Source organism: Hyperoodon ampullatus (assembly GCF_949752795.1).
Source record: "Hyperoodon ampullatus genome assembly, chromosome: 4".
NCBI classification, from domain to species: domain Eukaryota; kingdom Metazoa; phylum Chordata; class Mammalia; order Artiodactyla; family Ziphiidae; genus Hyperoodon; species Hyperoodon ampullatus.
In genome coordinates this window covers 86,285,970-86,358,058 of record NC_136917.1, presented here as the reverse complement: position 1 = coordinate 86,358,058, position 72,089 = coordinate 86,285,970, and positions in this window count along the sequence as shown.

Genomic DNA, 72,089 nt, shown 5'->3' with positions numbered 1-72,089 from the left:
AAGAAAGGGGTTCAGGTACTGGTCAGTGACAAACGTGTACCGCAGAATTTGAGGAGATGCAGTAAGCATTGCATGAGAAAATGAGGGTATGGGCTTCCCTGGTGGTGCAGTGGTTGAGAATCGGCCTGCCAATGCAGGGGACACGGGTTCGAGCCCTGGTCTGGGAAGATCCCACATGCCACAGAGCAACTAGGCCAGTGAGCCACAACTACTGAGCCTGCACGTCTGGAGCTTGTGCTCCGCAACAAGAGAGGCCGCGACAGTGAGAGGCCTGCTCAGCGCGAAGAGTGGCCCCCGCTCACCGCAACTAGAGAAAGCCCTCGCACGGAAATGAACACCCAACACAGCCAAAAATAAATAAATAAATAATAAATAAATAAATAAATTTAAAAACAGAGGGTATATCCCACGAGCAGGTAAACTGGGGAAATGCTCTTTCCCCTTACTTTTTCCCCCCTACCCCACCCTCATTCTCTATCTTCACCTCACATAAACTGTCTCATTCCTTAGGCAACTTCTGTCTCTCTCACTCAAGAGTGTATATGAAATGTTAGCAAGGAGTAATGGCATTAGGCTACGGATAATCTTGAATCCCCTCTAATTTATTAAGGAGAAGAGGGGAATCAACTATAAAGTTTGGTATTTATTATTCTTAGCAAATATAGTAGACTATAGATGACTTTGATACATAACACCATGACTAAAGCATGGTTTAGGCCAAAGAGTATCAGAAAAACATTCTGCTCAAAAAGTGCAGTTTTGGAGCTTGCTCTGTGAACATTAATACTCAGCCAAGACCCCAGTGGGTTTTGCTGTGTCCTCTTTCCTTTCTATTGAGTACAGCTGGTTGCACTATTACTAATACTACTTTGTTGTGGTGTCCACTTAAGCTTCCACTACTTTCCACATAATCTGCAATCAATTCTAAATAATTACAAATTTAAATAAAACTTTGTAACCAGCCAACATTAATTGCTGCTTTCCTCAATTACAAGGCTTCCCAAATGATTAAGTCCATAGGCTAGTTAATGTACAGTGCTTTCACTTCTAGCCGATTATGTCAATTACAAATCATTTTGTGGCATCTGGTAGTGCCGATTTGTGAGTTGTGCTATCACGTTATTGAGCTTTTATCCTGTTAATGACCCTGATGCCACAATCCTCACATCATTCAATATAAATTAGCTGTGGTTCCATGCCTTACCAATGGAGTGTGTGTGTGTGTGTGTGTGTGTTTGTGTCTGTGCGTGTGTTTCTCTTCAAAAAAAAAAAATCTACTCTTTTGTTAATAGCCCAAATGTCTCTCATTCAATGATCAAGTCAAGGGTATTGCCAGAGACTGACTGATGCCTTTAATGCCTTGGGGGGAAATTCTACTGTACTATATTTGCCATTGGCTCTCACCTCTAGAAAGATAAAGACATTTATCTAAATTTAGCACAGAAGTCCCATGAGTGATCCTATCATCTCCATCTGGCCCAGTTTCTTCTGTTTTTGACTTATATCCCCTGATATAGTTTAAATTTCTCCTTCTTGCTATCTCATTCTGAGCCCCTATCCCCAGTCCCCTCCTTCCTCAGGACTTTGCCTTGGGTTTTGGATGAAATGGATACCAAGTAGAGCCTCCCCACTAGTATCCTAGGATGTCCCTGGACCTTACCTGTCCCCAGTTTTCATTACCCCTGGTGGGAGAATACATGTCAAGGCATCTCTCATTCCATTGACAGTGCTGGTCTGGAGAAATCTGAAATGCATCAACACTATATTTTCTCATTTTCCTTCTGACAGTGTTTCCAAAGTGTAAGAAATGAAAAAAAGGAAATCAACAGGAGACAAGAAAATGGAAGTTGCTTGTATAATCCATAGGCTACATATTTCAAGTTCCAAATAAATAAAGGATGGCCTAGATGCATATTTATAAACCTTAAGTTGTTCCTATTTGCTTTTAAGAACTGTAAAATTTATGACTTTTCAATATGGCAGGCACAGTGCTAGGTTATATTTGAATATACAACATAATACAATATAATGTAATATACTGCCATGTACTATAAATTATATATGATATTATTAATAATGTGTAAACATACACACATAATTTACTTCTTACAACAACCCTATGGTACAAGGATTATGGGAAATAGTAATTATCTGGTTCGAGGCAATCAATTTTCCTGTCTGAAAAATTGGTCCCTAATTTGTATTTGACGTTTGTGTCTGAATTACTCCTATAGGTTTTACTCTTCCTTTGATTTAAAGGAATTAAATAGTGTTAGGTGACCTACTAGGACGGCAGTTCTGCTTCTAGTAGCAGAAAATTAGGCTAGAATCCTCCAGAGATTTGCCAGCAAAATTAGCAGCAGAGGGTATAAAAGCAGGAACTAATTCTGCTAGAAAATGAACAGAAGGGAAGGCACTAATCTTATTAGCAGCTATGTCATTAGTCAAAACAGCAAGAACGTAGGAATGAAGTTTTGAAGTCTATTTTCTTTTTAAGAGTCCCTGTTTCTCTTCTTATTTCAGACCAATGACAGGATAAAGGATAATGGTAGCAAAAGAAATTTAACAGAGGTGAAAAAGCAGAGTTGTATGATTGTTCTGTTGCATAATTCTGCAAAAACTGGACATGGCTCAAGAGTGACTTCAGGTATGCATGGCATTGATTGCCCAGATGCCACAAGCAGTTGTCACTGTGTTCAAAGTATACTGAAAGCTTTGTAAGAGTAGTCCCTCTGCGTAGGGTTAGCCTGAGTGGGTAGGCTAACTGGAGTCAAATATGAAGGACGTGCATCAAGCCCAGGTATTCCTCAGAGAAGACAATCTGCCTTGTGCTGGCTCAGTCCACAGTCCAGAGGCCATGAAGATGGACCACAGACCATAGGGATGTGTTCAGTTCACTGACCTCTAACCACAGAGACTATATTATTGTGTATGTGGCCCAGCAGGTGAGGTGGGGTGGGTACTTTGTTTCTCCTTTTATTCAGTGTAAGGTTATAAGTCAACAAAAGCCTAGGGTTTGATGAGAAACCTACTTTTCTCAAAGGAAAAGGACTCAAAAACTATATAAGAAAAATATGATCTCATACTTTACCAGTATGATAGACCTAATCTTAGACTATGGCTAACTGCTCAAACTTGTCGGTTTACATTGAATTATTTCCCCTGATAAGAGTTGACCTGAATTTTATTTCTAGCTTTTAGGGACTCTGGTCTCTCATCTGTAAATTCTCCAAGTCTCCTTCCAACATTAACACTCGAATTTTGTAACTAATCAAGTCAGACTGACAAGAACTGGAACAACTGAAACATGTAGACACAAGTGTTTATATGAAGTCTTATGAGGACATTAAAAAAATGGTATTTCTGAGTTGCCAAATATCATGGCATTAACTTAATTTCCAACTAGATACAATCTCTGGTGACTTGACACAGGCCCAGTATGAAATTTAAAATATAATTACTTTTCCATTTTCACATTCATTGCTGAATTGATAAAATATTCATTTTTAAAAACGCATACAGTTGTTTATTTTTCCTGAACACAATGAAGGAACTCAGAGTATCAATACAGTAATTCAGCCTGAATGACAATATAGTCTCATGTGATAATTTTCAAAGGAAACTGTGATAAAGCCAGAAGTAGTTCTGGGGAGATGAGCAAACCCCTACCTAGCCCTGTCCTTGGCACTAGAGAGCTCAAAAATGTCATTTCTCGTCCCTCTTCTGTACTGTCTAGTTTACTCTGAAAAAATCATCGTCTAAATCCAGAATTCTCCATAAAACTACCCTGCTAGGAAAGTTGACCTGTTTTTCAAGTTGAAGGGTGGAGACTGGGCTCCCATATTGGCCTGCTGTTCGTTTGTTTTTGCCCCACCTACACTCTTATTTCTTATTTTTACTTTTTTTAAAAATTAATTACTTATTTATTTTTGGCTGTGTTGGGTCTTCGTTTCTGTGCTAGGGCTTTCTCTAGTTGCGGCAAGCGGGGGCCACTCTTCATCGCGGTGCGCGGGCCTCTCACTATCGTGGCCTCTCTTGTTGCGGAGCACAGGCTCCAGACACGCAGGCTCAGTAGTTGTGGCTCACAGGCCTAGTTGCTCTGCGGCATGTGGGATCTTCCCAGACCAGGGCTCAAACCCGTGTCCCCTGCATTGGCAGGCAGATTCTCAACCACTGCGCCACCAGGGAAGCCCTATTTTTATTTTTTTAATAGTACTTTGGTTTTCCTTTTGGGAGCCATTCTTTCAATACTCTCAGCCTATCAGATTTAGGTGGTTGGTGCCAAGATGGACCCATGCCTGGCTAACCAGCAAATTCATACACAATGATTCTTACCTAAGTTTATTTGAAACTCATCTGCCGCTGGACTTATTGGTGATATTATAAATTCCATTTCTTAAAAGCCAAAAGAATTCTAGCCCTCTTATTTTAGAGCAAAGTCCTTTGCTTTCCACACAGACAAATTCCATTTTGTGTGGCCACAGTGCCACTAGGGTCATAGCATTTTTCATAGACAGTGACACTCCCATACTTGCCCACTGTTTTGATTTTCTGAGCTCTGCTCAGTCTAAGACACTACTGACTTTTTTTTTTGAATTTTATTTTATTTATTTCTTTCTACAGCAGGTTCTTATTAGTTATCTATTTTATACATATTAGTGTATACATGTCAATCCCAATCTCCCAATTCATCCCACCACCACCACCCCCACCATGTTCTCCCCTTGGTATCCATACATTTGTTCTCTATATCTGCGTCTCTATTTCTGCCCTGCAAACCGGTTCATCTGTACCATTTTTCTAGGTTCCACATATATGCGTTAATATATGATATTTGTTTTTCTCTTTCTGACTTACTTCACTCTGTATGACAGTCTCTAGATCCATCCATGTCTCTACAAATGACCCAATTTCATTCCTTTTTATGACTGAGTAATATTCCATTGTATATATGTACCACTACTTCTTTATCCATTTGTCTGTCAATGGGCATTTAGTTTGCTTCCGTGACCTGGCTATTGTAAATAGTGCTGTAATGAACACTGGGGTGTCTCTTTGAATTATGTTTTTTTCTGGGTATATGCCCAGTAGTTGCTGGGTCATATGGTAATTATATTTTTAGTTTATTAAGGAACCTCCATACTGTTCCCCATAGTGGCTGTATCAATTTACATTCCCATCAACAAAGCAAGAGGGTTCCCTTTTCTCCACATCCTCTCCAGCACTTGTTGTTTGTAGATTTTCCAATGATGCCCATTCTAACTGGTGTGAGGTAATACATCATTGTAGTTTTGATTTGCATTTCTCTAGTAATTAGTGATGTTGAGCAGCTTTTCATGTGCTTCTTGGCCATCTGCTATGTCTTCTTTGGAGAAATGTCTATTTAGGTCTTCTGCCAATTTTTTGATTGGGTTGTTTGGTTTTTTTAAATAGAGCTGCATGAGCTGTTTAAATATTTTGGATATATATACATATCCTTTGATTCGTTTGTCCTTTGTCCTTTGATTCATTTGCAAACATCTTCTCCCATTCTGAGGGTTGTCTTTTCATCTTGCTTGTACTTTCCCTTGCTTTGCAAAAGCTTTTAAGTTTCATTAAGTCCCATTTGTTTATTTTTGTTTCTATTTCCATTACTCTAGGACATGGATCAAAAAAGATCTTGCTATGATTTATGTCAAAGAGTGTTCTTCCTACGTTTTCCTCTAAGAGTTTTATAGTGTCCGGTCTTACATTTAGGTCTCTAATCCATTTTGAGTTTACTTTTGTGTATGGTGTTAGGGAGTGTTCTAATTTCATTCTTTTACATGTAGCTGTCCAGTTTTCCCAGCACCACTTATTTTTTTTTCAAAGTTAGCATATAGTTTTTAATACAAAAATATGGCCATGATAAGAGATGAAACATACGACCACAAAAAAGCTCTCAAGAACTTCATGTCCCGGGCTTCCCTGGTGGTGCAGTGGTTGGGAGTCCGCCTGCCAATGCGGGGGACGCGGGTTCGTGCCCTGGTCCGGGGGGATCCCACGTGCCGCGGAGCGGCTGGGCCTGTGGGCCATGGCCGCTGGGCCTGTGCGTCCGGAGCCTGTGCTCTGCAACGGGAGAGGCCACAACAGTGAGAGGCCCGCATACCGCAAAAAAAAAAAAAAAAAAAAAAAAGAACTTCGTGTCCCATGATTAATTTTTCCTTTTTTCATTTTTTCATAATGCTGTTGAGTATGCCAGTGTGTCAAATTTCATTTTCTAAGAAAAGTATCTCTTTGCAGCACCACTTATTGAAGAGACTGTCTTTTCTCCATTGTATATCCTTGCCTCCTTTGTCATAGACTAGTTGACCATAGGTGCATTGGTTTATCTCTGGGCTTTCTATCCTGTTCCATTGATCTATATTTCTGTTTTTGTGCCAGTACCATATTGTCTTGATTACTGTAGCTTTGTAGTATCGTCTGAAGTCAGGGAGTCTTATTCCTCCAGCTCCATTTTTTTCCCTCAAGACTGCTTTGGCTATTCGGGGGCTTTTGTGTTTCCATACAATTTTAAGATTTTTTGTTTTACTTCTGTAAAAAATGCCACTGGTAATTCGAAAGGGATTACATTGAATCTGCAGATTGCTTTGGGTAGTACAGTCATTTTCACAATACTGATTCTTCCAATCCAAGAACATGGTATATCTCTCCATCTGTTTGTGTCATCTTTGATTTCTTTCATCAGTGTCTTATAGTTTTATGAATACAGGTCTTTTACCTCCTTAGGTAGGTTTATTCCTAGGTATTTGATTCTTTTTGCTGCAATGGTAAATGGGACTGTTTCTTTAATTTCTCTTTCTGATCTTTCATTGTTAGTGTATAGGAATGCAAGAGATTTCTGTGCATTAATTCTGTACCCTGCAACTTCACCAAATTCATTGATTGGCTCTAGTAGTTTTCTGGTGGCATCTTTAGGATTTTCTATGTATAGTATCATGTCATCTGCAAACAGTGACAGTTTTACTTCTTCTTTTCCAATTTGGATTCCTTTTATTTCTTTTTCTTTGATTGCCGTGGCTAGGACTTCCAAAACTATATTGAATAATAGTGGTGAGAGTGGACATCCTTGTCTTCTTCCTGATCTTAGAGGAAATGCTTTCAGTTTTTCACCATTGAGAATGATGTTTGCTGTGGGTTTGCCATATATGGCCTTTATTATGTTGAGGTAGGTTGCCTCTATGCCCAGTTTCTTGAGAGTGTTTTAATCACAGTTTCAATTTCATTACTTGTGATTGGTCTGTTCATATTTTCTATTTCTTGCTGGTTCACTCTTGGAAGGTTATACCTTTCTAAGAATTTGTCCATTTCTTTCAGGTTGTCCATTTATGTCCAGTTTCTTGAGAGTGTTTTAATCACAGTTTCAATTTCATTACTTGTGATTGGTCTGTTCATATTTTCTATTTCTTGCTGGTTCGCCCTTGGAAGGTTATACCTTTCTAAGAATTTGTCCATTTCTTTCAGGTTGTCCATTTTATTGGCATAGAGTTGCTTGTAGTACTCTCTTAGGATGCTTTGTATTTCTGTGGTGTCTGTGGTAACTTCTCCTTTTTCATTTCTAATTTTATTGATTTGAGTCCTCTCCCTCTTTTTCTTGATGAGTCTGGCTGAAAGTTTATCAATTTTGTTTGTCTTCTCAAAGAACCAGCTTTTTGTTTTATTGATCTTTGCTATTGTTTTGTTTGTGTCTATTTATTTCTGCTCTAATCTTTATGATTTCTTTCCTTCTACTAACTTTGGGTTTTGTTTGTTCTTCTTTCTCTAGTTCCTTTAGGTGTAGGGTTAGATTGTTTATTTGAGATCTTTCCTGTTTCTTGAGGTAGGCTTTTATTGCTATAAACTTCCCTCTTAGAACTGGTTTTACTGCATCCCATAGGTTTTGGATCATTGTGTTTTCATTGTAATTTGTCTCTAGGTATTTTTTGATTTCCTCTTTGAGTTCTTCAGTGATCTCTTGGTTATTCAGTAATGTATTATTTAGCATCCATGTGTTTTTGCTTTTTACTTTTTTTTCCCCTGTAACTGATTTCTAATCTCATAGTGTTGTGGTCAGAAAAGATGCTTGATATGATTTCAATTTTCTTAAATTTTCTGAGGCTTGATTTGTGACCCAAGATGTGATCTATCCTGGAGAATGTTCTGTGCATGCTTGAGAAGAAAGTGTAATCTGCTGTTTTTGGATGGAATATCCTATAAATATCAATTAAATCTATCTGGTCTATTGTGTCATTTAAAGCTTGTGTTTCCTTATTAATTTTCTGTTTGGATGATCTGTCCATTGGTGTAAGTGAGGTGTTAAAGTCTCCCACTATTATTTTGTTACTATCGATTTCCTCTTTTATAGCTGTTAGCAGTTGCCTTTTGTATTGAAGTGCTCCTATGTTGGCTGCATATGTTTATAATTGTTATATCTTCTTCTCGGATTGATCTCTTGATCAGTATGTAGTGTCCTTCCTTGTCTCTTGTAACATTCTTTATTTTAGTCTATTTTATCTGATATGAGTGTTGCTACTCCAGCTGTCTTTTGAATTCCATTTGCATGGAATATCTTTTTCCATCCCCTCACTTTCAGTCTGTATGTGTCCCTAGGTCTGAAGTGGATCTCTTGTAGACAACATATATATGGGTCTTGTTTTTGTATCCATTCAGTGAGCCTGTGTCTTTTGGTTGGAGCAGTAAGAAACTATTGATTTTGAAGGTCAAAAAGGCTAATTCTTAGAAAAGAATACCAAGAAATATGCAGTTAGGGCAGAGGTAATAGTTAGTGAATGGAATGTAGCAACAACCTATAGTGAGCTTTTCCTAGGAGAAGGAAGAAAAGAAAGCTTATTCACGTATACAAATCCACAATAGTGCAGTGAAATAGAAATCAATGATTGTTGTCATTGTGTACACCATAATCACTGAAGGAGAAAAAGAACACTGAGCAGCAGACAAATATCTTTCTAGAGCTTTTGACTTTCTTAAGAGAGGTAGTATAGCATGATGGTTAAGGTCATAGACTTTGGGATCAAATTGCCTGGTTCCAAATCCCACCTTGGTCACTAACTACTTGTGTCCTCTTGAGAAAGTTAATTAACTCCTCTGTGCTTTACTTTCTTCATCTATAAAGTGGAGATGAAAGCTATCACACAGGTTTTCATTTTTCTGTTTTTTGTTTTAAGGAATTAGTGTATACAAAATGCTTACAGCAGTGCCAGGCCTATAGTAAATGTTATTTTTATTCTTGTCAGGTAGCACTGCGTCATCTTCTTATTATTTGCTCTTTATATTCACAAATTTCAGGATCACTCCACAGTTCTTAGATCTACATCTCTACCTGACCTAATCTCAGGTCCTTTTCTCATCTACCATATTTCTGACAGTGGTGCCTCTATTCTCAAGTCTAAACCCCGAACTTTCAGATCATCTCAAGCATTCCTCCCCATGTGATGGATCAAAGAGAAGTAACCCTCTCAGATTCTAGCCAAGGCCAAAACAGACACATGTCCCATCCCAACCAGCAGTGTGAGTTTGGGAATATCCCTGTGATTCTCTTGTCTGTAAAATGGGTAAAATTGCTCCTGTTGAGTCTATGCAGGGCTGATGCTGGAGTCAGCTCCAAGCCTTACAGGCAGTCCTCATGTTCTAGGGCCTCAGAAGTCAGTCTGAGTTAGTGGGTCCCTAAACTGTGAGCTCCCTGAGGTGAGGGCACACCTTCCTGTTTGCTGTATCCCCAGGCCCCACCATGGGGTTGATACTGGAATACATACTTGTTAAGTAAATGAATAAGTGGCTTAAAGATAAGAGCAGCTTCAACTCTAGGGATAACAATCGCCTAATTGCCTCAAGGCTAGTCACTCACAGGGATTACCCCCAATAACCACTTTTTCAGTGGGCAAAAAATTAGGTCATATATATTTTTTTAAATGTAATTTTTATTTTATATTAGAGTATAGTTGATTTACAATGTTGTGTTAGTTTCAGGTGTACAACAAAGTGATTCAGTTATATATGTATACATATATCCATTCTTTTTCAGATTCTCTTCCCGTATAGGTTACTACAGAATATTGAGTAGAGTCCCCTGTGCCATATAGAAGGTCCTTGTTGTTTATCTAATTTATATACAGTAGTGTGTATACATTAATCCCAAACTCCTAATTTATTATATTGGTTTATGGGTCTCTAAAATTGTTTATCGTAGTTACTAAATTGTCCCAAGTGAAAGCTACATTTTATATGTTTATGATAATGCTTTCTTTTTAGTTTTAGTCTGGCAGGTTTTTTATGTCATGGATTAGTGCTGCACAAAGGCATATGCTTTATTATTTATTTCTTTTCATAAAAGTTCATTAAGAAAGTTAAAAAATAAAATTGCTTGAACATGGTTCGGTAACAAACCATGAAATCTTTTGGGGGGCATCCTATGAGTACTTTTATAATAGCTCTTTTCTTATGCAGTCACATTGATAAAAACATATTGTCTGTATGTGCCACATTTTCTTTGTTTTTAATTCGTTGGTAAATTTAGAACAACCTTTGGCAATGCTAGCCATAGGTTATATTTATAAAGCTAGATAGAGGCTTCATTAATCACTGTGTCATGAATTTACACTAGGTTTAGGAAATCTTACAAATATTTATAACATTTAGTTTTTCAGTAACTTGCTAGACAGAAGATCTTGAATAATTTCTTAGTTAAGACATCAATGAAAACAGATTCAGTTAATTTATTAAGGAAATAGTTGCTACAATCTCTCAGAGCAAAACCTTCTTTCCTGTTATATTTATTGAGTTCTATCCCTAGTATGTGAATCTGAGAACTAGGCTACTTAAGACTGGAATTAGAAAAGATTATGGCAACAAACTGAACATTTAGATGGGCATTCATTTTTTTTAGCATTAAGTTTTAATGGCAGATATTTGTTAACTGTACTCAATTTCTTAAAAGTAAATCCAGTTTTATTCAGGGCAGGAGTTGATGCAACTGGAGGGTATATTTTCTTGGTAAGTCACAGAGGGGCTATAAGAGGTGCTGGAGTGTGCTTGCTATTATTCCCTGAGGAATTTTGTCTTTAAAGGAGATAATAGCACAACAGAAGTCATCTTATATGTGGTACCTTGCCATAAACTAAGCTGGCCTTGGGACAAAAAAATTTTTTGGAGGACTTTTCTTTAAAAAGCCCTCTGGCTTATCAAATAGTTAACAAAAGTAACTCCTTTCATAAGTCTCAGAGCATCTCAAATTCAGTTTGGTTTCATGAAATCCAGCGAAGGGCTCTGTTTGCTGTAAATTTGTGCCTAAGCACAATGCCATAAACCAGGCAAGAAACTGCAAAGTGCTCTCACGGTGTTCACTGTGACAGTGAACACCATAAATACAACTAAGCTGGGTGCTCCATTCATTCACTGAACAAATATTAAATGCAAACTCAGAGTTTCCTGTCTCTGCAAAATATGGACAAAAAGGCAGGAACCAGAATAGCTGATGTTACATAGCCCCAGTTTGATTTGCTACTGGTTGTATAATTAAAGTACAATGTATGCAAAACATAGTAGGATATAAAGCTACAGTAATCAAGAGAGTACGGTACTGGCACGAAAACAGAAATACAAATCAATGGAATAGGATAGAAAGCCCAGAGATAAACCCACGCACATATGGTCAACTAATCTATGACAAAGGAGGCAAGGATATACAATGGAGACAAGACAGTCTCTTCAATAAGTAGTGCTGAGAAAACTGGACAGCTACATGTAAAAGAATGAAATTAGAACACTCCGTAACACCATACACAAAAATAAACTCAAAATGGATTAGAGACCTAAATGTAAGACTGGACACTATAAAACCCTTAGAGGAAAACATAGGAAGAACACTCTTTGACACAAATCACAGCAAGATCTTTTTTGATCCATGTCCTAGATTAATGGAAATAAAAACAAAAATAAACAAATGGAACCTAATGAAACTTAAAAGCTTTGCACAGCAAAGGAAACCATAAACAAGACCAAAAGACAGCCCTCAGAATGGGAGAAAATATTTGCAAACGAAGCAACGGACAAGGGATTAATCTCCAAAATATACAAACAGTTCATGCAGCTCAATATCAAAAATACAAACAAGCCAATCAAAAAATAGGTGGAAGACCTAAACAGACATTTCTCCAAAGAAGACATACAGATGGCCAAGAAACACGTGAGAAGATGCTCAACATCACTAATTATTAGAGAAATGCAAATCAAAACCACAATGAGGTATCACCTCACACCAGTCAGAAATGGCATCATTAAAAAATCCAGAAACAATAAATACTGGAGAGAGTGTGGAGAAAAGGGAACCCTCTTGCACTGTTGGTGGGAATGTAAATTGATACAACCATTATGGAGAACAGTATGGAAGTTCCTTTAAAAATCTAAAAATAGAATTACCATATGATCAAGCAATCCCACTACTGGGCATATACCCTGAGAAAACTATAATTCAAAAAGACACAGGCACCCCAATGTTCATTGCAGCACTATTTACAATAGCCAGGTCATGGAAGCAACCTAAATGTCCATTGACAGATGAATGGATAAAGAAGATGTGGTACATATATACAGCGGAATATTACTCAGTCATAAAAAGGAATGAAATTGGGTTATTTGTAGAGATGTGGATGGACCTAGAGACTGTCAGACAGAATGAAGTAAGTCAGAAAGAGAAAAACAAATATAGTATATTAACGCATGTATGTGGAATCTAGAAAAATGGTATCGATGAACCTGTTTGCAAGGCAGAAATAGAGACACAGATGTAGAGAACAAACATATGGACACCAAGAGGGGGGGAAGGGGGTGGGATGAATTGGGGGATTGGGATTGACATATATACACTAATATGTACAAAATAGATAACTCATAAGAACCTGCTGTAAAGCACAGGGAACTCTACTCAATGCTCTGTGGTGACCTAAATGGGAAGGAAAACCAAGAAAGAGGGGATAGGACTTCCCTGGTGGTGCAGTGGTTAAGAATCCGCCTGCCAATGCAGGGGACATGGGTCCAAGCACTGGTCTGGGAAGATCCCACATGCCACAAAGCAACTAAGCCCATGTGTCACAGTACTGAGCCTGCACTCTAGAGCCCGCGAGCCACAATTACTGAGCCTGTGAGCCACAACTACGGAGCCCTCATACCACAACTACTGAAGGCCATGTGCCTAGAGCCCGTGCTCTGCAACAAGAGAAGCCACTGCAATGAGAAGCCCACGCACCACAAGGAAGAGTAGCTCCTACTCACCGCAACTAGAGAAAGCCCGCACACAGCAACGAAGACCCAAAGCAGCCAGAAATAAATAAATAAATAAATAAATTTTTTAAAAAACAAAAAAAAAGCAAAAAGAGGGGATATATGTATACATATGTCTGAGTCACTTCACTGTACAGCAGAAACGAACACAACATTATAAAGCGACTATACCCCAATTAAAAAAAAAACAGAATAGGAGTTATTCATTCATCTGACACTTATTTCGCTCTTAACCATAAGAAAAAGCATTGAAGTAAGGGCATGAGAGCAAGAATAAGACCCAGTGCCTACCCTCAAGGGTATATAGCAATTTCTTGGTGTAGAGAAATCATGTAAAAATGAACGAACAATGTTAGTCCAAAAACCTGAAGCACCAAATCAGTACATCCCCACTTCAACCCTTCTGTTACATACGGTCCAAGTGGTAAAAGCTACTGCAGGTGTGGGTAGTGCTTCCAATTACATATTGGGGCCCTTCAAGTTCAGTATAGTTTATCAGGTTTCCCTCCACAGTATGGCTGCCCTGCTGACGTCTACCTGGTCTTCCCAAGAAGAGCTCAACTGCATTTATAAAAAATAGCCTTCGGTCTCCAAGAAGCCAGTTCAGTTGGTCTCTGTGGCAGAAATCCTAGCTGTGGCCTCTTGCTCTGGCCACACTCCTAAACACTGGCTTCTTGACTCCTATGCACTCAGCCACAGCTTATGAGCCATATCATCTTGCTTCTTGCTTTCTTTCTGGTCCTGGCTAATCCTGGTGAAGAGCCAACACTATGTTCTTTATCATTGTACCAGAGTCCACAGCATGTCTGCCTTTAGCTCAGCTCCCTCAGCTGTCCTGATGCAGCATTTGGTAAGGTGGGATAGGAAGGGCTTTGTTTGGGGCTCAGATAAGAGTTCTGACCCACCTTTGCTGTTTACAGAAGCTGTGAGATCTTGGACAAAACAGTTAACCCTCCCAGACTTTAAGACTTCTACTTCAAAGCAGATAGTAGTTTTTAACTTCCTCTGATTGTTACGAGGATTAAATGAGCTAACGTAGGTAAAATGCTCAGCACATAATTGTGCTAAACACACAAGAGTTAGCATTTTCTTCTCTTTTAGACTCTCACTTTAATTAGCCAATCTCCACACTTGTGCACCTGACAATTTACCAGTTTAGCTCTTGAATATTCATTTACTACATTTGTCAGCCAAGCTTCCCCAGACCCTCCATGGAGAGCCCCAGGTCCCTTTCTCACTGCCTGTCAGGGAAGAGGGCAATTTCCATTACCAATGGACAATGCAGTGCCCGTGAAATTAGTGGTTCCCACAGACAACTCACACATCACTTTTTGGGTATAATTAAGATTGGTTCAAATAAAGGGATGTTGAGTACAGGAATGAAAGGCTTAGCTTAGGCCAAGCCCTGTAATTCCTCAAGAGCCTGCTGGAAAAGGTCAAGCAGAGAGAAGAGGTTGGCTTTATTTCCTTTGGGTCCATATCCTATTCCTCACACCCAGGAGCAAGCATGACATTGTGTTTGAAGGCTGCCAGGGATTCTAGGGCCAGACTGCCTGGGTTCAAATCTTGATTCTGCCATTTACCAGTTGATGACCTGGAGTGAGTTATTTAACTTCACACCTGAGTTTCCTCATCTATAAAGCAAGGATGGTGTCTACCTAATAGGGCTGTTTCAAGAGTCACTAAGATCAGTTTGTGAGCTGCTTAGAACAATGCCTGGGGCACGGTAAACACTATGTGTTTTTAAAATAGAACACATTTAAAATGCTAGGTACTGAAACTGTCCTCAAATCTTGAAGAATGCATTCATGCACTAGTTCTTTCCTTTTGCCTCAACTGCACCCAGGAAAGCTCTTTTGATGCCACCCACAAAAATTCTGCAGGTTGCCGCTCTTGCCATGTCTGCTCAAAACTGCACTGATCTAGAAATACAAGCTCAGTATGTGCCTCCCATGCCTCCGTCAGTACATGAAGGATATGGGCTTCATGACGTTAGACTGAGTGATCTTCCTTGAATGGATTGCTCAAGACATCTACTTGACTAAAGAAACAGTGCTATAGGTCTTTGTATATATATTAAAAAAATCTTTAAAATAAGAATGCTACTTACCCTTGGGGCAAATTGGATGACTTTTAATGATAAAGGTTATACATGCTTAGACCTGTGATTGTTTTCTCCATCCCCCCCTTAAGAATGTATTCTGTTACACTTGCATCCCTCAAAGCCCTCTGCTCAGATCCCTTCTGCCATGCTGCCTTCCTTGATCTCTGAAACAGGTGAGCCTTCTCCTCTTTAGTTTACCTTCTTTCTTAAGTTCCTTTCACTCAATACACTAATGGAGTGCTCGCCAGGTGCGGGGCACTCAGTCAGGTACTGAGCGACAGCAATGAACAAGACACACAAGGGCTAGCTTGTCCTGGAGCTTTGAATTTTGAGAATAAGAATTGTGTTTTCTTTGTTTTGTACCTCTGTCTAAACACCTGGTAAAACGGTTTTCACTTAAATGGACATTTGGTAAACTTGTTAAGCTCAAGGAGCAGTTAACACAGTCAGGAGAACAGGACACTGTTAATATATAATAAGGCTGTGTTTTCTCGGATAAGCGGCTTACATGTTTGGAGTTTCTGATTCTTAACTGTGATGTTAGGTTTGGCCTGTGTTGTCTTCAAAGACCCCTGCCTCCTCCAAACATCACTAAATTGTGTTTGTGAAATTTTAAGATAATTGCAGGCAGATACATTAATGTTAGTTGCCTTTTCAGTGAGCAGGTGGGAATTTAAAAATAAGATAAATTACTAAAACATCTCTGAAAGAAACATGAAAGTTTCTAGGATCAGTTTTATAGGTTGCTTTTTAGTTATTATAACTTCAGTATTTAGATTTCTTGTTTCAAACTAGAAATATAATAACAAAAAAAGAGTTAAGGCAACACCAGGTAAAGGATAGGTTAACATTGTGTCTTTTAAAACTGCTGATAGGAAATTTTAGTTTCAACATAAATATTTGGTGATAAAGTCTCTTTTCTTCTTGAATGAGGTAAATCTATACTCATCCAAAAGCAACTACACAGGGGGTGAAAGTATCCACAAAACTTAGCTCAGTATGAGTCTGAAGTAATGACTTCCATGGCCAATTAGGCTTATGAATCCAGGTTCCCTGAAAATTGTATGTACTTGTATTTACAGTTTGATTTGTATATATTAAATGACTGATGATCAAGAGAAAAGAATATGTTGTACAATCCATATTTCTATGATTTTTAAAAAAGCAGCCTAAATACCACCATAGTAAATTTTATTGAATGCAAAATGTCAAGGAAAATATAAGTCCAATACTTCCTTATATCAAAAATTACAGCTGGGTTATACTCATATAGACCTTTAACATCCTAAAAAGACAATTCATTAAAAATCTGCAATTTTGCAGAAGCCTAGAGAAAATAAGTGACCTTCCCAAGGTCACTCCAGAGCCAGAATTCTAAACTTCTCCTTTGGTCAATTAATCCCAAAGGTTTTGTACTCTGTGTGTGGAGCAAATGGACACAGATCATATCTGTTACCCATCCTTTAAAGATACTCAGTTTAGAAAGCTCAGAATATCTATACTTTACGAATCTTTGTTTTAGCCATTTATCTTAGTGAAGCTGCTTCTTATTAAGTTAAACCTTTCATTTCTTCTTATAACCTAAACATTTCCTTTAATTTTAAGAGTCCCCCCTTTCTCCTTCTTCTTCTTTTTCTATATTTTGTATAAAGCTTACCTTCACTCACTTTTCTCATAGTCTCACTAGACTTGGTCCAACTGTTGGTGCAGCCCTTGACAAGCTCTATAGCATCTCCATTTGGGATTCTTAGAAGCATTTTACTTTTGATTTTGAAAGCTGGCACATATGCACTTATATCTGGTATTTCTTATTTCACTTATTTTTGAGCTGCTATCAAAGATTTAATGTTGACTGTGTAAACTTTATCTTTCTCATCTGACACTTTGAAGACAAATTCCTTCATCCTGGATCATCCTAGGGAACCACACTATCAAGTCCTGGATGAAATGCTAGATATTACTTGACAGATGTGTTTGCCCGTGGTAACCCTTTCGAGGGCATAAGGTTGTGGGGAGATAAACACATAAAATGACCGCAGGAGAGGGCTTCCCTGGTGGCGCAGCGGTTGAGAGTCTGCCTGCCGATGCAGGGGACACGGGTTCATGGCCTGGCCCGGGAAGATCCCACATGCCGCAGAGCAGCTGGGCCCGTGAGCCATGGCCGCTGAGCCTGTGCGTCCGGAGCCTGTGCTCCGCAACGGGAGAGGCCACAACAGTGAGAGGCCCGCGTACAGCAAAAAAAAAAAAAAAATGACTGCAGGAGAAAGTAATTAAATTTTTGATGCTACTTAGGCAAAGAAAGTTGTTACATTAAGCTTGTGCAGGTAGTTAACTATCAGCTTCTCTCATTCTAAGTTGGTGAAACACATTCTCCCAGAAACACTGGAGAATCACTCTTCTTCACCTCTGCTTCCACAGGGAAATGAAGTCATTTCCCACATCCATGTGAACCTATATGTTTATAATGTCTTAGCTCCCAAAATACGTTAATTGCTAGAAAGGAAAGTTAATCTCTGAGACTGAGTAAATACTATGCTTCTAGAACAGTCAATGTGAAAAATTGATAGGGAGGAATTCTGCTTAGACTATGTCAAACTAGCTTATATTAGACCAAACCTCTCACTGACTAAAATTGTGAAAGCTTCATAAAAAAATGCTTGAAGCCATCCAAGAGCTTCCAAGAAGTTTCTCTCTGTGCTTGAGGTGCTATAATGCTGAAGAGAAGGGTAGAACAGAGAGAACCTGACATTTGGCTGAACATTTCTCCTGAGCCATTTGCTAATCTATAAACAATGGATGAAGTGAAGAAAAACTAAGCAGAGTTTTTGGCAGGCTCACAAGGCTGATGAGACAAAAATTTGGGTTTAGGGCCCACCAGAGAGGAAGGCTGATAAAAACTGTATGCTTTCAATGAGCTCCCATGAAGCCTTAAACTTCAGGGCAAACAGGGAACATACCTGCCTTCACAAAAACTGAAACCAAGATTTGAGTCATCTCAATCCCCAATTAGATTAAAATGATCAGCCTCTAACCTAATTGCCTAACAGAAGCTAAAGTATGTTCTCTCTAGGAGGAAGATGACATCATTTAGAGCCTCAAATTATCTCTACAATCTTTCAGAAACAAGGTCTGGGATTTAATTTAAGTTACCAGGAAAAAAATAGAAGACAGTCTTTGTGAGCTTAGGTTAGGCACAAATTTCTTAGCTACGATATCAAAAGCTCAATCCATCAAAGAACAAATTGATACACTGAACATTCTAAAAATTGAGACCTCCTACTCTTTGAAAGATACTTTCAGGAGAATAAAAAGTGAAGTTATAGAATGAGGGAAAATATTAGTAAATCACATTTCTGATAAAGGACTTGAAACCAGAGTATGTAAAGATGTCTCAAAATTCAATAATAGGGCTTCCCTGGTGGCGCAGTGGTTGAGAATCTGCCTGCTAATGCAGGGGACACGGGTTCGAGCCCTGGTCTGGGAGGATCCCACATGCCGCGGAGCAACTAGGCCCGTGAGCCACGACTACTGAGCCTGCGCGTCTGGAGCCTGTGCTCTGCAACAAGAGGCCGCGATAGTGAGAGGCCCGCGCACCGCGATGAAGAGTGGCCCCCGCTTGCCACAACTAGAGAAAGCCCTCACACAGAAAGGAAGACGCAACACAGCAAAAATAAATTAATTAATAAAAACTCCTACCCCCAACATCTTTAAAAAAAAAAAAAAAATTCAATAATAAAAAACCAAATTATTCAATTAAAAAATGGGCAGGGCTTCCCTGGTGGCCCAGTGGTTGAGAGTCCGCCTGCCGATGCAGGGGACATGGGTTCGTGCCCCAGTCCAGGAGGATCCCACATGCCGCGGAGTGGCTGGGCCCGTGAGCCATGGCCGCTGAGCCTGTGCGTCCGGAGCCTGTGCTCCACAACGGGAGAGGCCACAACAGTGAGAGGCTCGTGTACTGCAAAAAAAAAAAAAAAAAAAAAAAAAGGGCAAAAGATTTGAAAGGAGACTTCACCTAAAACAAATACAGATGACAATTGAGCATATGAAAAATGCTCAACATCCTTAGTCATTAGGGAAATGTAAGTTAAAATCACAATGAGATACTACACGCTCTAGTTATAATGGCAAAAAAAAAAAAAAAAGAGACAAAACCAAATACTTGCAAGGAAGTACTTAAAGCCACTGGTATTCATACATTGCCAGTGGGAATGGAAAATGGTACAGCTAATTGGGGAAATAAAAGGTTTTCTATTTCTTATAAGATTAAACATACACTTAATATAAGACCTAGCAATCTTACTCCCATTTATTTTCCCAAGTTAAATACAAATTTATGTTCACACAAAACCTGTATATGAATGTTTACAGTCATTTTATTTGTAATCACCCCAAAGTAGAAACAACAATAGAGGGAGATTTTAATCACGTCTCTCAGTAATAGATTGAAGAAAGATACAAAAGTTAGCTAGAATATAGATAATTTAACAACATGAGTTAAAAAATGGAACTTACTGGTATATCTAGGAAACTCTACCCAAAACTTCAGAATATAAATTATATTCTAGTGCTTTTGAATTATTTACAAACTGAGCTATGCTAGACCATAAAACATGTCTCTACAAATTTCAAAGAACATAATAGTGAGCATATTCTCTGACCACAGTGAAATGAAGGTAAAAATCTATCTAAAAAATAGGAAATCACCAAATGCCCAGAAATTTAAAGTATATTTATATAAAATCCATTGGTTAAAGAGATCACAATAAAAATTAGAAAATATTTTGGAGTGAAGTATATAAAATAGAACATATCTAATCTTGTAGAATGCAGCTAAAACTTATGTTAAAAGGTAAATTTATAGCTTTTAGTGCATGTATTTCAAAGAAGGAAAGGCTGAAAATCAATGATCTAGGTATTTGCCTCAAAAGGTAAAGAAAAAGAAAACACCAGTAGAGCCCCCAAAAGCAGAAGGAAGGAATAATATATAAAAGTGCAAAAAAAAATAATGAAATAGCAATAAATCCAATAATGAGAATAAACAAATGTAAAAGTTAGTCCTTTGAAAAGGTTAATAAGAAAGATAAACCCCTGGCAAGAATGATGAGAGAGAGAGAGAGAGAGAGAGAGAATTCCTAATACCACTTGTAGAAATGGTGACGTCACTATAGATTCTTCATTTGTTACAAACACATAGCTGAATAGTATTAACTTTTTGCCAACAAATTGAAAAGTCAAATAAAATGGGCAAGGTGATTGAAAAACACAACTTTTCAAAAAATGATGTAAGAAGAAATATATGAATATTCCTATATCTAATTTAAGTAATCAAATTTCTATTTAAAAGCCATCCTATAAAAAAACTCCAGGCCCAGATGGCGCCACTAATGAATTCTTCTGAACATTAAAGGACAAAATAATATTAATCTTATAACACTTCCAGAGAACAGAAAACAACAGTTAGCTTATTTTTTGAGGCCAGCATAATTTTGAGTGCAAAATCCTATAACAATATTACAAAAAAGAAAAATTACAGTCTCTTTCATGAACATAGACGTAAAATAATCCTAAACAAAATGCTAGCAAACCAAATCCAGTGATATACAAAAGGAAACATACAGCATGGCTAACAATGTAAGTTTGGTTTAGTTATACAAGAAGCAATCAGGGGCTTCCCTGGTGGCGCAGTGGTTGGGAGTCCGCCTGCCGATGCAGGGGACACGGGTTTGTGCCCCGGTCCAGGAAGATCCCACATGCCGCGGAGCGGCTGGGCCCGTGAGCCATGGCCGCGGAGCCTGTGCTCCGCAATGGGAGAAGCCACAGCAGTGAGAGGACCGCGTACCGCAAAAAAAAAAAAAAAAAAGCAATCAGTATAATTCACTGCATTAAAAGACCAAAGAGGAAAAATTATATGATATCTCAATAGATGAATTAGAAACATCTGATGAAATTTAATACCCATTCATAATAAAAACTCTTAGCAAAATAGGAATAGAAGGAAACTACCTTAATTTGATAAAGTCTATCTATTAAAAAAGCCTATAGATAGCATCATACTAAATAGTGAAAGAGAAAAAGCATTCCCCTGAGGTTGGGAATGAGACCAGGATATCTGCTAGCTATACTTTTATTCAGCATTGTTTTAGAGGTTCTAGCCTGGGCAACAGGTCAAGAAAAATAAGTAAAAATGTCAGGATTGGAAAAGAAACTGTCATTATTCACAGTCAATATGATTATATTCAGTGAAAACCCCAAATAATCTATAGATACACTATTAGAATTAATAAGTGAATACAGAAGTTTCTTGATACTAGAGCATTATACAAAAACCATTTTTATTTCTATATATAAGCAGCAAACAATTAGAAAACAAAAGTTCAAGAATATTTAAAGTAGCATAAAATTCAAATACCTAAAAATAAACCTAAAGACAGATGTACAAGACTTCTTTTTTTTTTTTTTTGCAGTACGCGGGCCTCTCACTTTGTGGCCTCTCCCGTTGCGGAGCACAGGCTCCAGACGTGCAGCCTCAGCGGCCATGGCTCACAGGCCTAGCCGCTCCGCGGCATGTGCAATCTTCCCGGACCGGGGCACGAATCCGTGTCCCCTGCGTCGGCAGGCGGACTCTCAACCACTGCGCCACCAGGGAAGCCCTACAAGACTTCTTGTACACACTCACTCACACACCCACACATGCACACTATAAAATATTATTTAGAGAAAATAAATATGGTGTAAATAAAAGGGTATATCACATTCAAGCACTGGAAGCCACGATATTATAAAGATGTAATTTATCTCATCTACAGATCAATTGAATCCCAACCAAAATCTATTTTTTTGTGTGTGATTTTTTGAGGGGTGAAAATTGAAAAACATATTTTAAAACATAAGCGGAAATATAAAAGACCTAAGATAGCCAAGACAATTTTGAAGGTCAGAACTGGAGGACTTATGTGAGCAAATGACAGAATAGTAATTAGGGCAGGGTGATGTTGGTGCAGGGATAGACAAATAGGTAAATGAAACAAAATATGGTTCAGAACCGACCCCACATATATGGATATCTGATTTATTACAAAGCTGTCAATGCAGAGAAATGGAGGGAAATATTCTTGCCAAAAAATAGTGGTGAGTCAATGGATAACAGCGAAAAATTGAGTCATTACCTCTACCTCACACTTCCAAATAATAAACTCAAGATAGGTTGTTGGCCTAAATAATAAAGGTAAAATAATAAGGTTTTAGATTGATAATATAGAAAAAATATCTTTATGCCTTTGAGAGATTAAAAAACTTCTAAACAGTACAGAAAAAAATGCCATCTATAAAAGATAAGATTGAGAAATTTGACCTCCTTAACATAAAGTTCTATTCATCAAAGGAAACAATTAAAAAAGAGAAATGAACTCACAGAGTGGAGAATATATTTGCAGTACATAAAAACAAAGAAAGGTTTGTAAATAGATATATAAAGGAGTCCTATATTTCAAAATACAAAAGACAGACCAATTTTTAAAAATGGGCAAAATCTGAAATAGGTAATTCACCAAAGAGGATATCTAAATAAACTTATGACAAATGTCATTACCCAACATCATTAATCACTAGGGAAATATTTACAAAATAAAACAACAATGTTATGCCACATATACCCCCCAGATTGGTTAATTTTTTTTTTTTTTTTTTGCGGTACGCGGGCCTGTCACTGCTGTGGCCTCTCCCGTTGTGCAGCACAGGCTCCGGACGTGCAGGCTCAGAGGCCATGGCTCATGGGCCCAGCCGCTCCGCAGCATGTGGGAGCCTCCCAGACTGGGGCACGAACCCGTGTCCCCTGCATCGGCAGGCAGACTCCCAACCACTGCGCCACCAGGGAAGCCCCAGATTGGTTAATTTTAAAAAGACTCACAATATGGCAAGTTGGCAAAGATGTGGAACAACTGGAACTTTCATATTCTCCTGGTACAACCACTTTGGAAAACTGTTTTGCAGCCTACCCTAAAGCTGAACAGTTGCATATTTTGACTTAGAAATTCAACTCCTACATACATGCCTAACAGAAACACACACATATGCATGCTAAAAACATATACAAAAAGTTAAGAGGAGCATCACTCATAATAGTCCAAACCTGGAGATAACTCGTAAGTCCATCAACAGTGGAATGGATAAATATATTGCAGTATATTTATGTAAAGAAATACTGTGCTGCAATAAAAAAGAACAAATGATTGATATGTGTAAAAACATGGATTAATCTCACAAATGTAATGTTGAGGAAAAAAGACACAAAAGAGTAAATAGTATATAATTCCATTCATATAAAATTCAAAAACATTTAAGACTAATCTGTGGTATTTATGTGAATAGTCGTTACCTTTGGGGTGTGAAAGGGTTGGTGTCTGGTAGGGAGCACAGGGGTTGTTTCTCTTGTGCTGTGAAGACTTTTGTTTCTTGATTTTTGTGGTAAATACAAAGGTGTGTTCATATTACAGAAATCAATCAGCTAGAAAAATTATGATTTTTACATGTTTGTGTATGTGTGTATTACTTCCATAAAATTTTGTTTGAATAAAACTAATGGGGAGACTTAGATAGGAGCACTTCCCATTAAAGGGATAGCAGAACGGCAAGGTTATTTTCCATTTCCAATTTTTTAATCCAAAATAATAAATAGCATAATTTAGACAGAATTAATTAATGGAAACAGACAATCTTATAGAAGTTTTTATTTCTCTCATCAGAAAGGCAGGTTGTAAGCTAGCACATTATAGGAAAATACTTTTTAATATTTATAATGATTACATTTCCTTTGTTCTTTATTGCATCTCTTAAATGTATATTCAAGGAAGTGATGGCTATTTCCTTGGGAATACTATGTTCTTAAAAAAAAGCAAGCAAAGCATTTCTTGTTTGATCACATTTGTGATTCTACTGAAGAGTATCCAGTTGATAAAAATTTACAGTGTCCCGTGGAGATAAAAGTGTTTGCTTTGTTACAAAACAAACAAATAAAAAATGTATCATTCTAGAATTAGGCTTTAAATGTCCCTGAAACTAGCAGGAGTTTTCTACAACTAGTTAAAAATAGGTAATGAGAATTGAAGGATAGGAATGAGGCTAGTGAAAGATCTTGAGCAAGCACAAAAGACAAATTGAACTAAGAAGAGATACTTTCCTTCTCTAAGAATGAAAAAGAATACAATTTTGTGACAGAAAATTTAGAAGGTATATGGAGGGATAAAAAAGAAAAGAAAATCATCTATGATCCCACTACCCAGAGGTTAAAACCTACCTATTATTAGAATTTATTTTCTTGGTGCATATTTGAGTAAGATTTACTGTATTATAACAAGTTTTCTACCCTTACCATTGTCTGGAACATGTTCCCATGTTGTTATATACTGTCCTGTATTTAATGGTTTTAAATTCTTCATAGAATCAATCACCTGTGTGGATTTTTAAAAATACAGAAACCTGGGTCTTATTCCCAGTCTACTGATTTGATTCTATCCTTAGAGAGACCCAGGCTTGGGTTTTTTTTTTGTTTTGTTTTGTTTTTTTTTTCGGTACACGGGCCTCTCACTGTTGTGGCCTCTCCCATTGTGGAGCACAGGCTCCGGACACGCAGGCTCAGTGGCCATGGCTCACGGGCCTAGCTGCTCCGCGGCATGTGAGATCTTCCCAGACTGGGGCACGAACCCGTGTCCCCTGCATCAGCAGGAGGACTCTCAACCACTGCGCCACCAGGGAAGCCCCTGGCTTGGGTATTTTTAAAAAGTTTCCCAGCTGATCTCAATGCAGAACCAGGGTTGAGACTATTCTTTGACTACTCTTTTTCTTTTAATAGATGCACAGAATTCTATCATATGAATGTACCATAATTTAACTTGTTCCCAATATTATTAGACAGTTATGTTCCCTTTTTTTAGGGGGTGGGGTATTAGAAATAACCCTGTACTGAATATCTATGGATACATCTCTGATTATTTCCTAAGGTTAAATTCCTAGAAGTAAACTTGCTGGCTTGGTTTAATTTAAGGCTTTTAATTGCCAAATCATCCCATAGAAATGTTTTGTCAAAGTTTTCTAGCATCGGCATTTTATTAGAGTCTCTGTTTCCTTGCACCATCACTAAATAATGGTAAATATTACAATTTTAAAACATTTTGGCTAATTTTATTGTTTGGTGTATGTATTTCTTTGGTTATCAGTTAGGTTGAACAATTTTTCATCAGTAAATTGTTTCTTTATATCAGATGCAATTCTCACATGGAATAAGACTTGAGGAAAAGCCTAAAATTTTAGAGCAGAAATGAAAATGACTTGGTATTCAATGTTCCAAATCAGAAAACAAAGCAAAATTTGAAGAGTTTTTACTGAGAAATCTAAAGTTATCTTATGACAAATATATTTGCCTTAAACTAAAGTTAATGGAAGAAAACTAAAGCACTCAAGGAAAAAATGGGCTGGTGTTTATATCTCCCTAGTACATTTAACTCTGGATAAATGTCTATAAAATAAGTGTGGATTATCCAAAAAAAAATAAAATCCAAATGCGTATCTGGACCATATCATTGCATCTAACTTCTTATCTAAACATTTATTGAACACTGTATCACCTGGAGTTCCAACAGGAAACAGTTACACATAGTAGCATAATTTGAGGAAGGTTTATTTACAAAGGACTAGTTAACAAAGATGTGGGCATGGTAATGGAGAGCAGAGGAACCAGGGCTGGCATGAGCAAGACTGCTCCATCCTCAGTCCTGAAAGAAGACAGAGTTAATTGTATAGGAGACCACCCTGAGAGATCAGTGATCTTTGGTGGAAGAACCCAGCCAGTCTACAGTCATTTCATAAGGAAGATGCTAGTGAATAAACTCCCTGACAACAGGGTCGTGTAGGACATCATCTATACTTTCCAACCTTATCTCCTATCATTTTCTCCCCATGTCTTTGTATGCTGAATTTCTTCACTTCAGTTGAATATCTACCCAAATGTTACCTCATCAAAGAGGCCTTCCCTGACAAGCAAAGTAGCCAGAAGAACCCTGTCCTCCTTCCCCCAACTCCTTACCCTGCTTCACCTTACCTTATAAACATTATTGCCACTTGATATGGTACCTTTTTTTGTTGCTTACTTCACTGATTGCCTCCATTATCAGAAGGCAAGCTTTATGAGGACATGGATTTTGTCTGTGCCATGTCATCTGTATCTTCAATGCCTAGAATAGTGTCTAGCTCATAGCAGGTGCTCAATATTTTTCATCTTTGAGAAAATGCTTAGTAAACTCCCATGTACCATAGAAACATGAAATATCATCATTTAAATTACATATAACACTGTGTAAACACACACTTTTTCAGGGATTATCCCATTTTCACTCATGTGCCTTTATTAGCACAAATAACTCATTTTATATCTAATTATATTTCCTACAGATTCTACTTCCAGTAGATATCTCTAACCTGTTCACCTCTCTCCATCTTTACTGACATCATTCAAGACTAAACTATCGGGCTTCCCTGGTGGTGCAGTGGTTGAGAGTCCACCTGCCGATGCAGGGGATACGGGTTCGTGCCCCGGTCTGGGAAAATCCCACATGCCGCAGAGCAGCTAGGCCCTTGAGCCATGGCTGCTGAGCCTGCGTGCCCGGAGCCTGTGCTCCGCAATGGGAGAGGCCACAACAGTGAGAGGCCCACGTACCGCAAAAAAAAAAAAAAAAAAAAGACTAAACTATCATCTCCCACTTGAACAAATACAATAGCCAACTGGTCTCCCTGCTCTATTCTTTCCTCTTTCAATCTTCCCGCACACAGTGGCCAAAGCAGGTTTTTAAAAATCTGGTATCTATTCCCTGCTTAAAAAGTTTCAAAGAGGGCTTCCCTGGTGGCGCAGTGGTTGAGAGTCCGCCTGCCGATGCAGGGGACATGGGTTCATGCCCTGGCCCGAGAGGATCCCACGTGCCGTGGAGCAGCTGGGCCCGTGAGCCATGGCCGTTGAGCCTGCGCGTCCGGAGCCTGTGCTCCACAACGGTTCAAAGGCTTCATTTTGCTCTCATGAAAGAATTTAACATCTTTAGCGTAATCTAGAAGGAACTACATAATCTAATTCACCTGCCCCCTCTAATCAATCCCTTTTCTTTCACTTATAATAAGCCAGTGGCCACTCTGGCTTATTCTGTTTCTTGAACACCCGAGGTCTTCCCTGTCTGAGGGCATCTACACATCTCTCCACTGCCTGGAACTCTCATTCCTCATGCCTTTCCTATCTAACTTTTACTCAATCTTCACATCACAGCTTAAAGATAACTTCCTCAGGAAGCGCTATCCTGACTCCCTGATCTTCATGGGGATCCTCAATCTTAAGTGCTTAGAGCACTCCATAATTTCATTTCCTAAAGTTTTTACAATTGTAGTTATATTTTATTTGTGTGACAATTTGTCTAGTCTGTCTTCCCCACTAGACTATAAGCTCCAAGGTAGTGCAGCTGTGCCGGTTTTGATCCTGATGTCTCCAACAGTTATAATATAACTGGAATGTACTGACAATTTTAGTGCTTCACTTTTGAATGAGTAATATAATTTATAAAATTCTCATCTTTAACATTTCAAAATGTATTGTCCTTGTATGAGAATATGGCATTTAAAACTCAATTCTGTGTATCAACTGCCTCTATTGCCTAGCAAGGCAATTCTTATTAATAGACCTAGAATAAACACTTCTGAAGAATTCATGCATGTCCCCAAATGAGACTTATTCTTCATGTCTAGTTAGATTCTTAGCTCCTCAGGTTAAGGGGTGATGGCACATGGCCCAGGTCTCCACACAAAATGAAAGTATGCTGGATGGAGAAACATCTCTTTTATTACGGCATTCTTTCGTCATCCTAAAGTTAAATGGTGGTATCACACAGTTTTCCAGGCTGAAATGGGGTTCTGAATTTTATAGGTTGTGAGAAAATGTCCTAGGGTTGCTACTAACTCAGGTAACTCATTGGTGGCTTTGAAAAAGGGCCCCCTTCCTCAGGATATTTTGCTTCCATCTGTTTGCAACTGTTATATTGCTGATTTCATTGGAATTTTATGGCCAAAATTGTTCTAATTATTACACAAATCTGCATCATCCACAATGTGAAGGGTGCCCCCTGGGTGGTGTCACTCTACCTGCCCCAATGTCCATGGTAGTCTTGGGAGGTACAACAGATATGGAATATAATACTGAAAATGTGTTACCCATTGCATACTTGTGCAGTGGTTTTTCTTCACCAGTGATATTAAGTACAGGAAATGTGAAAAATCTTTCTTTGTGCTCATGGTGATTTTTCTGAATAAATACTGTAACCTCATAGATAGGCCTTAACTATTTGATTTTCCTGTTCTCATTTCTTCTTCTTAAACCCTATCAGTTTTGCTTGATTCCATTTTGCCCATGTCACTCTGATGGATCTCTTACTTCACTTTTAGGATAGACCTTTAAATTCATCCCAGAGGGCATCATCTTTCCTGCTTTGAGGAAAAAACAACAAACAACTCAGGTAGTCTTCTGGAAAACTTAGAGTAAAATGCAATTAAATTTTAAAGTAGCTGTTTTGTTGGCATGAATTTTCTCATTTGCAATGAATTTTATCCTCTCATCCAGCATTTCCTAAACTAGTATTCTGTAGGATGCTAAGAAGAGTAGGGTGGAAAAAGTATACTATGCTGTAAAAATTAGGGAACTGCTGGTTTGTCACATTTAATATGCTTTAATATGCTTCTTCTAATGGTTTGGGTTTTGTTGGTTTTACCTAGACCTTTAATTAAGTTAATGTGTATTTAAATTTAAATACACATTAAAATGCTTTGCAATTTAGCCATAAACTTTTTGTAGCACCTGTTAACAAAACCCTGAAAAGGGCTCTGCAGAACACAGGTTTGGGAAAGGTTGCTTTATTGATGGGTCCGTTTGTGTGTGCCCTTGGAAAAAAGCCTCCTGAAATGGAAAGGCATCGACTAACAACTAGTAGACCCAGTTTCCAGGCCTTGTTTCTATTAAGCAGTTAAATACCTTGGGCAATGAACTAAATCTTTCTATGTCTAGTTTTCTTCTCATTGAATATTTTTTCAAAAATGTGTCAGTTCAAAGTGTGGCCAAGATGGCTGAGTAGGAAGACCCTGAACTCACCTCCTCCAATGGGCACACCATAATTACAACTATTTAAAACGATTTTCAGAGCAACTATCTACGAAAATGGGCTGAAGACTACCAGAAAGGATTTTCCACAAGTAAAGATATAAAGAAGGCACCACAATGAGATGGGTAGGAGAGGCAGAGACACAGTATAGTCAAGACCCACACCCCCAGGTAGGTGATCCATAAATGAGAAGATCATCATAATTGCAGACATGTTCACCAAGGAGCAAGGGGTCCAAGCCCCACCCCAGTCTCCCCAGCCTGGGCTTCCTGCCCAGGATGATGAAAGGAAAAAAACCTACAACCAAGAATACTCTACCTGGCAAGGCTATCCTTCAAATTTGAAGGAAAGATAAAGTTTTACAGAGAAGAAAAAGCTAAAAGAGTTCATCACCACTAACCCAGCTTTACAATCAATTTTAAGGGAATTTCTATTAGTGGAAAAGAAAAGACCACAACCAAAAAAAACAAAAATTACAAAAGGAAAATTCTCATTGGTAAAGACAAATATACAGTAAAGGTGGTAGATCAACCACTTATAAAGCAGGAAGGTTAAAAGACATAAGTAGTAAAATCATCTATATCTCCAATAAGTAGTTAATGGATACATAAAACAAAAAGTTATAAAATAGGATGTCAATACAGATGGCCAAAAGGCACATGAAAAGATGTTCAACATTGCTAATTATTAGAGAAATACAAATCAAAACTACAATGAGATATCACCTCACACTGGCCATCATCAAAAAGTGTATGAAAATAAATGCTAGAGAGGGTGTGGAGAAAAGGGAACCTTCCTTCACTGTTGGTGGGAATGTAAATTGGTGCAGCCACTATGGAAAACAGTATGGAGGTTTCTTAAAAAACTAAAAATAGAGTTGCCATATGATCTAGCTATCCGACTCCTGGGCGTATATCCATAGAAGACTCTAATTTGAAGAGATACATGCACCCCAATGTTCATAGCAGCACCATTTACAATAGCCAAGACATGGAAGCAACCTAAATGTCCATCGACAGATGAATGGATAAAGGAATTGTGGCATATATATACAATGGAATACTACTCAGCCATAAAAAGAATGAAATAATGCCATTCACAGAAACAAGAATGGACCTACAGATTATCATACTAAGTGAAATAAGTCAGAGAAAGAAAAATACCATATGATATCACTTACATGTGGCATCTAAAATATGATACAAATGAACTTCTTTATAAAACAGAAACAGACTCACAGACATAGGAAACAAACTTATGGTTACCAAAGGGGAAAAGGGGTGGGTGGGGGTCGGAAAAATTAGAAGTTTGGGATCAGCAGATACAAACTACTATATATAAAATAGATAAACAACAAGGTCCTACTGTATAGCACAGGGAACTATATTCAATATCCTGTAATAAACCATAATGGAAAATATAATAATATGAAAAAGAATATATATATAAAAAACAGAATCACTTTGTTGTACACCAGAAACTAACACAACCTTGTAAACCAACTATACTTCAATTTAAAAAAAAAGCAAAAAATGGGGAAAAAATATGATGTCAAAAACATTAAACTTTGTGAGGGGGAATAAAAATGCAGGATTGTTAGAATGCATTCAAACTTAAGAGACCATCAACTTAAAATAATCATATATATATATATAGTTATATCTAGTCATATATGAACCTCATGGTAACCATAAATGAAAAATCTATAAAAGATACACACACAAAAAAAGAAAGGAATTAAAACATAACACTAAAGATAGGCATCAAATCATAAGGAAAGAAAGCAAAAGAAGAAACAAAAAAGACCTACAAAACAACCCCAAAACAGTTACCAAATGGCAATAAGAACATACCTATCAATAATCACTTTAAATGTAAACGCTCCAATCAAAAGATATAGAATGGCTGAATGGATACAAAAACAAGGCCCATATATATGCTGTGTATAAGAGACATACTTTGGATCTAAAGACACACAGAGACTGAAAGTGAAGGGATGGAGAAAGGTATTCAATGCAAATGGAAACAAAAGGAAAGCTGGAGTAGCAATGCTTATATCAGACAAAATAGACTTTAAAACAAGTAGTGTAACAAGAGTCAAAGAAGGACATTACATAATGATCAAGGGATAAATCCAACAAGAAGAAATAACAATTATAAATATATATGTACCCAATGCATGAGCCCCTAAACACATAAAGCAAATATTAACAGGGGCAAAGGAAGAAATTGACAGTAACACAATAATAGTAGGGAACTTTAACACCCCACTTACATCAATGGATAGATTACCCAGACAGAAAATCAATATGGAAACCTTGGCCTTATATGACACATTAGAGCAGATGAATATATATATTTGTGGGTATATATAACACACACAAGCACATTTATTTATTTGTAAAAGATTCCAGCTGAAAGCAGCAGAATATACATTCTTTTCAAGTGCACATGGAACATTCTCCAGAATAGATCATATACATGCTAGGCCACAAAATAAGTCTCAGTAAATTTAAGAAGATTGAAATTTTATCAAACATCTTTTTCGACCACAACAGTATTAGACTAGAAATCAACTACAAGAAAAAAAAAAACTGCAAAAAACACAAACATATGGAGGCTAAACAATATGCTACTTAATAAACAATAATTCACTGAAGAAGTCAAAGAAGATATAAAAAAATACCTGGAAACAAATGAAAACAGAAATACAACAATCCAAAATCTTTGGGACACAGTAAAAGCGGTTCTAAGAGGGAAGTTTACAGTGATATAAGCCTACCTCAGGAAACAAAATCTCAAATAAACAATCTAAACTTACATCTAAAGGAACTAGAGAAAGAAAACCAAATAACAGCCCAAAGTTAGTATATAGAAAGAAATAATAAAATCAGAGCAGAAGTAAATGAAATAGAGACTGAAATCTCTACTAAAATCTATTGTAATTTTTATACAACAACAAGAAACTATCAAAAAAAATGAAGAAAACAATCCCATTTACAATTGCATCAAAAAGTATAAAATACCTAGGAATAAATCCAACCGAGGAAGTAAAAGACCCAGAAAACTATAAGACATTCTTGAAAGACACTGAAGACAACACAAAGAAATGGAAAGCTATGCCACACTCCTGGATAGGTAGAATTAATGTTGTTAAAAGGACCATACTACTGTAGGCATCTACAGATTCAGTGCAATTCCTATAAAAATATCAATAGCATTTTTCATGGAACTTGAACAAATAATTCTAAAATTTGTATGGAAACACGAAAGACCCCAAATAGCCAAAACAATACTGAGAAAGAAGATTGAAGCTGGAGGTATGCTCCCTGATTTCAAGCTATACTAGAAACCTACAGTCATCAAAACAGTATGGCACTGGCACAAAAACAGACACATAGATCAATAGAAGGTAATAGAGAATGCAGAAATAAACCCACATTTATATGGTCAGTTAATCTACAACAAAGGAGGCAAGAACATACAATGGGGAAAAACAGCTTCTTCAATAAGTTGGGGAAAATGGACAACTACATCTGAAAGAATCAAACTGGACTACTGTCTCACACCATATACAAAAATAAACCCAAAATGAAATAAAGACTTAAATGTAAGACCTAAAACCATTAAAATCCTAGAAGAACACATATGCAGCTCATTCTTTGACATTGGTCTTAGCAATATTTTTTGGATGTCTCCTCAAGGCAAGGGAAACAGAAGCAAAAATAAACAAATGGGACTACAACTAAAAATCTTCACATAGTGAAGAAAATTATCAACAAAATGAAAAGGCAGCCTTCTCCATGGCAGAAGATATTTGCAAATGATATATTTGATAAATGGTTAATATCCAAAATATAAAAGGAACTCATACAACTCAACATCCAAAAAACAAACAACCTACTTTAAAAAATGGGCAGAGGACCTGAATAGACATGTTCCTAAAGAAGACATAGAGATGGCCAAAAGACACATGAAAAGATGCTCAACATCACTAATCATTAGGGAAATGCAAATCAAAATCACAAGATACAACTTCACACCTATCAAAATAGCTATTATCAAAAAGACAAGAAATACAAGTGTTGGTGAGGATGTGGAGAAAAGGGAACACTTGTGCACTGTTAGTGAGAATGTAAATTGTTACAGCCACTATGGAGTATGTGGGTTCCTCAAAAAATTGAAAGCATAACTGCCATACAATCCAGTAACTCTTCTTCTGAGTATTTTTCTGGAGAAAATAAAAACATTAATTTGAAAAGATATATTCACTCCCCTGTTCACTGCAGCATTATTTACAACAGCCAAGATATGGGAACAGCCTAAGTGCCCATAAATGGATAAGTGGATAAAGAAGAAGTGGTGTATATACACAGTGGAATATTACTCAGCCATAAAAAGAATGAAATCTTGCCATTTGTGAGAACATGGATAGACCTAGAGGGTATTATGCTAAATGAAGTAAGTCAGAGAAAAACAAATACTGTGTAATTTCACTTATATGTGGAATCTAAAAAACAAAACAAACAAATAAACATAAAACAAAAACAGAGTCATAGATATAAAGAACAAACTGGTGGTTGCCAGTGCAGGGCGGGGGGGGAGTGGGGGGTTGCTGAAGGACAGAGGTGAGGGAGATTAAGAGGTTATACAACAAATAAGTCATGGGGATGTAATTTATAACATAGGGAATATAGTCAATAATACTGTAATAAATTTATACGGTGACAGATGATAACTAGACTTGTAATGTATAAAGATATTGAATCACTATGCTGTACACTTGAAACTAATATAGTATTGTAAGTCAGTTATACTTCAATTCAGAATAATGTGGCAAGTCAATATTCTTATTATTTAGCCACGTACTGGGCTGCCGTAACAAAATATCATAAACTGCGTAACTTAAAACAACAGAAATTTACTGTCTCACAGTTCTGGGGGCTAGAAGTCTGCAATTAAGGTGTTGGCAGGGCCAGACTCTATGATAGCTGCAGGGAAGAATCCTGCCTTGCTTTGTCTAGCTTCTGGTGTTTGCTGGCAGTCCTTGGTGTTCATTGGCTTATTGATGTATCACTCCAGTCACATGGCCACCTTCTCCCTGTGTGTCTTCACATCGTGCATGTCTATCTTTGTGTCCAAATTTTCCCTTTTTATAGGGACACCAGTCATATTGGATTAGGTCTCATTCTAATGACCTCATTTGAACTTGGTTACCTTTGTAAAGACCCTATTTCCAAATAAGATAACATTCTGAGGTACTGGGGCTTAGGACTTCAACAGTATCTTTTTTGGGGGCAATTCAGCATATAACAAGCAGCCACCAACAAAGCTTGCTTTTTCACCTGAAATACATTAAATTTGCAAATACTGCCTTTGTTAGGAACTACACTTGCTCCCCGACCCTATACTCCTCACTCTAGCTAGCTTTCCAGTTATCTGCTTTGCTTATCTCTGGGTTAGTCTAAGACTCTGCTGTATAATATATGATCCCTGTACCAGCAGCATCAGTATCATCTAGAAGTTTGCTAGAAATGGAAACCCTAGGTCTCATCTCAGACCTCTTGAATCAGAATCTGCACTTTAAATGATCCCCAGGGGATTCATATGCACTGTATTGAAGAATTAGCTCCCATGAGAACAGTAGACTCTTAAAACTGAAGTAGGAAGTTGCCTCTTCTCTTAAACCTTATTTGACCCTGGGGAAGGCTCTCCAGGTGTTCCCTGTGCTGCCTTCCTGCTTTCTTGTCATCTGCTCCCCTGATTGTCCTGACCGTGTGGACCTCTGTTAGCAACATATGGTTTGACTCATATCTTGGTATCTATCTTCCTCATTGGTCCTTCTCCTTTCCTGGATACTCACCTTGTACTTATATTCTGCCACTGCTGCCTAAGCACCAGCATGCTATAAATAATTATAAGCGTCACTGCACCTGGAGTACAAAGAGTTATAACAAAGAAAGTCAAAGACTATCAAATAGATGTATTATTGTAACCTGAAATGACTCAGAATGTTGGTTTCATTAGTTTCACAATGTGTATGATAACTCTTTCCCCTGTTACTAATATAATCCACAAAGCTAAAAACAGAAGCTGCCCACCAGCTGGGAAAGTGTGTGATGTAAACCAAAATCAAAATATTATGATATTGAAGTTATAAAAGTACATATATAATTATGCTGGCTCTATCTTACATTGGATTCTCTCTGAGGTAGAAAATGAAATCGCCTTCCTTTGATAAAAAAAAGTAAAATTCCATTTATACCGGATACCGTTTTTAACAGAATTTCAGTTAGAGGAAAATAAAAGTGACTGGCAGAAAAGCAATCAATAAGCCATAGGAGACATGACATTTTTATTCCATGTGTAAATTCTAGTTCACTAATAAGAGGAAAAAAAGACATACTAAATTTATTATACTTCATCATTATTTAAGTATTATTTTTAATAAAATTTAAGGATGAATTCCCAACTTTTCTTTTTTAGAAAATTAATTTGGGTCATCTTGATTGCTACTTACTCTATTAAGATAAGATTTTATTACCTGCTTATGAAAAAGATGCATTTTTTTTCCTATTGTTATTTACATATGAATTTTTATGTCTCATAGAGCTGGAATTTTTTTTTACTAGGCATACTTATTCCCCATTATTTCATCCTATTTTTTTATACAAAGCCAAATAGTTCTTACATTTAATGGTATATTGCCACTATCTATATGCAATCACATGAAATTATTTACCTTTACTTTTAAAATCTGTATCTGGTTCCTTTTCTTAAGTCAATTTTTTAAAAATGTGAGCAATATTTTAAATGGAGTTGTTTGCCTGAAACTTGATCATTAATAATTCTTGCCAGCCAGTTAGATTGAGATTTTGAGATACAAATGGAAAACAGTCAACAACAAATACTGTCTTTCTTATATAGTATATGTCATGCCCTTCCATTAAATGTGCTTTTGGCTAGGCATCCTAGAAAGCAAACATTTATGACCAGGAAAGTGCATGCACTGAAAAACAGAGCAGGCTAGACAGAGACTGACATTTTACACTGAGAAAGGCAAAGATCAACTCAGACTAGACAGAATTGGAGCTCAGTGTTTCTTGTTCTGCTAGTAAATCACTTATATGGCTCTAGGCACTTAATTAACCTCCCTGGACCTCATTTTCTATCTATACAGGTAGGCCTCTACTTATTGCAGAAAGGTGCTTTTGATAGGAAATATGGAAATGAACTAAATAGAGAAATTTGAGTAAAAATACTTTCCTATTCAGTAGTCATTCAAACAGTGTGAACACCTATTTCCAGGCAATACTGCTGACTTGAGGAGCTAATTCACAATCTAAGGAATATATCACGCACTTGGAACTGAGGGCAGTGTGAGGCAGGAGAAAAATCTTATGATGTACAGTTTGGAAGGACCAGGCTTAACTCTTATTATCTAGGTGAACCTGGATATATCACTAAACTCTTCCATCTTAGTTTTCTTATCTGAAAAATGAAACAATATTTTTATCTGCCTGGAAAAGAGAACTATAAATTGAAAGTGCTATACAAACATTAGTTGTTATTATTTTTATTAATCTATAGAAACTTAAAATGTGCAAAACTATGTTGCCAACTGCCAACTAAAAGAATGACTGTAGTGCTTTAAACTTTATTATATAGTTAAAAAGGTACAGGATGGAAAGTAGGAATTATTGTAAATATACTGCACATAAAATATGATATGGAAATCCATAACTGTAATTTATTTTCTCAACTCCAACACAGAATTTGCTAAAAATCTGGGCAATCACTCATCTCTTAACTATAAAGCCCTTGCAGATGAAAGGTTCTTTATGAATTCAAAGTAACATTGTTGACAAGGTTTTATCATCAATTATCAATCCACAGACTGGGTGATCGGACCCTGAATAAGATCTGTTCTCTTTGGTAGCTGCAATAATTTTGCATGAATATTGCTTCAACAGGAGTCAGGATCTATCTGCTTCTTGCACAGGCAGAGATAAGCTCCTATATCCTGAGAGGTCTGCTGTATTTTATAAATGTCCCCTTACTGACTCTGGCTGGACCTGGAAGGGTATCCTTCCAAAGGATGCAGAGTTACAAGTGAGGTGGAAAGAAGGGATGGAGAAGCATTAAAGGGGTGTCCCAAGTGAGAGAGGTTAGAGGAATTACCAAACCACAGGTTATAATCTAATAGAGACTTTGTGCAAATCTCATCACCACTCTGCTCCTTGGTTTTATCCTATAGTAAAACATTAGGAACAATGGTCTCTATGGATCATTCAGAGAAGTATATGAAATAATAGGTTAAGCACAGAGACAGTGCCTGCTACATAAGAGGTGCCCTATAAGGTAGCTATTCTTCTTTATCATCATCATCACCATCATTTTATTCTCTCTTCCTTCCTCTAGGATCAGATCCTCTGGGACTAACTCACTCTGGAGTTAAAACTGTGCCTGTAGCCAGTTTTTCTTGCTTCCAGGATGGTGACTTTAATTAATGTTCTAAATCTCTCAAAGATAATCTCATGATATTTGTTATCTACTGAGACTCTCAGGTTGTTTCAGCTGTTTCCGCTCTGTCATAGGGGAAAATGTGGCCATTTTTCTCTGTTCCTTCTATTAAAAAATATTTGTAATTTATAACTCAGCTTCCCCTTTTATGTGTCTGTTGCATGATTTTAAAGTTATTTCACCTTCTCTGTCACTTTACCATGAATAGAATTTGTACCTTTGGCAACCAGTTTGTATCTTCTTAATCTGAACTTCTTTTGGAATCATTCTTCAATCAGCCCCTGATTTTTCTTCAGGACATTTAAATACAATAGAGTACAGCTTTTGTTTTTTAATCTTAACATTTAGAAAAAGCTATTTCTTGTAAAAGCTAGTAATTTAATAAAACATTTTCATTTTATTTAAGTAGTATTTGTATATGCCATCCTTCTGTACCCTAATAGTTAAGAGGTGATCATGAATATTTTTATTATTGTTTTATTAATATAGAAAATAGCCTATGTTCTCTTCATCTTTGTGTCCCTGCTAGAGCAAGCAGCAAATTTTTGAATGAATAAATAAGTAAAGGATTTTTATGTAGGAAAAGGATCTCCGTAGTTATGTTTATTTATGGTAGAGAAATTATGAAAAAAATAAAGTGAAGCTATATCAAAGAAAAATCTAAGCAAGAAAGTCAGGGATTAATCTTCACATCATAATTATGACTTAAACATCAATACATCTAGTGGTCTTGTCTGAAAGCATGAGTACTGTTTTCTGCAGATAAGGTGCCTGTAACAAACAAGAGTATGTATTCTGCTGTAGAATTCTGCAGTTCAAATGCTAAAAAAGAAAACCCAGGTACCATAATTTTCCTTCCAGAATCTTTTGCTAACAGGATATTTAGAGATAATTCTCTAAAAAGAGTAAAATTAAATTATATGCAAAGAAGAATAAAATACTAGACTGTTGAGGAAAGACACCCCACTGAGAAAGCATTTGTGAGGGTCTTAGCTGCACTTTGAGGGGAAATTTTAAAATTACAGTGTACAGGTGAATGAGAGCTACCAGAAGTATACTGAGTCACTGAGAAATATGAGCTAAAGACAGGGAGATTATTGGAGTTATTTACTGAAATCATATCACTTAGCCTTAAAAATTAAGATAATCCAGGATTTGTTTACCAGGTTACAAATCATAAGGATTCTGTGATCAAAAGCATTTTTTGGAGTGATGGTATTAGTAGCAACAATATTAATTATAAAAAATTAGAATATAGCATAATTAGTTTTCAAGACACTATTTTCACCTATCATTCTGAAGGAATTAGGAAATCATATTAGAGTCAAAAATTTCCAGAAAGAGTCATGGAAAACCCCCCAAATTCAAGCAAAAGGATTACTTATCACCCAAAAAGAGAAGAAATAGAGGATGCTTGCAATCCACTCAAGAAATAATAAAAATAGCTAACAATGGCTTACAGCCTATTATATGATGAAAACTGATAGACCGTCACAAAAATCCCACAAGGTAGGTGCTATTATTATAGCCATTTTACAGATGGGGAAACTGGGGCACAGAGACATAGTGTAACTTGCTCCATGTCACACATCTGGTTAATGAGAGATATGGAAGTTGAATTCTGGCAGCCTGTGCTCAGAACCCAGACTCTTATATTCTACATAATACTGTTTTCCAGACAGCAAAATCCCAAAGTACTATTCATTCTGAAAAAGATAAATGTTTAGACGTTGGTGTACAACATGAAGCATTTTCCAGAACACACTCAATTCAGTTAACAGCATTAACAATTCTATTTTAAGAAAACCCAGTTCACATTAATTAGGTCTGAGTTTTCAGTTTGCCTTTGTTGAATGTCTCCAGTCTGGGGTCACACTATGGCTACTGTGTACAGCAGACATGAACGTTCAGACCACCTGGGAGAAACAGGATGCAGAGAAATTTTCAGGCCTTGCCTAGAAGGAGTCTCCCAATGCTGTCTGGGACCCAGTGGCCACAGATGGCAACTATCCTGCTGTGCTTCCAAATAGGGCCAAATGTCCACTGAGATGAGGAAACTATGCAGTTACCTACTCCTTCAGCTGACTCAACTTTGCTTAAATAATTAAAAAATTTTTTTCTGGCACAACAAGAAGCCCAAAGGTAGGGACACCCCAAGGCTAAATTCAGTGGCTCCATACTATCATGAAGGATCCAGGTTCTTTCCATTTTGTCACTCTGCCATTCATAGTGAATTGGATTTGTCTTGTCATAAGGTAAGAGTTATAGGCAGTCTGATAATGTCCAGACAAAGTGGAAACCATCTTTTCTAGACCTTTTCTCATGTTTTATTACTAGGTCACATGTCTACCCTAGGCCAACACTGGCAAGGGGAATGGAGCTGCTATGATTGATTGACAGAAGCCATATAGCTGGGGACAGGATCCCTTTCTTTAGTCATTTGGAAGATGGATAGAAACCCAAACACCTTGCTCTGCCAGCTAGGTAAAGGAGAAAGGATTGGGGATGGGCCACCAACAGTGTGAACTGTAGGGGAATCAACTGTTCATTTCGAGACTGTTCACCTTTAAGTTAATAAGGAAAAAAAAGCTACCTTCAATTCCAAAAGCTATATTCATAATACTGTCCATCTTTCTGTTTATGAGAAAGGTTCATTGGTGTTTTCTACACTCAGAGATATTTTTCATATTCCTAGCTCTAATTTAATTTTAACTTTGCAGGAAGAATATTATGCAAACAAGACACTCAAACAGAGGAAGCAAAAGCATGATGCACTAATACTTTAGCAGTTGAAGAGGGAGAGAAGAACCTGAAGTCACTTAATAGATCAAATAACTGTTTAATGGGTTGTCTTCCTTTCTCATGAAAGTTCAAATTCTTATCCCAGTTAGGGACAGAAGAATGGTGGAAAAAGCACAGAGAATTTGGGATTTCCAGTACTTAAGTCCTGGCCTGCCTTTTTCTAGTGTGCTCTTAACTGACACTCCATTAATTTCCCTCTCTCCATTGGTAAAATAAGGATAATGAGAATCTACTACAGATTTATCATGAAGCTCAAATGAGATATTGTCTATAAAAGCATTTCATCAGTTAGAAATATTTTCAGCTACAAGCAACAGAAAATTAAAATTCTAATACTTTAAGCAACAAAAAACACATTTTTTTTTCTTATAACGAGACATCTGCAGGTAGGTCAGCAGGTATAGCAGCTCCATGACATCACCAGTGTCTCAGGATCCTTTTATCTTTCCATTTCAAGTTCCTTAGCAAAGTGGGCTAATTGCTTCATGCTCACAGCCTGGCTGCTGGATCTCTAGATATTGCCAAGTTACACGCAGAAATAAAAGGGAGAAGTATCCATGAGCTTTGTCTGTTCCCGTCTTCTCAGAACTCTCTCGGCAGACTTGCACTTATATTGTATAGTCTCCAGAACTAAGTGGCATGGCCACGTCTACACCTGGGAGGCTAAACAAGTATTTGGCTTTTCAGCCTCTATAGCCAGAGAGAGCTGGGAAAAGAAGGTTGGATAAGGTAATCAATGGTGTCTGCCACGTGCATTTTGTAAAGCGCCAACTCTGGGTAAATGTTAATTACTAGTGTTCTAGTTGAAAGTTTCCTGAAAGTAAATCAGTCACTCAATAGATGGTTGATGAAAACTAGTAAATATATATAAGAAGAAAAGAAAGTTAAAATGCTAGCTTATTTAGAGGGATGCCTAGTTTCTACTTTACCACTGTGGTAAACACCACTAGGTCATACCTGTTACCTTTCTCACAGCAAGGCATGTCCAAAACAGGCCTCCAAGTGAAATGCTACAAAAAACGTGGATTAATTGGGCACCATTTCCTACTCTTATCATTATGTTTTACAAGCAGATGAAATAATTTGTGCCCTTTCCCAGCCCCTTTTTAGTATTTGTCAGTAGAATGGAATGTCAAAAAGGACTTACAATACCTAAAACATTTAGAAATTAAAATAGTATGCAGTAGTATCATGACCTTTTCAATATGCTGGATTTGCAATTGTTCAGCCATTCCTCTTGTTCTTTTTCCCTGACTCTTCTTAATGAGAGGAAAAGGTGAATTGGAACCTAAAGTATGGAGTACTCACAGGAACAAAACAGCACATCATTAAAACAATTCAGAGGCAACCCTGCACTGTTTCAGAGTGGCAGGGAAACAAAAGAGGGTAACTTTATTCATTGTGACAAGGCTGGGAGAATGGATTTAGAACCTTGCCTTACCAATTTTCCTCTAGTGTGCTCTGCAGGTAACCTGGTCTGCATACAAACATCTATTCATGATCAATATGTGACCCTGCCTATTCCAAAGAATAAAAACGAATAAATCCCCTGATGGTACTGCTACTTGGCTCCTCTGAAGGGAAATAGTTGCTTTCATGTCAGTATGGTTCCACGATGTCTCTTGGAAGAAGTCTTCTGGGGATGCCCAAGCCCCTCCTCTGGGTTTCCCTAGCACTCTGCATGTGTTGCCATGTAGAAATCACTACATGGTACTGCAAGTTTCTATTCACCCACTTGGTTTCCCAGGTAAGTGTGATTTCCTGAAGGGCACCTAGCACATGCCTGGGACACAGGAAGAATTCACAAAATGTTGGCCTAATAAATGACACCCTGTGCCAAGGAGCAGGATAAGTCTGCAACCAAGAGGCCTTCTCTCCAATAGTCAGAGGGTCTTCATCTCTGAAGAGACTTGAGGAAACCCAAGGCATATTGGATGTGTGAAGCCTCTGCTCCACCATCTCCCAAGTTTTATCCCAAAGCTGATTTTGGTATAGCTCTCCCTATACCATAGAATTAGACTACCTAAGAATTCCACAGATGTAAGCAGCTATAACGCCATTCTGCTACTATCTTACAGTGAAAGAGGAGACAGGTATTCTTTTTAGATAATAATGGTAATTTCACAAATCAAAATAAAATTTAAAAACGCACTGCCTCACCCGTTTATTTTTATCCTTCTCCTTTCTTGCATCATTCCTCAGAGGTGGGTAGCTTCAGAAACTGATAGCCAAGGATGATTAGGAAGAGTCAGTCTCAAAACAGGTGTTTGCACATACGTGCTAAATAGGTGTCTGAGTAGAGCAGGTGCTGGCATATGGGACTATATATAGCAGGGGGAAACTATTTTTCTAATTCTGTTAAAAAGGAGGGGATGGGCAAGCCATAACACATGTAACAGTGAATGATAAAGCATATTATATTGGTTGAGGTAGAAGCCTCTGGAGGGAAGGATGGGAGTTCAAATCCCAGAGCTGCCAATTTGTAGCTATGTGCCTTGGTTACTCAACTTCTTCAGTCCTTGTTTTCCATCTCTGTAGAATGGGGATAATGCTAGTGCCTACATCACATGGAGCTGTCAGGAGAATGAGAAGCCATGTACAGGGCTTGGCTATTGGTGAGCTCTCAATAGCTCACAGAACTCAGGGAAACACACACTTATGTTTATCAGTTTAGTAAGGATATGATAAAGGATACAGATGAATATCCAGATGGAACAGATGTATAGGGCAAGGTATGTTGGGAGGGCTGAGGAGTTTCCATGCCCTCTCTAGGCCCACGTGTTCACCAGCCTGGAAGCTCTCCCAACCCAGTCCTTTTGGGTTTTTATAGAGACTTCATTACATAGGCATGGTTGATTAAATTATTGACCTTTGGCAACTGATTCAACCTCCAGCCCCTCTCCCATCTGGGAGGTTAGCGGTGGGAGTGAAAGTTCCAACCCTCTCATCATATGGTTGTTTTCTGGTACCCCAGCCCTCATTCTTAGGTGCTTCCTGAAATCCACCTCATTAACATAACAAAAGACACTGTTGCTGTTCTCAAGTCTTAGGAAATTCCAAGTGTTTTAGAGGCTCTGGGGAAGAAACAGGGAGGAAGACTAAATACCAGGTATATTTCTTATTATAAACTACAATATCACAGCTACCTAAGTCCTCCCGGCATCCAATGCCTATTTTCCTTGGTTACTGCCCAAGGACACCTTTCTAGTTATGCTTCACCCTCTAACTTTCGTTCTAATAATGCTTTGTTGGTTTCCCTGCTCTAATCTCCTGTTCTTCCCCACCAAACTCTCCTTTAACACTTTACAACTCCTTTTCCATGGCCCCAAATCATAATCAATATCCTCAACTTCTTCAAGCAACCTTCCCTCAAGCCTTTCACCTGCACAGATATTTGGCTATCACCCTGTAAAAACACTGGTCCTGCAACCTTTTTGAGTGGAGGCTGTGTCTTCTCTTCCACACACTGTGTAGCTCAGCACTGGAAGCAGAGTGTGCAGCCCATTCCTTCTGCCTCTAGTCTCTTATAAATGCAAACTCCTGTCCCTGTGAAGTTCATGACAACTGGACTCAATCCCCACCTTTGGCTTCTCCTCACTCATTAAGTGGTGACTTTGGCAACTAGCTCACCGTCTCCCTCTCTCTCCCAATTCCTGTGACTGTGCTATGGAATTCAAAGGTATATGTGGCTAGCCGTCCCCCGGCACACAGCCTCTCAGGCCCATGACTGCTGTTTGCTCAAACATCTCCTTCTCTCCAGCTGAGCCACTCAGTTCCATTTTCACATCTTGTACCCTGTCATGACCTGAAATTTTGCCACTTCCCAAATCTCTGATAATACCATCCTATGCTTCAATCACAGCTCCTTATTTTTTAAGATTGACTATTCACTTACTTTCTCTATAATTGATCATCCACTTCATCAAAATAGCCAGTCCCTTGACCCATCTACTTTCTCTCTACTCACGGACCTTCTCCTGCTTGATGTCCTCCTAATCAAGTTTAGATATCATGGTCCATAGTTTTCCAGTCACCTGACAAAATCCCAACCTCGGATGAATTCACTACCTGCTATTTGCACCTATACTTGAGCTGCTGAGACAGCTGTAGAAAAAGAAATTACATAACCAGACAAATTGATATCAGTATAAACCCATGCTTTCTATCAATCAGGATAGACCAGGTTATGTTGTGGTAACAAACAAAATAAAACAAGAGGAAGCAAAGCAAAACATAAACAACAAATCTCAAATATCAATGGCTTGATACAAGTTTATTTCTTGTCTATGCTACAAGTCCAGAATGGGGTTCTGCTCATCTTAGTCATTCAGAGACTCACAGGGATGGAGGCTACATCTGAGTTTGTGCTTCCTAGGTCACTGCAGCAGAGGAGAAGGAGACATGGTGGCAAATGCACTGGCTTTGAAAGCCTTCTGTTCATCTTATATTGGCCAAAGGAATTCAGGTAGCCATAGCTGAGTTTAAGAAGTTGGAGAAGTGCAATCTTACCATGTGCCAGGAAAGAGAAAAATCAAATATGAGTATTGATGAATAGTCAGTGGCTGCCACAGTAATCAATTTCAGCTGCTCCTGGCTTCTTAATGTTTTTCCAGTTAGCTTCCGCTCTCCATGGCAATGATTTCAAACTCCTTTACCCTATTCATTCTCTCATTCTGCCTTATTCTCATGCTTTCACAGCTGTGCAGGTTGCAGAGAGATGAGACTAGTCTTAGGACAGTGGCTGTGGGAATCTATCATCTACGGTTTCCTCATCTGTAACACTGAGGTAGTAACATCTGTCAACCTTACTTCAAGGCCAAGGAAGTGTAAAAATCAACTGAGAACATATTTGGAAGTACTTTGAAAAGTCAAACACTATAGTTTGTAAATGTAAATTATTATTATCATTATTATTAATTTCAGAATACTTAACATGCAAAAAAATGCAAAACGGGGATATTAGCATTGCATTGGTTTAGAATTTAAACTCCACATGGCTGACTTTTTTTTTATCTGTTCACTGATATATTAATTCCAACACATAATAGGTACTCAGTAAATACTATTGAATGAATAAGTTTTTATAAAATATGTGGTCTGATTTATATCATAGCATCACTACTGTAAGGTGATAAATACTTTGATCTAAGTTCATATACTAGGAACTATTACCTAGTTCTATATACAATTGAATATTTTCCTGTTTATCCAGTATTAGGACTGTGTGTTGGGAAGTGTAGGGGGCTGGTTATCTCAAAGAAATAAGATTAAAGTCCTATCTAATGGCATTTTGAAAGTAAAGTTTGGCTTGCTAAATTTTCCACATTCTAAATGCTGCTCAAACTCATATGAGTTTTGTATAAGCATAATAAAATAGTATCATTATCATAAATTTAAAATGCATTATTTAACATATGTGGCAAATGTTTGCCAAAAATGTTTTCATTATATATTAGACAAGGCAAATACATCACTTAAAGTATGGCATGAGAATTTAACAGGAAATATTCACAGTTGATCTTTTTTTAATAAATTAGATGTAAGTCAATATTTACTCAGCAAATTATCAGTCATTTTTTTAGTTTACATAAAATAGTTCTTGTCTTCATTTTTTAAAGTTACATTTTTTAAAGTAACATGTAGTATACATGAATAGATAGGCAGTTATTATTTATTTGGTTTCCCTTGTAAATGCACTGCTTGCTAATATTTTCAAAAACAACTATTTCTGAGTTTTTAATCTTTGAAAACATTTATAACTCTGGGCAACTTTTTTCAACTTGCAAAATTCAAAGCGCAAGTCTATTTCTTTAGCTTTTTATTCTAAACTTTTTTTTCACATATTATGGTTCTTTCTCAGAATGGACATTTAAATGATGTTTAAAGTGGCCACCATAAAGGAACAGTCTTCCTGAGAAGTGACATCGAGCAGTGACAGCCCCAGAGCTTCTGGTATTGCTGAAGCAGAGCCTTGTGCTTCACTGCGACCCCCAAGCTACAGATATCAAGAAAGTCAGGTTTACTGTGTTACCAAATACGCCAAAGACTCAGGGTTCTCCCACATCCCCATTCTTGAACAGAGATCACTGAGATGCTCCATTACACCTGCTGAGGGCAGCATTGATTATCTCTTTTGACTTAATTCTCCTTATCAAAATCATCCGTCTTGATGTTCTCCACCTTTAAATCTTAGGTGATATCTTGCTACTCATCTAATAAGTGAAACAAACTAAACTGTTAATGAACACTTGATGTGTTTCCCTTCAACAACTTAAAACATGTTTGAGCATCTATTATGTACAAGTGATATGCTAGACTCTGCTTGTCTATGAAAGGAGTGAGAAAAAGATCTTCTCGAACATAGGCAAAACATCCTCTGACATAAATCATACCAATGTTTTCTTAGCTTAGTCTCCCAAGGCAATAGAAATAAAAACAAACATAAACAAATGGGACCTAATCAAACTTACAAGCTTTTGCACAGCAAAGAAAACCATAAACAAAATGAAAAGACAACCCACAGAATGGGAGAAAATATTTGCAAACAATGAGATGAACAAGGGCTTTATTTCCAAAATATACAAACAGCTCATAAAACTCAACAAAAACAAAAAACAAACAACCCAATCTAAAAATGGGCAAAAGACCTAAATAGACATTTCTCCAAAGAAGACATACAGATGGTCAACAGGCACATGAAAAGATGCTCACCATCACTAATTATTAGAGAAATGCAAATCAAAACTACAATGAGGTATCACCTCACACCAGTCAGAATGGCCATCATTAAAACGTCTACAAACAATAAATGCTGGAGAGGGTGTGGAGAAAAGGGAAGCCTCTTGCACTGTTGGTGGGAATGTAAATTGATACAGCCACTACGGAGAACACTATGGAAGTTCCTTAAAAAACTAAAAATAGAGCTACCATATAACCCAGCAATCCCATTACTGAGCATATATCTGGACAAAACTATAATTCAAAAAGATACATGCACACCTATGTTCATAGCAGCACTATTCACAATGGCCAAGACATGGAAACAACCTAAATGTCCATCGACAGATGAATGGATAAAGAAGATGTGGTGCATGTATACAATGGAATACTACTCAGCCATAAAAAAGAACAAAATAATGCCATTTGCAGCAACATGGATGGACCTAGAGATTGTCATACTGAGTGAAGTAAGTCAGACAGAGAAAAACAAAATCATATGATATCGCTTGTATGTGGAATCTAAAAAGGGGTACAAATGAACTTATCTATAAAACAGAAATAGAGTTACAAATGTAGAAAACAAACGTATGGTTATGAGGGGGTAATGGGGGGAGGGATAAATTGGGAGATGGGGATTGACATATACACACTACTGTATATAAAATATCAATAGATAACTAATAACAAATTACTGTATAGCACAGGGAACTCTACTCTGTAATGGCCTATATGCAAAAAGAATCTAAAAAAGTGTGCGTATATGTATATGTAGAACTGATTCACTTTGCTGCACACCTGAAACTAACACAACATTGTAAATCATCTACACTCTAATAAAAATTTTTTAAAAAAGAAAAAAATCTCTTTAAGGATTTCTACCTGTAGAATTAGATAATATACAATTTTATTAGATTTTTAAAATCTAACTAAAGTTAACCAAAATTTAAGGAGAAGGTATTATGGACCAGTCCTTGTGCTGGGTTCTGTGTATACACAAGTGAATAAGATTCCTTCCATGCCCTCAAGGAACTCACAGTACAACAGGGCAGAACTTGCAGATTGGTGCTTGCAGGCCCAGTCTGGCAGACTGCTTTAGCAAATTTGAGACTAACCATGAAATTGTGAGACTTCATATAAAAACTTAACTTTCTAATTGCTACAGAAAATCGTAACATCTGGCACTGCTAGTCCCACATTCCTGGCACACCCACCTGGCACTGAGTGGCAGCCTCACTTTGTCGAGTGTGAGTTTTACAGTTTGTCTTAGTCTTCACCAGTCCCTCTTTTATTCTGACACTAAGGTTGAGACTTAGTGGCCATTTATAAATGAGCTTGAAAAAATACTAGACAAAATTTTTTGTACATATGTCTACATCAAAAGTGGGAAATGAAAGTTCCAAAGGACCACATTTTAAGAAAAATGGAGGAGAGCAGCCTCTGTTAAAGAAGTGAAAATAGGGCTTCCCTGGTGGCGCAGTGGTTGAGAGTCCGCCTGCCGATGCAGGGGACACGGGTTCGTGCCCTGGGCCGGGAAGATCCCACATGCCGTGGAGCGGCTGGGCCCGTGAGCCATGGTCGCTGAGCCTGTGCGTCTGGAGCCTGTGCTCCACAACGGAAGAGGCCACAGCAGTGAGAGGCCCGCGTACCACAAAAAAAAAAAAAAAAAAAAAAAAAAGAAGTGAAAATAACCCAATATATTAACTGTGCAACTAGTAGGTTTTTATCACTCATTTAATTTGTCTGCTTCTCCTCTTTAAGCATTTGAATGCAGGGTCCCTGTTTTAGGGGATACTGGTATAAACTGTAAGATGGGAGGAAGAGATAGAAGAAATCATATGGGGTAATGGGATACATAAAGAGAGAGTGGTAATTAGTAAATCTGAAAGGGCTTCAATCAGATGGTGGCATTGTGGATAGGGTAGGAAAGGTCACTCAGAGACAACTGAACCAAGTCCTGAAGGTGGGAGAGCATTTAGCGACTATTAATGAAATAAGGGGTAGAGTGAGGTGCCATGGAGGGCAGGGGTGAATGGGTGATTATACTAAAGCTGTAAGCTCTGATGCATAAAATACAATATTTTATATGGGCTTCAGGAAGACTAATATGAATAACTCTATCTCATCCTTTTGGTGGTTCCTTCTTAGAGCCATTATAGACCATTTTCATTATGCTTTTCAAGGCCGCCCCTGAGTAAGGCTAAAATGTAGTGCCACTCTATTTTTGGATGGTGCCAGTATGCCCTACAGAATCATCTCAAAATCAGGCCCAAGTTGTGTCTTTATCAGCCAGAGGATCATAGGGAATTCCCCCAAGGACTGTAGGTATGGGTCAAGGGAGAGGTGACAAAGCAGCAGGAGTAGGTACCATGAGAATTGGAGGCAACTGCTCACGTAGCTTTTCTGCCTTTGAGGCTCGCTTGAGCATGATCTCGCTTATACTACTTCCACTTGATTACAGAGTGACGCTGCCCATGCCCACTGTGGCTCAGTGAATTCAACAACTTCCAGCTCATGATGGGCAGCTCAGACTGTATGGTTGTTTGATGCTCTGTCATTCAGTCTTTACTTGGATCCAGATTTACTCCAGGAGTTATTTCTCAAAAGAAGAATTATCTGTCGAAGAGAGCATGTTTCGCTCTAAAACCTCAAAGGTTGCACTGTAATTCTCTTATCTGGATTTGTCAGAGGCTTAATACAGCATTTCCATTTGTAGCAAGTGGCCTTTATGAATTGATATAGAGAAGGAAGCATTTGTCAGATCAATAGTGGCATACTTGATGCCAAAGGATGTGTTAACTTGCTCCAGAAAAAATAGCACATTTGAGGCAGTAGTTGTAATTGATGTCACAATCTGATTAAGTTTATGACAATCTACTGTTTTTCTTCAAAAGCTCCAAAATTTCTCCAAAATTCATCTTTCTTCTGCACAAGACAAATAGGGGAGATTTATTGGAATGTGATAGGAATCACCACCCCTGTATCTTTCAAACCTGGTGATAATATTAATCTCTGAAGTTCCCCCAGGGCTGTAGAACTATTAATAATTTACTACTTTGGTAGAAAATGATAGTTCCAGGGGCTTCCTCTTGGCCTTTTCTATCATAATAACCCTCACTTGAAGAGTAAGGAAGTGAGAGTTCTACCAGTTGCCAAATATACTTTTCGGAACTGGAGAAATAACCACAAAGCTAGGTTTACAGATCCTCTGGGCCCTCTGAGAGAGGAACGTAAGCCAAAATTCTATTCATTATCTAGCATTCCTAAGTCCCCACACTAACTGGTGGAACCTGAAATTTTGGGGGTCATTTCAGAGCCAGTGTCCAAAATTCTGGAAATATCTGGGTATTTTCCTTTCTCCAGAGTATATAATCACCCTGATAAATGGATGCATTTCCTTTTGGGGAAAGCTAGAAGGAAATTTTATAGTGAATTTTTGTTATAATCTTACTGGGTCCTTCCTCAAAGGTCCCAGCCTCCCCTTCTTTTAAGGGACCCTGTTAACTAGCTTAGATCTGAGGATTGGTGAGTCCATGACTCTCTACTGTGGATATTTTAGTCAGATATCTGTCCACTAGATTTAATTTTTTTGATTTGACAAATGAACTAAGGATTATTAGCCTGACAATCCATTTCAGTCCCAGGGACAGTATGATCAAAAGTCACTGTCAAAGATCTCTGTGGATAAGGTCACTCAGATTAGAACTTTGGCCTGTTGTCCAGTACAATAATCTTGACTACCTTGTTTCTCTGGCAGGTAAGTGCTGTCAATTGGCCTCTGCAACTTCCAGTAGCCCTTCTGTTATTATTATACTCTCATGCCTAATCTGAAAAGCGACAGACTCCACTGAGAGTTTCAAGGATGCTGGTGCTTCCCTTACTAATATACTTTTCAATACCTTCATGATGGGAGTGTCCTCTGGACTCTCCTTGGGGCCATGGTAAGGGGTGGATGAACCAGTTACAGATGATAAATCCATGCCAGCAATTTTATCTTCCTAATCCTTTGAATTTCTTCTTCTTATACCAATTTCCTTTAATGAAGACTACTATTGGTCAACCAATCAAGCAAACTCTTTATAGGGCTGTTCCCAGTCACTCAAACTAAACCATGAATCCAGAATATCGATGTTACCACCAATTTATGGTAATTACACACATACCAACATATTTGCCTATACTGAAATTATGTTTCTTCTTCTCTTGTCTAAAACCATTAGATTCCATTCCCAGTAATGTTTTCCAGGTTTCTGATATCCTCCCAGGATCTGCTGGGCTCTGACTATAGTTATAAGTCTGGGGGCAGTAAGTAGTGGAGGTAGACCATGAAGAGAATCTGGATCCCTGTGAAAGGTAAAGTTTCAGGATCTTTAGCCTAGGGAAGGCTACTTTCAAACAGGGACGAAGGGCAGCTCAGTGGGATTTAGACGCTGGTGACTCTGAGAGTCACTGGGATCCACCCAAATGTCCTCATTCCAATTTTGTTCCTTCTCAATCAATGCCCAAACTTTTACGTAAGAGACCTGGCAAGTCTGTGAATTCCATCTGGGTTATAACTGTGCAATCTACAGGATAAAAAGAAAATATACATTAGCCATATGGCTATAAGAGATATTTTTAGGGCAGTCTTAGAAGCTCTCTGGTTCTCTGTGCCTTGAGCTGAGAATTTGAAGTCCTAACCTTTTATTTAGAAGAAACCAGCCCATACCATCATCCTTACAGTCCTTATTCCCTCTAAAATCCTACTGTAACAGTTAGTAGTCTCTTGAAGGCTTTTCTGCAATAAATACCTCATTCCAGAAAACTATAGATAATTATTTTGCCACTGCTTTCTATGGACTACTAGTATTCCATTTTTCATTGGCAATGAAGTCTTAACTGCTTTTTAATCTAAGGAGGTCAGATAACTAATCCCAGATTCCTGTCTTTGAGTTTCTGCATCCGGGAACTCAAGAACCAAACACTGTTTTATCAGTCAGGGTTTTGCCAGGAAAGCACTTGCCTCTTTAGTTTATCACAGGAAGAGATGATTAAATACAAAGTGAATTACAAACTTACAAAATTGTTGGGAGGACTGCGGCAATTAAGGTTCATGGTAACATACTGATGGCTTTGAGGAAATTTGGAAATCCAGGAATGACAGTAAGTAACTAGTGATTACAGTTACTTGAAGTACCAAGGTAGATAATTCACAAAAGCTCACGCAGAAGCATCTGTAAAGTTCATGTCTTACTATCAACTAAGACATCTACCAGCCACTGCTGGGGAAGAATAATGGCTGTCCTCTCTTCTGCCTTCCAAATTTTGTGCAAGATATCTTTTATTGGCAGAATCTAAAGGAGGAAGTGAGGGAGTTTAAGCATTGTATTTTCCAGAATTCAGACACTATAATACAGGGAAGAGTTTGGATGGATGGAGATCATACTGAGTATAAAGTTAATATTTGACACAGTATATAACTATCAGCTTCTCAAAAATATTTTACATGGGGCAACAAAAATTAATATATGAACATTTAACTTTTTCCAACTGCCTTTCCAATAAGTAGAGGATTATAGTTTGCCCATGATCTGTTTCTTCTTTTTCCTCACATTTCTGAACTAGTTATTTTGAGCCTTTAAGATGAGATTAAGTAGGTAAGAGGTAGATAGAGAAGGAACCAGTTATTTTGAGCCTTTAAGATGAGATTAAGTAGGTAAGAGGTAGATAGAGAAGGATTAAAGGATCAGGGGCAGTGACTAGGGAGGGAGATTTTAGGCAGGTTGGAAAGGCTCAAAAGTAGCAGCAATATGAGAGCTTTGGATGGAAGGGGAAAATGACTTTTAGAAGCATTTAGTGAAATATATGTTTATTTCACAGTTCTTAAAAAACACAAATAAAGGATTTTAGTCATTTTGAGATTCCTTTGGCTGCTGCACTTCGTATGTTTGTTTACTGCAGAGATTCTCTAAGTGTCCCCAAGAGCCTTTCAGGGGTTCTGTGAAATCAATGTTATTTTGTAATAATACCAAAACATTGTTTGGCTTTTTCACCATGATGAAATTTATACGGATGTGCAAGAGCAATGGTGGGTAACACTGCTGGCAATTTAGCAAGAATCAAAGCAGGTCACCAAGCTGTACTAGTCTGAGTCAGTATGTTCTTCACCACCATGCACCCACATTATACAAATAAAATTTAAATGCCAGTTTCACTTAATAATGTCTTGATGAAGTAAAAATTATCATTTTATTAAATATTAATCCTTGAGTATACATCATTTTAATATTCTGTGTGACAAAATGGCAAGTACATCTGTAAAGTGCTTCTGCTACATACAGAAGTATGATGCTGTCTCAAGGAAAAGCACTTCTGTCATTGAGTTGTGAGATGAACTAGCCAGTGTTTTACATAGAACATCATTTTTACTTGAAAGAATGACTGACAAACCATCATTGTTCAGACTTGGGCATTTGGCAGACATGATCTTCAAAATGAACAAAATGAGCCTGTCACTTCCAGAAAAATAATTTATACTGTATGTTGACAGTGATAAAAATCCAAGCTTTTAAGTAAAAATTAACATTTTGAAAAACTTTTATCTAAACTATGAGCTTGACAGTTTCCTAATATGTATTAAAAGACTTTTCTAATGAGATTGGTGGTGATATTAAGTAATGTGACATTTTGTATTGGATAATGATCTGTGTCAAAGTTTAGAAGATCTGCATAGCCAATATTTTCCAAATGACCAGTGCATGACATTACAAAATCATACATGGGTTAAAGACCCTGTCAAAGGACAAGACAGTAGACTTTAATGTTACAGACTACCAAGAGTTCACTGATATGGTTTCAGATGCCACCTTGCAACTAACCTTTAAGTAGCTACTACTTGTTGAGTTTTGGTATGTTATCAAAGAAGAATATCCACTATCCATCTCCATCTGAGAGGGCTATTAAAATACTTCTTTCTTTTCAACTGTATATCTATGTGAGGCTGGATTTTCTTAGTATATTTTAACCAAAGCAACATATTGCTACAGTGTATACAGAAGTAGATGTGAAAATCCAGATGTCTTCTATTGAACAGCATGTTAAAGAGATTTGCAAAATGTAAAATGATGTCCTTACTCTCACTAACTTTAATTTTATTTTGAAAAATACAGATGATTTTAATTAAAATGTTATTTATGGTAACATGCAATAGATTTAATCATTTTTAAATAAATTCATCAAGAATTATTTTTAAAATGCTTCAGTTTTACTTTCAGATACAATAAATATTGGTAGATATAACTCACATAAATAAAAGATTCCTGGGGTCCTCAAGATGTTTTTAGTGTAAAGGAGTTCTGAGACTAAAAAGTTTCAGAATTATTTGTTCACAGCAATACCCCTCTGAGACCAAGTGAAATGGATTATGGAATTAAATATGCTGCATAAAATACTGAGATGCATTTGTGTATAAGTGCTTTCCTTATATTAATATGTGTTGTACACATCTACCGGTATAAAAATCTAGGACACCTTAAAAATTACCATGACTTCTTTTAAGAAAAACACATTGAGTCACATTACATATAAAAATTAATTTAGAAATAGATAAACAATATAGGAGAGTGGGAAATTACCTGACTTTGGAGCCAAATATAAACTTAAATCCCAGTTCAGCCATTTCTTTACTGTATTATCTTATACTTTTATACTCATACTTTTACTTAACCTCTTAGTTTTACTTTCCTTATTGTAAAATAGAGATAATAATACAGACCTCATGGGAATTATTATGTTAAAGCAGAATTATGTTTAGATATTACTTAGAATATACGCTAAAGTGCTATAAGAGTGAGATAAAAAATTACAGCAGTTCAAACAAGATTACTTTTATCTCTGTTAAAAGTCTAGTTGGTCCAGAATAACTAGACATTTCTGTTCCACACAGAGAGTCAGGCGCCCAGGTAATTTTCATTGTGTTGCTTCTGAGTTCCCAGGGTTCTTGTTCTATATGCATGGCCAAGCTAGTTTATGGATACATCTGTATGTCATCCAGTAGAAAAACGGCAAGAGAGAGACAACACAGGACAAGAAAATTTTATTTAAGTGATGCAGAAATTGCACATTGCATTGCTCAAATTCTTATGAAAAAAACTTAGTTACATGGCCACCTACCTGTAAGGTAGGCTGAGAAATTTTCTCAAGGTGGAAAACCATGTGCTTGCCTGAAAATTCATTACTATTGAAGAAAATACACTAGAAGCCAATTATACCTAGTATAGTATCTGCTAATTCAGAGATGCTCAGCAATCGGTGTCTATTTTTATTATAATAATAATAATAATATAAACAAGCGTGTGTTTTGTCAAATAAGTTAAATGGTTTATAGAAAGGTCTCTGAGAGAGCTTTTCAGCAAAGCCATATTTTTAAGCAAAGGCAGAAGTTTGGCACAAATATATATTTCTTGGCTTAATATGAAGGTTCATAGCCTCAGGGTGCACTTCTTCCACTATCCTGCAATATTTGTAAATTTTACCATTAGGTTCTAATTTCTTTGAATACCCTGGGAGTGAGTAATAAAATGTTATTATGGGCTATTACCATCTTAGAATAAATTCATTATTATCTCCTGTCTCACTCCTCCCCCTCTTTCCCTGTATTTTTGTAAGAATCCAAAAGAATACATATGGAGAAGCAGGAATTTCCCATTTGAGTAGGAGAAGAGAGGAAACTAAGCAAGGAAGGCCAGGACCCTCTTTATAAGCTCAAGGCAGGTACTTGTCAGAACAAGTGAGTAGCATAATAGGTGAGTTTTAGTAGAAAAATGGGGGAGTGTGGGGTTCTGAGTCAGAGAGGGTATGTCTTAGTGAAACTATAAGAGCACTAGGTACAAATGGCCAACTGGCACATGAAAGGATGCTCAACATCACTAACCATCAGGGAAATGCAAATCAAAACCATAATGAAGTATCACCTCACACCTGTCAGAATGGCTATTATCAAAAAGGCAACAAATAACAAGTGGTGTAGAGGATGTGGAGAAAAGGGAACCCTTGTGCATAGTTGATAGGAATGTAAATTGCTGTAGCCACTATGGAAAACAATATGGAGGTTCCTCAAAAAATTAAAAACAGAACTACCATATGATCCAGCATTTCCCACTTCTGGGTATTCATCCAAAAAAAATGAAAACACTAATTTAAAAAGATATATGCACCCCAATGTTCATTGTAGCATTATTTACATAAGTCAAGATACAGAAACAATTTAACTGTCAACTGATGGATGAATGGACAAAGAAATGGATAAATGGAATATTAGCCACAAAAAGAGAATGAAATCTTGTCATCTGTGACAACATGGATGTACCTTGAGGGTATTATGCTAAGTGAAATAAGTCAGACAGAGAAAGACAAATACCATATGATCTCATTTACATGTGGGATCTAAAAAACAAAACAAATGAACAAACAAAACAAAACAAAACTCACAGACACAGAAAACAGAATGGTGGTTGTCAGGGAGATGGGGGTGTTGCAGGGTGGGAGAAATGGGTGAAGGAGGTCAAGAGGTACAAACTTACAGTTATAAAATAAATAAATCATGAAGATGTAATATACAGCATGGTGACTATAGTCAATAATACTGTATTGTATATTGCATATTTGAAAATTGCTAAGAGAGTAAGTCTTAAAAGTTCTCATCACAAGGAAAATATATTTTTTTGTAACTTTGTATGGTGATGGATGGTAACTAGGCTTACTTAGCTATATATATATACACACACATATATATACAATATATACATACATACATATATCTTGAATCATTATGTTGTACATGTAAAACTAATATAATGTTATATGTCATTTATACCTTAATAAAAAAAAAAAGAGTATTAAGTGCTCCTGAGGGGAGAGAAGGCAACAAAAGGGGGCCCCAGAGGTGCTGATATCAAAGTAGCTATTTCACGATTTTTTACCCAGGGACAGCCATACTTCAGAGGCTTTGCTGCAGCTACATTTAGCTAGAGACAAATAAGGTATATGAAAGCTCCCAGGGCTTCAAGCTCTTAAAAAGTTTGTGTAATTTCTGGGATTTGCAGTTATTTAATTAAGGCAAACAAGAGGGTTATAAATTCAACAACTTTTTGATTGAGATTAATGTGCTCAGAAGTTAACCCTTACCTTCACAGGAACTGAAAAGTGAACATTAGACATTCAACATTCTCTAAATTAAATCTGCCTGCTTGGTGGCTTAGAACAAAACATGGCTCCTAGAATTTAACCTTTTCAATGGTTGGTGCCAGAGCCAGATTAATTGGTGGCCAGTTAGGACATTACCAAGAGTTGAAATCTGTAAAGGGTGGTAAAGCATCAGTAATAATGTAACAAAATGGATAAACATGATTTTGTTTTCAAGCAAAATTTCTTTTGGTTATTCTGCTATTAAAAGGAATAATTTGAATATGTTATGTAGGATTGATGTCAAAGCCAAAAAGTTTGCTTAGAATTCTTTCTGTCTTCATTTAAACTGAGAATAAAACAATAGGTTATAGGTGTCAAGCTGTGCTCACAGTCCAAAATAAAGTGCTAAACAGCATACAAAGAACGTTGACTAATTTTGCAGACTTAGGCAAGCATTTGAGGACATAAACAGGTTTGGGTTGAAGATGCTGGGGAGGGGAGTGCTTTGGGGAGAAAGTTGTTGGAATACTATGGTCCCATCTTCAGTAATGTTGGAGTGGTAGGGTGTCCTACTCCTCTACCTCAGGAAGAAGAATGTCAGGAAAACTACTTAAAAAGTTTGACTTATGTCCCTAAAGTTTGCAAGGAACAGAGACTGGAAAGGTATAAAAGTGAGAGACTGTGGCTGGCTTGCTACTGTCAAGCAGTTAAGCAGTCTCTGGGTAGCAGCAGGTGGATAAAAGTCCTAAGGGTCACTATGGAAACCACTCGGTTGGCTTGTCACACTTCCAGAGATTTGGCTGGTAAAGTGACAGTGAGCCAAGTGGATTCAGGTAGATTCTTATTATGTAGCAAATTCAAGGTCACCCGGGTGTCAGTTCTCCATGTCTCTCTCCCACAGGACAGGGGGGAGATGATACCAAATAAGAAGGGTGATGTGGGTAGTGGCCAGTCTGATGTCAAGGAGCCAATCCTGAACTACAGCCAAGCAGTGTTATAGACTCACACAGAAACCTATATCTGTACCCTAAGGAGGGAGGGGAGAAGTGGGTGGAAAGCCCTGTGCTTGGCTAAAATCAGGGAGATGGATGAGAAATGGTCTCATGGCAGTTTCTCACAAGATAGAAGGCAGATGAGAAACTGCTCTGGACAGCTCTTCACATGGCTGCTTATCTCCCGTTGTTTTGGGAATCACAGGGCATTCAGCCAAGACTTGGATAAGACTGTGATCAAGCCTTTCCTACGTGGCCTATGTGGAGAACAAGGCTGTCACGGTGCTGAAGTGAAGCTGACCCAAGTGTGCCTTGGTATGACAGATAAAAGAAGGCTGCTTTGGGAAGCGCTTTGGATTTTGCCTGAAAAGACAGCCTGGAGGATGGATGACATTCCCAACAGTGGAGATCAACTAAGTGCAAATGACCAGGAATCATGAGATGCAAGTGGAAAGAGATTGATCCCCAAATTACATGAAATGCAGTTGGATATTTCTACTTGGTAAATATCAAAAAAAAAAAAAAAAAAAAAATTCAGAAGCACCCGACAGGGAAAAAGTCAGCCTTGAACGTGCACGAAGCCCAGAGAACACCCAATGCTTTATTACAACAGCACCAAGACAGGCCTTTCCTACTACCTAGCGTTTCTGTCTAACCCCACCCCCAGAGAAGAAGTCAGTCAGGCGAACGGAAATGGAGTGCTCTAACAGAAGTACAAGTCAGAGAATAAAGAGGCTGATTGTGCATCCATTTTACCACCATAGGCTTTCAGCTAGAAGTAGCCTAATACAGAGGAAGAGAGAAGATTTCCATTTCACTAAAGTTTGTAGTTTTGACTACTATATTGGAATGAACATTTTAATAACTGATATTGTGCTGTGACTAGAAGTTCCTGGAGGACTTTTAAAACATTATCTACAAGTGAACATAAAAGCCAGGATTTCATCCACTGACAGGGAAAGAACTAGTGCACAGAGAGGATTTAAGGTAACTTGAGGAAAAAAATAACATTATTTTCTCTTTGTATCTTATTGGGTTCCGCTTTTTTTTTTTTAACATCAAGTCTATATCCAAGAGTATGCCTGAATAACAGTAGATGGTGAGCAATTGACTTTAATGCAAAGCAAAGTGGGTGTCCTTTGCTGAGTGGGGTATGCAAGTTTGGGCTGGAATTGAATTGCCTAGGGAAACTGAGGGAGGACTGAGCCTGCCCCCAACCCCACCTGCCCCCCCAAAACCTTCAAATAAATATTAAAATAATATTTAAGAAATACAGATTTGAAGGAGTGGCAAATTATTAGCCTGTTAGCTGCAGCACATAAATTGGTACAACCTTGGACCAAGATTTTTCTTCCTAGCTGGACTAAGAATCAAGATGGAGGTAACTAAGTGAAATAGATTTGGAATAAGAAGAGGTGGAGCATGTCCTTTTCCAAACCTTGCTGCCTCTATGAACAATTCATTTGGGCTTTCAAAAACTCATCAGAAAATAGTACTGTCTTCCTTGGTAGGCCACAGCTCCAATACAGAGATGGTTTATGTTTTATTATTAGGACACATAGTATCCAGCAAGTTTCAGTGTTTTTGAAAATATGAAACAACTTTTACATACAACTGCAGGTTTCATGTAAAGATATGGTTAAATGCTTTAAAAAGATAATTTGTTTAAACCAAGAGAACAATTTGTTATAATCAGGCACCATTTAATGGTTCTGGAAAAACTTGTGTCTTGGTAAACACTGGTGGGTGTTCATGACTGGATGAAAACCTGGGTACCAGGCCACTAAAAATAGTGCTTAAGAGTTTCAAAAGATCTTGCCATTTTCCTAGTAACCAATCAGGATGTTTTTCTCTTCATCCCATAGATCCAATATAACTATTCAACCTTTGTTTTCTAAATGCCAAGACTCATACACCTCAAATCAACATAGAAGCTTAATATTGACACTTACATTTAATAGAATGATAGAACTAAAAAGAGACTTGAATCATTTGTTTGGTTCATCCAAGTGAATGCCCCAGACCAGGAATTTTCATTTATTTTTGTGACATCTTACATTTAATTGAGGGAATGACAAGGGGACTTTTAAAATACTCCAATTTAAGTTTAAAGCAATATGCCTTAACATGCTCTTAGCAGGATGCTTTGGTATAATAAAATAAAGCAAATAGTGAAGGTATCTACAGTCTAAAAGGTTGGATCTTAGTGTCTGAAACCTGTCAAAATGGAAAGTTGTCTACCTATGGTTTCCAGAAATGAAGAGCCAAGAGGTTCCCTCAGCAACCCTTTTCAGTAATTTATTACATGCCTATTAGAAAAGCAGATAATCCCCATGGTAAATACTTCGTCTAGTGTCCCAAGTACTGCCCGAAGGAAAATTCATATACTCCACACAAATATAATGGGGATAAACAGAATTTCATTTAGGGTATAATAACTCAGGGCTATCACCATATCCTTAAAACTGAGGATGGAGGGGCATGATGGTGATGACTGAACAGAGGGCAGGTAGAAGGGTCCCCATTAACTTGTGTTCACAAACAACAGAGTTTTGAACACGAGACAGGCTAGGACCTGGGATCCTTTACTGGAGCACTTGCACCTAAACAAATGTCTCCCCGAGCAACAGACTACAAAGAAACTATAAGAGACTAAAAGCAACTGCATGCATATGAATAATAAGAAACAAAAAGGCCGCAAACCAACTGCCACTTTTGAGGTGCTGGGAGCAGAAGCAGGGTACGGTGCATGATCCCTGCACACAGCACCACCAAGGGGGTGGACAGATCACCTAAGCTACTCCTCCAGCCCGACCCACCCATCCTCCCCTACCCTCACCCCATTTAAGGAACCAGCTGTCCTCATCCGGCAATGAGCAAGGGAAACTGTGTTTTTGCTCCCTCATGCTGCAGCATGAGTCCCAACAAAGCTTTGCCTGAATTCCTTATCTGGCCTCTTACCGATTTCTATTGATTAAAGAATCCAAGGACCCAAGTCAGTAACAAACACATAACATCTATTCAAAACTTATACACTACTATCAAAATGAAACTCAAGAGGCTCCCTTCTAATGCCAAATTGCTCACATTCTTTCAAAGGTGTTCTTGATGTTAATTTAAACATGATTGTTCCTGTGTGAACACTGTTTTCAGGCTGAGTACCTGGACAATTGGTTCTGGATCTGGACTCACTTGGATAGCTCTGTACCTCTTCCTACTTGGAAACAATTCTAAAGTTAAGAATGAAGAGTCACCCAAATACAGGCTCTTCCTCCTTGTCACTGGAAGGCATATGTAACTCATTTAATCACTTCTCATCATATTCACAGTCTCTGCACAGTCCCAACTGTATTTCTCTAGGAATCCTTTGAATTTCCCTTCTGAATTATCATTGGATGTTTACACTCTGCTCACTGCACCACACCTTCAGAGAACTGCATCTTTCTGACTTCTGCAAGAAATTCAAACCTACTAATTATGATGTAATCATAATTATATCATGATTTGAGGAGTTTTCCTGAAGATTCGTGGGATCTGAGGAAAAAAACCACGTTGTACATTTCGGTGGCATCCTACTACTGCCTACACAACCCTCCCTTGCTCATTTACATTTTCTTTCTCAGATTCTCTTCTAGTTGTCATTTGCTGCCTTCCCAAAGCCTGTGTTCCTGCCATGTGACACTCTCCATCCCGTACGGAGCCCAGGATTAGTTGTAGAGTCCTTCATACCTGTTTTGACTTCTTATTCTCCATACCTCTTTCTTTTGTTAATAGTGCCTCTATTTCCCTTCTCACACCCAACGCATGCCATTTTGGGCAACCTGTCAAACAAGGTATCCTGGAGTCCCTGGTAGAAGAGCCTCAGGATGTAAGCTGGGCCAATCAGCCATCATCTTCCAGTGTTTGAATAGCTGCACCCTCAAGAAACTGCCTCTTAGGTTCCCTTGTTCCTTTCCTTTCTAAAGTCTTTCCTCTTCAATTCTCTCACCTACCCCATTTATTTCTTTTTTTACTTACGTCAGCAGAGCTTCAACAAAAGGACACTGAGTAATACCAAAATAGTGTATACTTTCTTGCCTCAACTGTCTGGGAACAGCACTTTCTCTGGAATTCTGACAAATATTCTTTTTTTTAATTGAAGTATAGTTAATTTACAGTGTTGTGTTAACTTATGCTGTACTGCAAACTGATTCAGTTCTACATATATACATTATTTTTTAATATTCTTTTCCATTATGGTTTATTACAGGATACTGAATGTAGTTCCCTGTTCTGTAAAGTAGGACTTTGCTGTCTATCCATTCTATATATAATAGCTTGCATCAGCTAACCCGAAACTCCCAAAGAGTTTTGGGAGTCTGACAAATATTTTTTTCATCTTGTTATAAAATATCAGGAAAATTCTCCAGTTCTCAAATTTACCAGGGTTTTTTTTTTCCTTTTTTCTTTTTCTTTTTTTTTAAGAGGGGTAAGACAAGGAGAAAAAAATCTCAACTATCATTTATGGGCTGTCCATGGGGAGAGGGGAAGGAGTTAAAGTTGATACACAAACTACAGGCAAATATACTTAAAGCTGCCCACAGAGGCTTTAGTATTTGTCCAGCATGGGGTGAGATATGCAACTGAGATGTGTTCTAAAGGAATAATTCACTGTATGATGGAAAGATTTTCCTAGAAGTTAAATAGTGATTTGAACGTAATTCTTCCTTTTTTTTTTTTTTTTTTTTTTGTGGTACGCCGGCCTCTCACTGTTGTGGCCTCTCCCGTTGCGGAGCACAGGCTCCGGACGCGCAGGCTCAGCGGCCATGGCCCATGGGCCCAGCCGCTCCACGGCATACGGGATCCTCCCGGACCGGGGCACGAACCCATATCCCCTGCATCGGCAGGCGGACTCTCAACCACTGCGCCACCAGGGAGGCCCTTTTTTTGCATTTTATAAACATCTTTATTAGAGTATAATTGCTTTACAATGGTGTGTTAGTTTCTGCTTTATAACAAAGTGAATCAGCTATACATATACATATATCCTCATATCTCTCCTTCTTGCGTTTCCCTCCGTCCCTCCCTATCCCACCCCTCTAGGTGGACACAAAGCACCGAGCTGATCTCCCTGTGCTATGCAACTACTTCCCATTAGCTATCTATTTTACATTTGGTAGTGTATATATGTCCATGTCACTCTCTCACTTTGGCCCAGTTTACCCTACCCCCTTCCCCATGTCCATTCTCTACATCTATATCTTATTCCTGTCCTGCACTTATGTTCTTCAGAATCATTTCTTTTTTTCTTTTCTTTTAGATTCTATATACATGTGTTAGCATACAGTATTTTATTTTTCTCTAATTTACTTCACTATGTATGACAGTCTCTAGGTCCATCCCCCTCATTACAAATAACTCAATTTAGTTTCTTTTTATAGCTGAGTAATATTCCATTGTATATATGTGCCACATCTTCTTTATCCATTCATCTGTCGATGGACACTTAGGTTGTTTCCATGTCCTGGCTATTGTAAATACTGCTTCAATGAAAATTGTGGTACAAGACTCTTTTTGAATTATGGTTTTCTCAGGGTATATGCCCAGTAGTGGGATTGCTGGGTCATATGGTAGTTCTATTTTTAGCTTTTTAAGGAACCTCCATACTGTTCTCCATAGTGGCTGTATCAATTTGCATTCCCACCAACAGTGCAAGAGGGGTCCCTTTACTCTACACCCTCTCCAGCATTTATTGTTTCTAGATTTTTTTCATGATTGCCATTCTGACCGGTGTGAGGTGATACCTCATTGTAGTTTTGATTTGCATTTCTCTAATGATTAGTGATGTTGACCATCCTTTCATATGTTTGTTGATAATCTGTGTATCTTCTTTGGAGAAACGTCTATTAAGGTCTTCTGCCCATTTTTGCATTGGTTTGTTTGTTTTCTTGAAATTGAGCTGCATGAGCTGCTTATATATTTTGGAGATTAATCCTTTGTCAGTTGCTTTGCTTGCAAATAGTTTCTTCCTTTCTGAGAGTTGTCTTTTCATCTTGTTTATGGTTTCCTTTGCTGTGAAAAAGCTTTTAAGTTTCATTAGTTCCCATTTGTTTATGTTTGTTTTTATTTCCATTTCTCTACGAGGTGGGTTAAAAAGGATCTTGGTGTGATTTATGTCATAGAGTTTTCTGCCTCTGTTTTACTCTAAGAGTTTTATAGTGTCTGGCATTACATTTAGGACTTTAATCCATTTTGAGTTTATTTTTGTGTACGGTTTTAGGGAGTATTCTAATTTCATTCTTTTACATGTAGCTGTTCAGTTTTCCCAGCACCACTTATTGAAGAGGCCGTCTTTTCTCCATTGTATATTCTTGCCTCCTTTATCAAAGATAAGGTGACCATATGTGTGTGGTTCTATCTCTGGGCTTTCTATCCTGTACCATTGATCTATATTTCTGTTTCTGTGCAGGTACCATACTGCTTTGATTACTGTAGCTTTGTGGTATAGTCTGAAGTCAGGGAGCCTGATTCCTCCAGCTCCGTTTTTCTTTCTCAAAATTGCTTTGGCTATTCAGGATCTCTTCTGTTTCCATACAAATTGTGAACTTTTTTGTTCTAGTTCTGTGAAAAATGCCACTGGTAGTTTGACAGGGATTGCGCTGAACCTGTAGATTGCTTTGGGTAGTAGAGTTATTGTCACAATGTTGATTCTTCCAATCCAGGAACATGGTATATCTCTCCATCTGTTCGTATCATCTTTAATTTCTTTCATCAGTTTCTTATAGTTTTCTGCATACAGGTCTTTTGCCTCCTTAGGTAGGTTTATTCCTAGGTATTTTATTCCTTTTCTTGCAATGGTAAATGGGAGTGTTTCCTTAATTTCTCTTTCAGATTTTTCATCATTAGTGTATAGGAATGCAAGAGATTTCTGTGCATTAATTTTGTATCCTGCTACTTCACCAAATTCATTGATTAGGTCTAGTAGTTTTCTGGTAGCATCTTTAGGATTCTCTATGTTTACTATCATGTCATCTGCAAAGAGTGACAGTTTTACTTCTTTTCCAATTTGGATTCCTTTTATTCCTTTTTCTTCTCTGTTTGCTCTGGCTAAAACTTCCAAAACTATGTTGAATAATAGCGGAGAGAGTGGGCAACCTTGTCTTGTTCCTGAGTGTAGTGGAAATGGTTTCAGTATTTCACCATTGAGAATGACGCTGGCTGTGGGTTTGTCATATATTGCCTTTATTATGTTAAGGTAAATTCCCTCTATGCCTACTTTCTGGGGGTTTTTTTATCATAAATGGGTGTTGAATTTTGTCAAAAGCTTTTTCTGCATCTATTGAGATTATCATATGGTTTTTATCTTTTAATTTGTTAATATGGTGTATCATAGATTCATTTGCATATATTGAAGAATCCCGGCATTCCTGGGATAAACCCCACTTGATCATGGTGTATGATCCTTTAACGTGCTCTTGGATTCTGTTTCCTAGTATTTTGTTGAGGATTTCTGCATCTGTGTTCATCAGTGATACTGGCCTGTAGTTTTCTTTTTTTGTAGTATCTTTGTCTAGTTTTGGTATCAGGGTGATGGTGGCTTTACAGGATGAGTTTAAGAGTGTTCCTCCCGGGCTTCCCTGGTGGTGCAGTGGTTGAGAGTCCACCTGCCAATGCAGGGGACACGGGATTGTTCCCCGGTCTGGGGAGATCCCACATGCCGCAGAGCAGCTGGGCCCGTGAGCCATGGCCGCTGAGCCTGTGTGTCCGGAGCCTGTGCTCCACAACAGGAGAGGCCACAACAGTGAGAGGCCCGTGTACAGCAAAAAAAGAAAAAAAAAAGAGTGTTCCTCCCTCTGCTATTTGAGAAGGATAGGTGTTAGCTCTTCTCTAAATGTTTGATAGAATTCACCTGTGAAGCCATCTGGTCCTGGGCTTTTGTTTCTTGGAAGACCCTTAATCACCATTTCATTTTCAGTGCTTGTGATTGGTTTGTTTATATTATCTATTTCTTCCTGGCTCCGTCTCAGAAGGTTTTGCTTTTCTAAGAATCTGTCCATTTCTTCCAGGTTTTCCATTTTATGGGCATATAGTTGCTTGTAGTAATCTCTCATGATCCTTTGTATTTCTGCAGTGTCAGTTGTTAATTCTCTTTTTTCATTTCTTATTCTGTTGATTTGAGTCTTTTTCTTTTGTTTTCTTGATGAATCTGTCTAATGTTTTATCAATTTTATCTTCTCAAAGAACCAGGTTTATGTTTTATTGATCTTTGCTATTGTTTCCTTCATTTCTTTTTCATTTATTTCTGATCTGATCTTTATGATTTCTTTCCTTCTGCTAACTTTGGGGGTTTTTTGTTCTTGTTTCTCTAATTGCTTTAGGTGTAAGGTTAGGTTGTTTGAGATGTTTCTTGTTTCTTGAGGTAGGATTGTATTGCTATAAACTTCCCTCTTAGAACTGCTTTTGCTGCATCCCATAGGTTTTGGGTCATCATGTTCTCATTGTCATTCGTTTCTAGGTATTTTTTGATTTCCTCTTTGATTTCTCCAGTGATCTCTTGGTTATTTAGTAGTGCATTGTTTAGCCTCCACATGTTTATTTTTTACAGTGTTTTCCCTGTAATTGATATCTAGTCTCATAGTGTTGTGGTTGGAAAAGATACTTGATACGATTTCAATATTCTTACATTTACCAAGGCTGGATTTGTGACCCAAGATATGATCTATCCTGGAGAATGTTCCATGAGCACTTGAGAAGAAAGTGTATTCTGTTGTTTTTGGATGGAATGTCCTATAAATATCAATTAAGTCCATCTCGTTTAATGTGTCATTTAAAGCTTGTGTTTCCCTATTTATTTTCATTTTGGATGATCTGTCCATTGGTGAAAGTGGGGTGTTAAAGTCCCCTACTATGATTGTGTTACTGTCGATTTCCCCTTTTATGGCTGTTAGCATTTGCCTTAGGTATTGAGGTGCTCCTATGTTGGGTGCATAAATATTTACAACTGTTACTTCTTCTTGGATCCCTTGATCATTATGTAGTGTCCTTCCTTGCCTCTTGTAACATTCTTTATTTTAAAGTCTCTTTTATCTGATCTGATTATAGCTACTCCAGCTTTCTTTTGATTTCCATTTGCATGGAATATCTTTATCCATCCCCTCACTTTCAGTCTGTATGTGTCTCTTGGTCTGAAGTGGGTCTCTTGTAGACAGCATATATACGGGTTTTGTTTTTGTATCCATTCAGCCAGTCTATGTCTTTTGGTTGGAGCATTTAATCCATTCACATTTAATGAAGTTATCGATATGTATGTTCCTATGACCATTTTCTTAATTGTTTTGGGTTTGTTATTGCATGTCTTTTCCTTCTCATGTGTTTCCTGCCTAGAGAACTTCCTTTAGCATTTGTTTTAAAGCTGGTTTGTTGGTGGTGCTGAATTCTCTTAGCTTTTGCTTGTCTGTAAAGGTTTTAATTTCTCCATCGAATGTGAATGAGATCCTTGCTGGGTAGAGTAATCTTGGTTGTAGGTTTTTACCTTTTATCACTTTAAACATGTCCTTCCACTCCCTTCTGACTTGCAGAGTTTCTGCTGAATGATCAGCTCTTAACCTTATGGGCATTAGTTGCTTTTCCCCTGCTGCTTTTAATATTTTTTTCTTTGTATTTAATTTTTGATAGTTTGATTAATACGTGTCTTGGCGTGTTTCTTCTTGGATTTATCCTGTATGGGACTCTCTGAGCTTCCTTGACTTGACTATTTCCTTTCCCATATTAGGGAAGTTTTCAACTATAATCTCTTCAAATATATTCTCAGTCCCTTTCTTTTTCTCTTCTTCTTCTGAGACCCCTATAATTCAAATGTTGGTGCATTTAATGTTGTCCCAGAGGTCTCTGAGACTGTCCTCAATTCTTCTCATTCTTTTTTCTTTATTCTGCTCTGTGGTAATTATTTCCACTATTTTATCTTCCAGTCACTTATCCTTTCTTCTGCCTCAGTTATTCTGCTATTGATTCCTTCCAGAGAATTGTTAATTTCATTTATTGTGTTTTTCATCATTGTTTGTTTGCTCTTTTGTTCTTCTAGGTCCTTGTTAAAACTTTCTTGTATTTTCTCCATTCTATTTCCAAGATTGTGGTTCATCTTTACTATCAATACTCTGAATTCTTTTTCAGGTGGACTGCCTATTTCCTCTTCATTTCTTTGGTCTAGTGGATTTTTACCTTGCCCCTTCATCTCCTGTTTATTTCTGTTTCTTATTTTGTTTACCTTACTGTGTTTGCGGTCTCCTTTTCACAGGCTGCAGGTTTGTAGTTCCCATTGTTTTTCGTGTCTGTCCCCAGAGGGTAAGATGGGTTCAGTGGGTTGTGTAGGATTCTTGGTGGAGGCGACTGGTGGATGAGGCTGGATCTTGTCTTTAGGGTGGGCAGGACCATGTTCAGTGGTGTGTTTTGGGATTTCTGTGACCTTATTATGATTTTAGGCAGCCTCTCTGCTAATGGGTGGGATTGTGCTCCTGTCTTCCTAGTTGTTTGGCCTAGGGTGTCCAGCACTGTAGCTTGCTGGTTGTTGAGTGGAGCTGGGTCTTCGCTTTGAGATGGTGATCTGTGGGAGAGCTTTTGCCATTTGATATTATGTGGGGTTGGGAGTTCCCTGGTGGACCAGTGTCATCCTGAACTCGGCTCTGCTCTCCCACCTCAGAGGCTCAGGCCTGACACATGGCCTGAGCACCAATACCCTGTCAGCCACTCGGCTCATATGAAAAGGAGAAGAAAAAAGAAGGAAAGAAATAAAATAAAATAAAAGTTATTAAAATAAAAAATAAAAAAAATTATTAATAAAAAAATTTAAAAGTAATTAGAAAAAAGAAAGAAGAGAGCAACCAAACCAAAAAACAAATCTACTAATGATAACAAGTGCTAAAAACTATACTAAAACAAAACCAAAAAAACGGACAGACAGAACCCTAAGACAAATGGTACAAATGGTAAAAGCAAAGCTATACAGACAAAATCACACAAAGAAGCATACACATACGCACTCACAAAAAGAGAAAAAGTAAAAATAAATACATATAGAAAAACAAAAAAAGGAAGAGAGCAACCAAATCAATAAACAAATCTACCAATGATAATAAGCTCTAAATATTAAACTAAAATGAACATAAAACCAGAAACAAATTAGATGCAGAAAGCAAAACCCAAGTCTACAGTTGCTCCCAAAGTCCACCGCCTCAATTTTGGGATGATTCATTGTCTATTCAGGTATTCCACAGATGCAGGGTACATCAAGTTGATTGTGGAGATTTAATCCGCTGCTCCTGAGGCTGTTGGGAGAGAGTTCCCTTTCTCTTCTTTGTTCACACAGCTCCTGGGGTTCAACTTTGGACTTGACCCCACCTCTGCGTGTAGGTTGCCTGAGGGCATCTGTTCCCCACACAGGCAGGACGGGGTTAAAGTAGTAGCTGATTAGGGGGCTATGGCTCATTCAGGCCAGGGGAAGGGAGGGGTACAGAATGCGGGGCGAGCCTTCAGTGGCAAGAGTCTGGTGTGACGTTGCACAAGCCTGAGGTGCGCCATATGTTCTCCTGGTGAAGTTGTCCCTGGATCATGGGACCCTGGTAGTGGCAGGTTGCACAGGCTCCCAGGAAGGGAGGTGTGGATAGTGACCTGTGCGTGCACACAGGTTTCTTGGTGGTGGCAGCAGCAGCCTTAGTGTCTCACGCCTGTCTCTGGTGTCTGCACTGATAGCTGCGGCTTGCCCCCATCTCTGGAGCCCCTTTAGGCAGTGCTCTGAATCCCCTCTCCTTGTGCACCCTGAAACCATGGTCTCTCGCTTGTTAGGCAGTCCCAGACTTTTTCCTGGACTCCCTCCTGGCTAGCTGTGGTGCACTTGGCCCCTTCAGGATGTGTTCACGCAGCCAACCCCAGTCCTCTCCCTGGGATCTGACCTCCGAAGCCTGAGCCTCAGCTCCAAGCCCCAACCCCCCCTGGCGGGTGAGCAGACAAGGTTATCAGGCTGGTAAGTGCTGGTCAGCACCAATCCTTTGTGCAGGAATCTCTCCGCTTTGCCCTCTGCACCCCTGTTGCTGGGCTCTCGTCCATGGCTCCAAAGAATCCCCCCCCCGCCACCCCCCGTCTCCACCCGCGAAGGGCCTTCATAGTGTGTGGAAACTTATCCTCCTTCACAGCTCCCTCCCAGAGGTGCAGGTCCCGTCCCTATTCTTTTGTCTTTGTTTTTTCTTTTGTCCTACCCATGTACATGGGGAGTTTCTTGCCTTTTGGGAAGTCTGAGGTCTTCTGCCAGCGTTCAGTAGGTGTTCTGTAGGAGTTGTTCCACATGTAGATGTATTTTTGGTGTATTTGTGGGGAGAAGGTGATCTCCACGTCTTACTCCTCTGCCATCTTGAAGGTCCCCTCTGTAATTGTTCCTTTTTATTTGAGGACTCAGACTATCAGCACTCATTATGCTGTATAGCCCTCCTTTTTGTCAAGTGATTAATCAGAAAAGTTAATTATACCTTCTTCTCAGCTAGGAAAATGCATTGTTAATATGTTAATGATTTTATTGTCCTGGATTTCTTCTATATAACTAGACTTCTGAGTAGAAATTATCAATCAGTTTAACTGAAAATCATGTTCAAAGAAAATATTATGCAGCTCTCATCAAATGAGCATCCACTGTTTCTTGAAAAAGTTATAATACTAAAGCTAGGTTTTCATTTGGTCTTGCATATGAAATTCACAGAGAAACTTAACAATATTCCAAAATTTTGGTCTGGCAAGTATCATCAAGGAAATATCTTCAAGAAAGAGAAATGTTTAAGAAATAAATATTTATGTAGGCGATGTGGTTAGGCATAAATGGTGGGATGGTAATTACCAGATGGAGCAAGTTATCTGAGTTTTCACATAAGGTGAAAGCATACTATGAATAAAAATTATTATATAAAGTGTAATAACTCAATAAAAGTATATAATTCAATAAAAATGGAAATTGGCTTGAATTATACTTCAAGTTGGTCTAATATTGTGATTGATTATCTTGACTGTAACAGAACTGAGTCTTACAGACTTAAGGTATTCTAAAGCAGTCTACATGTTGCCATGGAAACTGCCCCAAATATATTCCTACACTATTTGGGGGCATTTCCATTGTACCAATTGACAAGTGTCTGATAGAGAGACTGTTCAGTCAGTGGCTTACCAGAGTAGTTTTGGACTGGACATCTGAGGAAAAGATATTTACTAATAAGAATATATATGTTACTTTGCATTTTTCAAACTATTTAAGACACTTGAGTGTGGCATTCTTTACAAAATTTATGAAGGTCAGTATTATGA